Raw genomic sequence first — 72,089 nt, 5'->3', positions numbered from 1 at the left:
GCCTTTTGTTTATCTGTCTTGCTTAAGATTTCTAACAAAGAGAGACTTTGAACAAATGCCACAGTTATTCTAAATGAAAGATCCAAAATGCCTAAAAATAGCCCTTGATTATAAAGAGTTTCTCTGTGCTCACGCTCCCTGCAGTACACATTGTTTTAACAGCACAACTTGCTCTGTAATCAGCGCGGCGGGCTCTGCAAATCCTCCTCAGTAAGCCACATGAATGAGGCCAACAAGATGTAAATTATCACATGATTGTCTATAAATCATGTCATATGGTGCACAAATATGGTAATGTGGTGAACATCTCGAGTCACCCAAATGCTACATTTTCTTCAGACGTCTCAAATGAGCATGGGATAATGTTATGCTTATCAATTTTCCATTACGCATTTTATTTTTTTCACGTCAGTCAGAGTTTGCTTGTTTTCCGTAAACAACTTTAAAGTGTTCAGAGAGTCAGCGCAGACGAAGGCGAAGACAAAAAAATCTTAAAGATGTCTAAAACCGCCCAAAGGGGAAAAGATCATTAACAGACAAACAAATAGCCATTTGGAGGGAAGTTTAGCAGGAGTGGCACAGCGGCCAAGTGTTCCTTGATGTGCGGCTAAGTGTGCGTAATGGCCCTGCAGATGTCTTTAGCGTTCCTCCCCATTGAGATGTGGTCGGTGTGGGATGTGGAGTGGGCTTTTTTTTGTTGCTGGGCAGCCTTAGCGTTCTAAATCAGCCCGTCACACACCACTGCCTCCCTGTCAGAGGCCTATCTGCTACCACTTACTCAGAAATGCAACAAATTTACTTATAATTACTTAAAATTTTGTCGTGCTTGTAAATACTTGTGCTCTGACAGTTCATTTATTTTGTTTGATTGCTGCCGACTATTTATAGTGGAGGGCTGCCTGCATGCAGATTCCATGTGTCCTCTAGATTCTGCAATAAGACAAAAGTGGCTGTGGTGATTATCCACTAGTTTCGGGGTGTTTATTTACTCACTGAGGTCGAGCAGAATGTGGCTGTAATTGACGTGCATTCAAGCTTAGGATGGCAATCCTCAGGCTCTGTATATGAGGGAGTGTCTGACAGCGGCTAAAAAGGTTCATTATCTTACTAACCTGCAGAGAGATTGCTTCCCATCGTTTTCTGCTGTAGTTAGATGTCTAAAGTGAGCAGGTTTCTGCGAGCTGCTGCATGAACCCAAACCAATGGAACATTTCAGACACAGAGTAGGTGTTAACCGCTCAGCAGTGAAGATTTAGCTTCATGGAAAGAGTCTTATAACACTTTTGGAGCCTGTTGTCCGCACTGTACAAATATCTCTTAGCAGCTCATTGAGTCCATTTGTTTCCGTCATTTCTTTTTCTGGTAAGCCCTTAATACAAAGCCATGTCTATAGTAAATGTAACCAGTTTTCACAAGTTGCATTAAAGCTGTACTAACCAATACTTTTATATTAACAATGATCTAATGATTATGTGTAATGTGAAAGGGGTCACTTTCAGTGACAAACCCATCGAGAATTATTACCAGAGTGCAGTCTCTCTCTCAGCTTGATGGAGCGTTTTAGTATCTTTTAGCTCATTCTTCTCATAGACCGAACGTTTTCCGACATAACACACCCAAACATACGAACGTATGCCACATAATCATGAGCCAGTAATTCGCACATGATCCATGTATTTTGGAAGGCCGTGATCAAATGACCAATGCGCTGATGGGAGTAAATAAGGAGGCAGGTTGAGGCAGTGGATGTGTCACAAAACACAGGTTCCCCAGGGACTTTTCCCAGGAGACGCATGTTGTTTTAAGGTACGTCCTCATCATGTTTCTTTTCCTTAAACCTAAGCTCCGTAACTTTACGTTAATTAAGTAATGTCATAATTATTTGTATGGATATCCGAATCGATATTCGAACCATTCTATAAGGATATGTTGTTGTTCTGATTTTAAGGTCCACAACTTTACTGTTTTGGTTGAGTCTAGCAGCTCTCATCAACCTCTTTTCTGGCTGGCAACTGTTTTTAATACAGAAATGTGATGAGATGGTGGCGACCAAAACAGAGCTTAAAAAAGAGCTAATTTTCATTGGTCAAGTGGCCAGAGACACAACTCCAAATGAACGTCAATGTCGCTCTGTCTTTACTGGATGTGTATATAGATGATGGCTTGCTAACATGCTTGACTTAAAAAAAAAAGTTTATATGGTGTTAATATGTCAGTTTTACAGCTGTGTAATAGCAATGTAACATCTGCTGCCAAGTGGTAGAAACCCAATTCATTCTAACTTTAAAGAGTTACTCCTTGATCTTTTTAGATTTATCCATCTGAATAATTTGAGAAGTCTTTAAACTTCCACACAATATACAGTAAGTACCAGATCATCTAAACCGAGACCAAGTCATGGCCAGAATCAAAGTGCATCAAGACTGAGTCAAGACCAAGCCCTGACCATTGCCAGCCCCACACTGCATGACACAGTTACAATAAAATGTGGATCATGCAAACCAAAGGCATCCCTTAAATTGATTTGAAACCCCCCCCCCCCCCCCCCCCCCCCACACACACACACAAAAAACCCCACATAAACAAATGAAGATTCCTCTTCATTCACCTCTTTTATTACCATATACTGTGTATATGTGTGTGTGTATGTGTAAGTGTACCATTAGAAATGTCTTGACAAAATGATCAAAATGCATTGCAAAGGTGTGGTCAGGTGTGGTCTAGACAGGTCTTAAAATAAAATCCAGAGTCTTCTCTGTCTGAGACTGAGACAAGACTGAAACCTTTGATAAGTGGTCTTGAAACCAAGCCTGATTTCGTATACTACACAGGTAAGAGCAAATTTAAGAAATTTCCCAAAACAAAACCCATAATTTTATGTCTCAGGGTTTATTTTTTTCAATTAAAACAAAAGTAGTTCAACAGGGTTTCAAGATTTGAAATAGTCTTGATTCTGTCTCATTCTGTCTTGTTGCAATACACTTATTTCTAGGTGATTCCTAAAACAGAAGAAACTGCACTGGAATCACATGGGATACTCTTAATCCACTGATGAAGTACAAGCAAGTGTTGCAAGATGAATCCAAGGCTAATTGACTTAAAAAAGAAAAGAAGAACTTCTTCTCTCTTTGTCTGCTGTGACACCTCTCATCACTGACAACTACTGCAGCCTCGTCCCTCACATCTCCGCTCCTCCAGCACATGGACAATTAAGCACAAAGGGGTGACAATGTGGCTGCTGTCCATCTCCTGAGAGCCTCCAGCGGCTGCCACGCTCCATTTCAGCTCCACAAACATACAGCGATGTTTTACTGATTAAAGGCCTGATAGCGAGGCTGTGGATGAACAGCGGCTGCTCGGCAGTCAAACAGGGCCACCGGTTGCTGTGGGAGGCATGAAGGAAAGATCAGGCAAAGATTGCTTTAACAAGATAACTTCCAATTTAACTGCCACAATCAAAATATTAAAAGACGCTTCACTGATTGCATTCTGCGATTTCAAAGCCACAACTGCCTTTGAAAAGACAGGCGTGTCGGAGAGATTCGACACCAGCTAGTTGTAATTTGTCGTGAGTGATTTTGGCGTGCACTGCAGTTTGGATCACGCAGGACCGCACTGATAAAGTACACAAACTCACAGATTTGAAGGGAGAAAAAAAGTCTCACACCGCAATCTAATAATTTCCAGTTTCAAGTCAGCGGGTTCACACAAACTTTCTTTAAAAATCATTTGAATATTTCAGCACTGATGATTTGGATTACCATCACACACAGAGGTTGCATGGTAAATGCTTCTTTCACCATGGTAGCCTTTAAACTTCACTCTGTCTTGTATTAAAGCCCAATGTCTGCATGATAACTGCACAACATTCATCTTCATAATAGAGCCTGGCTGGATTTGTCCCCCATACGGAGCCCAACTTAGCTGGGTTAAAGGAAAGCATTACAGCCAGCAGGCATGTGACCGCATAATTTCAGCCAGAGAGGCCTACGCTTCCTCTGTTTGCTGTCATTATGCCCTCAGTAAGCCACATAAAGGCCCAGCCATCCTGTGGAGATCACTGCACTCCTCGCCGCTCCGCCTGATTGGCTATTATCTAAATGAACCAATGTTCTATATCAGGGCTTTTGACTACATAACTACCCTGTTAATATTCAGAGGAAGTGCTGGAGGTCAGGGAGCTCTCAGCCGCTTGACCTCAGGGTCACAGGAACCCGAGCCGCAGAGTGGCACATGGCAATGAATGAGCCCTAATGATTTAGATGGTATCTGTTACACAGCCCGGAGAAAGCCAATCTCTCCGGGCAATCTGGCCGTGGAGAAAAGGCAGAGGTTCGAAAATAAACCCCACTTGTTTCAGAGAGGGGTAATGCTGCCTCACCAGCGCAGCACGTCATTGGAATTCCCATGTACGAATAATTACACACAGATGACCACACAGCAGCTTTGGACGCACCGCCGGTAGATGCATCGTGCGTGCAGTTGTTTAGGGAACTGAGTCCAGGAAATGCAGCGAATGATTTGGATTGTTTGTTTGTTTACTCGGTGCTTAAGTGACTTCAGCACCTTGTTAAAGAGGCCTCACGCAGCCCTTGACGGCAGGACCCGTCACAGGAGCCTCTCCAGAGGATTAGGTGAGCATTTGCCTGAGTTGGGCTAAAAACGGGCCCTTTGTGCAGCCGTTTAAGACACTTGTTGATGCGTGGCGTGGCTTTGAGTTTCCTTAAAATACTCGGGTAAACATTGGGCTTATGCACAGCAACAAAACCATGACCTTAAAGAGCGCTTTCAAAAGCAATTTCCCTCCCCTACTACTGCATGTAAACAGAGTAATTGTACTTGGGAGACTCCCAGTGCCAGCTGAGTGTAATTTATATCCACGTCATCCACAATGAAATCAGAGCCACTATGATAACTGTTATGACAGCAATGCAAGCAACATTTCTCACAGATATCACTCTTTATCATTACTTCTAATAACACTAATACTATTATTATTAAAGCACAACTGATACTAGATTTTTGGGGAAACATATTTATACTTGAAAGTAAAAAAAAAGATAATATTTTGGCAGATTTAAAAAAAAAAAAAATACATTGTTTAATTAGGAAGACAAAACATTAACAAATAATTTTGATGAGAATCCCCTAAATTTGGTGATTAAAATTGACTCATAGACACGCAGGAAGGTACTTTAAAGCAGAAAAAATATAAATATATAACACTTACATACAGCAGTAAACCGTTAGCTACACTAGAAAGTTAATTAACAAATTACTGATAACAACAAAAAATCAAGATAAGAAAAACAAGACTCATTGAATTTCTCCTCAGGGGGATTAATAAAGTAAATAAACTTAAACTTAAACTTAAAAGCAGCTCATAAAACACTTTCAGAAGAACTAAAATTTGAAGTAAAATAAACATTAAATGAATGAAATTAATTCCTTAACAGCAAAAGCAGCTTATTCATCATGACTAATTCATCTTTACATACTAGTCTGACAAGATCACATTAGCAAAACCAATGCACTGATTGATCTTTAATTATCATCATCACCACTACTACCTTCTACTCTAATGATACATCTGAAATGATATGTCACCATCCTCTTACAGCTATCGCCACTGTTGCTCCTGCTACACTAGCACTAATGTCAGTATAGGCCTACCAAGAGATTTACTGTTACCAATCTACTGTATTCTGCTTGAGCTGGTTCCTATAAACAAAAATCCTCTAAAAATAACTGCTCAGCTATGCTAACAGATGTTTGCATTTGTGCGTTGCAGAGTTAAATATGTTGCATCTGTTGTTTAGCTTCTCTGTTTACAGAGATCTATCACAAAGTGCACATCATAGATGTTTATGTCCGGAGGCCTTGGTGCAATGACAGTGTAAAACACTTCACTCACTCATTTTCTCTTTCCCCTGACTAACACACGCTCTCTCAAAAACAACTCTGTGCTCAACTCTGAAATGATCACATTTATTTACGGTGTGCAGCTACATGTGTCCTGACGTTAAGCCAGCGGTTGGAGCTGGATACTAAAATACAAATAATGTGAAAAGAGAAAGATGCAGGAGGTCTGTTAATTAGAAAGGAAAAGGAAATGAAAGAGTCATTTACAGTCAAGGTTCTGTGGAAAGATGTTAATGTGCTGCAGCTATAAAAATATGTATTAAACATGTGCTGGAAGGAAGAGAATGCTCCAAATGTGTTCTCCCTGCTTTCCTGTCCTTTTGAACTAGTTTTTGTTTTTTTTAGAAAGTTCATATTGATTAAATGTATCTTTGTTTCGCTGTCTGTCTGTCTCTCTGTCTGTCTACAATTTGCAACACTGACAATAATAGGCTGCTGATATAGGCTATATGTATATATATATATATATATATTATACTCCATGGGAGTCAAAAGATGAGATTGCAGGTAAGTTGATTTATTCATCTATATAACCCAGATGACAAATTTGTCTCAACAGGCTTTACAATCTATACAGCATACGACCCTGTGTCTGTGGACGCCCACTTCGGAGTAACTGCAAAGAGAAGACTTCACATTATTCTTACTTTCATTATTCCAAGGTTGTTACACTCTGCTAAATAAAATGCTCCTAAATACTGTATAAATAGCTCAAATAAGCTTTTTTATTCTGTTAAATATTTTAATAGATTGCTAACGTGTTACACCTGGAGGTGATGAGTCATCTGGGGCAAAGGCCAACCAAAAAACATGTGTTTAAGTGGTACTGAGTAACTGAAAAATTTAATGTTATTGCGGTTTAACACATTATTTATCGTTATTAACCTTTAAAATTTAAGTTGAGTGGCTGATAATAGTTTTACATTGGTGTTTTATGGGGTCATCCCTATGTTTCCCGGGTTCTATGTTTCCCGGGTTCTATGTTCCCCGCTTACACAAAAAGGGTTCTATGTTTCCCGCTTGGTTGAGCCGGGAACATAGAACCCGGGAAACATAGATACGCTCCCGTGTTTTATTTGTACTTAACGTTAGCTTGAGAGCGTGCCAAAAACGAAACACCAGCTACGCTAATCTTGCTAGCTTAGCTGGTGTTTAGCTTTACCCTCCATCATAAATGAAAATAGCTACTGCCTAAATTAGGTGGGAATCATTAAATTGTAATGATGTTAAGTCATAAAAAGTTGTATTTTACAGGAACCAGCTACGAAAAATACATTGAGTGATGTTAGCTAACGGTAGTTCGAAAATACTTAAGCTGGAGGGTGTTCTTTCACAAACTGGACCATTTGGAAGTTTTGAACGCTGTTGGAACATACCGTTTGGATATTAAGAACAGCACACTCTTGGAGCAGCATAGCGTCCTCTGGGCACCGTGTCTGGGGAGATTTAGCAGCAGAGCGCCAAGTTGAGTAAATGTGTGATTAGCTAAACCATTCGTTAATTCGTGTAGAAAGAGAATGCTCAAACAACAGCACTTTCAATTTAGTGTAGAGCGTCAGATTGGATTACGAACACACCCTTAGTTTTGGGACAGAAATAACAAACAGCCTACAGAGACAAAATTAATGTCTTCCCCTAGTTGTACGTGGTTGAAAGTCTGTGATATCAGGAATTTGACAGTTTTGTTCAGCTACTTTCTTTCATACTTGGTGAAAGCACCACTTGTGTTAACAAACTGGGAGCAAAATGGCTACAACGCCAGCATCGATGGCAGTCACGTCAAAATAAAATGTTAAATGAACTCTTACTCATTCAATTCAGCTACTGCAGCTTAACACCACTGATTTAAAACTCGTAAAACTAGAGGTATTTTTAAGTGGAAAAAATGATAGGGCAGCAACTTTGGACTAATACTTTGGTCCTATTTCATATTTCCTACACGGTTAAACCCAGGTGATAACAGCACATACCTGTTCTCTTCAACATGCTGTTATACTGCTCAGTTCCTCCTCTGTAGATATGTTTGCTCTGCAGTGCATGCCAACTTTTACCTTGTTCTGCTGCGTTCATGTTTGGTGACGCGAGTTGTTTGGGATCCTGAAGGCCTGTTCTTGAATAGGTACCATCACCTCGGAGTAACACACACAAAGCAAAGAAAATGTGTTCTCAACAAGCTAGCAGTTAACAATATGCACATTAAATGTAATTATTTTTCTCCAGTGGTTTGGTCTATAATAATATCCCACAGCTGGTGGGCACCAAGGTGTATAGTTTTTCTTAAAGGCAGACAAATAAAAAAATGTGTTCTCAAAAATAGATTATTGTTTATGATGATCACAGTTACTTACTTCTTCTTTGAAAGAAATACAACCTTCTGCCAATTATGAGCAAATGACGACAACAAATAGCCAATCAAATTGCAGAGGGGCAACAGGCAACCAGCCCCACTTGGCACCAAATTTGTGCCATCCGCTTTCATTGCTAAAGGCTTTGGGCATGTGATTCTTGTTTTCTCACAGTTGGGGCACTTGAAATTGTGAGTGTGGGGCACACTTAAACCCCTTTTTTAAAACTACTCTATCAGCCTCTGAACTTTAAATGTAGCCTATAATAATGATAAATAACAACAGCAACTGAGGATGTTTTATGTCCCGCATTAATTGATAATTATTCTGAACTTTTCAGATACTCAGTTCCACTAAAATACACTTTTATTCTGCAGCCAGCAGGTGGGCCTTTGCTCGCCTCCAGGTGTAACATGTTAGCACTCTGTTAAAATGTAACACACACATACAAAAAAAGCTAATTTGGGCTATTTGTTCAGTTTAAGCAGTGAGTGTAACAAACTTGGAGTAATGCGTGAATTTAAGTAGGAATAATGTGAAGTGTTCCTGTTCCCATGATTGCAGCGTCACAGAGCCTTAATGCAGTGAATGAAGTTAGGCTCGGTTTTTAATTCCCCTTTGGAGTTAAAGCAAATTTTACAAGGTGTTTTTCATGGAAATTATACACTTCTTTGGTTTATTTTCATGTGGTAAAACAAATGTCAAGGACATGTATTTAATCATGAATATGTAGGTAGAGCATTTGCATTGCAGGGAGGAATAGTCTTTATTCCACCATAAAACCATGGTGAACGTCTAAATGTTTAATAAATACATAACAAAACTTTGGTGTGCTATTGATATATAAATTAAGCAAAAATCATGTCTGCTCAGACTGCTCCAGCTGTCCCTGTGAGCAGTCAGTGTATAAAACAAGCCTTCCACCGAGGCCTTGATCACGCTCACATTAATAATACTCTCATTTGGGTGGGCTCTCACGTCACTCGTGACAGTCGTTTCCTTGATGGGCGTCAAAAATTAACGATGAAGTGTTGTTTTCCAGTTCCAAAATTTCAGGCCTGCCAAAGGTTAAGGAAACACGGCACCATAAAACAGAGCCTCTGTGTTTGTCTTGAAACCGGGCAGCGTTTACTTGCACTTCTCAAGCTGTCGGACGTTCATTTTTATGCTGAGGCAACTCGGTGTTTTGTTTGACAACGCTTTTTAAGTTTTAGCTTCCTCTCACTCCATTACTGAAGTATCTTTAAGCCCTCAAATAGAGAACTTTCAGAAAATTAACCCTTTGTACACTTGGTGGAGCAGCAGCATGTCTTGGAAGTTTAACCAGGGCAAGAAGGTCTCAGGTTTGATCCCAGTACAATTCACCTGTTCAGGCAACACTGAAATCCTACCTGCTGACTCAAATGTCACATGCACCATGATAATAACCTGTCTTATATATTAAAAGTCATCTTATGAGTAATTTCATTGATACTTCTTAGGAAGCAAACCAAAACACACAGGAAAAAGTGTGTCTATGTGTGTGTGTTGTGTGTCGACAGAGGCCAAACGTCTCTCTGCACTTTTGAGCTCTCGGTGAAACACCAGCAGAGGAGTTCCTGTTGGCTGACAGAGCAGTTAATCCACGCAGAGGGGAGCAGCTCCAAACAACTGCAGAGAAACACAAGCTACAGGTCTGCCACTTTTCATCACCGCCACAAAAACAGGCAGCCTAAGCCTCTTTGTGAGCAGATCGCTCCAGGGCCGGTACACTGTTGCAGATCTCTATGGCTTTACCAATCTGTTGGCAGAGGAATCACCACACATTATGACTAATGACAGCTCTGAACTTGGAAGAATTGGAAGAATAAAAGGCAGAGCAAAGGGGGGCTTTAAAAAAAAATCTTTTAACAACTTGCATCATTGCACGGCCACACAAAGGCAAAGCTTAACCTGACATTCCTGTGTAATTAAGACATCTCTCACATGGCACGTTTCTCCTGACCACTTGGGACTCTCGTACAGGACCGGAGGGTTTTCAAAGCAAGCGAGGGCAGCCCATTCACATCTGTGATCACTAAGCCGGTGCAGCGTGGCCATGAATGCAGTTAGACTGTAACACTCTGCAGGCATTGTTTTTAATACACTGACATTTAAATTGTGATCCCACTTGCCCTTTCAAGGGGACCAACTGCACTGGTGGAACTGACAAAGAGACGAGGAGGGAGGGGAGACAGTGTTCAGGGACCACAACTTGGTGATGGGTAAAGACAATATGTTGTGCACTTTTCTACATCTCTAAATTCAACATTACTACACTGTAAAAAATTTAAATATTTTTTCTTTTTTACAGGTGAAAAATTTCTGCCAGTGCAGTAAGATTCTTATTTTAATTATATTTTAACCAGTTTCGAATGTAATAAAATTCCAGTCAAATTGTTGCAGCAGTGTACCTCATGTCTAGAATATTCTAAAATTGGACAAATTGATTTATATTTAGAAAAGATTGAAATATTGTTCCTGCACGGGCCATTTTCTTGACTATATATTAAAAAATAAATAAACCTCAGATAAAGACAGAAATTATTAGATAAAATAATATATGCACTATATAGTATATATAGTATATAATATGGAAATTAAATATGATAATAAAATATAAAATAAAAAGTATATTTTCACCTACTTTTGCCTGTGCTGTAGCTTCCTGCCAGCTTTAGATTTTCATTTTTAATTGCACTGAAAACAGACTCAGAGTAAACCCATCTAAGTCAGCCTGCTGCAGTGAGAGTGTGAGCTCGCTTTCATGTCGGTGTGTGAAAATGATCCTGCGAGGGCTAATTATGTGATTGTTTCATTTGCTGATGTCGGAGCACTTCACGTTCTTGTGTGTTAACAATTAGCTAACCATAACAACTCACTTTGATGCTAACCAGGGTGGAAATGGGGTCATGACCTTTAACAGCCGTGCGGCTTCGCTGCACGCCCGCGCCTCATTCACACACACACACACACACACACACACTCAGATGTGATTGAGAAATTCAATAAAACATCAACATGGGGAGATGCAGACTCCCATGAAGATCACTGTGCGTGTTTTATTTTTTTGTGTGAAATCAATTGTGTCCAGATGTGTTATAAGGCCAGCATTAAAACATAATGTATGAAGGCTTCACATAACTTCCCCATTGATGTAATCAGTCTGTAATTACACAGAGTGAAAGTTAATTGACTTATTTTTGTTGGAGACACTCATTGATCCTTATTGATGTTCACATCCTGTCTTCAAAAGTTGTTTTCCTTTCTCTTCTGTAATTGTGCTGATAAAATCTGGATCTAAATGTGTATTAAAAGCTTACTGAATGGTCAAGCCTTTCAGTCTAAATATGCAGCTCCTACTAAAACACAGCCGCTCTGCAATATTTGCATCCTGCATTTGTGGTCTGCCTGAACATTACTGCACTAAGATGATTTAAAAACATGCATCAGATGCTGTATTCTTACATTTTTTTGACTCCATCTAGTGGCATAGACTTGCTGTTGCTTTAGTGTTTGACATTAACACCGGCTGTCTGACCACAGATTTAAGAACAAAATCAAATCTTGCGAGGCAGTAGAAGTAAACACCAGGAAATATGTTTTCCTGACTGAGCAGAATGCTGTGTGACTTTCAGTGTACGTTCTCTTTAAACACTGCAACACCTGCTCAGGATGGTGAAAGGGCGTCCTCCAGTAAAAAGAGTCCGACTACTTGAGAGCACTTTTACGTTAATACATTTTTAATGGTGTTGACTTTGGCTTGGTTTTAATTAATGACTTGGCTAAAGCAACTGCTCAAGCTCCAGGAGGCAAGATCCTAAACTGAGTCCAGAAGCTGAGAGCTCGGGCTGATTTTTTAGTTTTTAAGGAACAACAAAAAAAAAAAAATCAGTCTGTGATCAGTGTGATGCTGGATTTGATGCAACTTCAAAGCATGACAATGTGAAGCAGGAAAAACATGTTTAGTCGTCACCACAGAAGCTGTCACATAGCGAGTGGGAGAGGAACACATTACAAAGGAGGTTTTCCACAGTAACTGTATTGCAAAAGTAAACAAGGCGGACAATCATATCATTCAACAACAATATGCTTGTTCCTCGGAGTTTGCCATTTCTCGATGTCTTAAAAAAGTGAGCCATGATCTCAAACAGAATCGTCTAAATACAGAAAAATATAGATTCAGGTCAAAAAGGATTGTAAATACTTACTAGTACTGCAAATAACAGTAAGGGAAGACAGCTACAACAGGTATCATTCACTGTCCTGGCACAGTGGATGCATTTAATAGGTCGGACATACAAAAATAAACCACAACAAAGCAATACACATATTGTACAAATAAAAACCTGAAAATATGTCCCACTGACAGTTTGATCGGAGCGCATCTCATCTCTGAGAAGTGGACGCATGGTTTACATCTGTGACTAAAACACTGCTGCTATAGAGTATAGCTCATTAAACGTTCAAAATGTCCGGACCAAAATAAAAGGGTGTGATGGAGGCGTGGACGCAGCTGCTTATAACTATAATATTAACAATAATAATAATAATAATAACAATAATAACATGTCAGGCTGGAAATGTTTTCCATGATAACATTGACATTGAGTGAAGACAGGATGGAGATAAAAAAAAAAATAAAAAAAATTGCTAACGTATATTCTAGTGTGTAAAATGTTTGTGATGTCCCCCAAACACACACACATCCAAAAAAAACCAACAAAAAATAAAAACAAAACAGGGGAAAACAATAATCGTCTGCTAAGGGTAATTTTCACAAGTCGATGAAATATTCAAAAACAAAAACTCTTAAGAATTGTACAAGTATAAAAAAGCTACAAACATTAATAAATTACATCACTGACACATAAACACTTCACAAGGTGCTAGTAAAATAATTCCGAAACCCTTCAGGATACTAGAACTCGAACAAGAGGCTGGTCATAGAAACTTTAAGTGTTTTTTTTTTTCCTTTTATATCATTTTTCCTCAAAGCTTCGTCTCTTGTTCAAACAGAATCACAATACAATTAGCTTTGTGTATGTAAGGCCATATGACAATAAAATGTATTATTTCTTCAGTTGCTTTCCAGGCAACACCTTAAAATCTAACGCAAAAAAACAAACAAACAAAAAAATCTCTGCTGTTAAAAAAAAAAAGTTCAGAAATCAGGACTATACTGTATATTCATATATATATTTTTATTCATTTATTCATAATTAGCAAAACCAGTAAAAATGTAGAATTAAGCCTTAAGGGGAAAGGATACAAAAAGTAGTAATTTAAAAGGCTATGTACAAGCTACATTCTATATACTGAACTGTGTGAAGCCGTAAAAACGCAGAGATGAGTCGGTGCTGCCTGTGAAAGCAAAAGAAGAGAGAAAGTATCCCCATGTAACTGCAAACCTGACATGGATGAGGCTTATCATGAGCCACAGGTCCCACGTAGTGTCAGAAATCCTATGATTTTCATGTTTGCCACTTCGTCCTATGTTCGCCTCACTGCTGCTGTTTCATACACAGCCGTATCCACGATTCACTTTGTGCTTTACAGTTGTTCCTTTCAGTCCCGCTTCCTATCTACGCCTCGACACCAATAAATAAATATCACCGCTGATAGTGCTCTGCAAATGTTAAGTGTTAACATAAAGAGATAAATGCTTGAGTTGACTCCAATCGCTCCGCTGTACACGGAGAATCTGGGAGGGAAGAAAGGAGCTGGTTTTTCCGTTTCCACCCGTTGATCATCAGTGTGGCTGAATGATAAGCTGCATCCATATAGTAGGAATTAACGTGTAAAATCCCCGAACCCTGACCCAAGCGCACATGCAACTGAATACATGCAAGGGATACTTTCAAAAATCTTGGAATGACTGCAATGTACTTCTACTTCATGTTTTAGCAACCCCTGATAAACTGACAGCTGTAGTAAAATGAGACATGTTCTCTTAAAAAATATTTATAGTAGGTTCTGTACACTTTAATATCTGAAAGTTATAAAGTATAAGTAGAGGCAAAAACCTATTTGAGTGATGTTCTTCTTAGAAATTGAAAAATGCATGATTTTCTTTCTTTTTTTCTTTTTTTTTCTTTTTTCTCCATTGTTGGCTTTAATCAGTGAACAGGGGGTGAGGTTGGGATGGGACCCAGCTCATGAATTCCCAGTCCGACAGCAGTCTGCTGCATGCTACAGGAGGAGCTTTCCATTTCGATGGATCTTTAAAATCTTTCCAAGTCTCTGTTTGGCTGTTGCCATGCCTTTCTTTAGCCGCTTAGCTGCGAAAAGAACAAGAAAAGACAGGAGATGAGATGGGACGTCCAGCTACAGTGTGAATGTTCCTGCTGCAGTAATAACTTAAAACTGCATTTCTTTTCATAGATAAAATCTTTACTCTCTTATGAAACAAAATACTTAATCCTGCCGTGCCTACATTCATGCTTTCTAGCTGCTAGGGTTTTCTTTGTCCGTGCCTTAACACTGGAGCATGGGTTTGTTTCTTGGCCCATTAATGCCACCATCTGTCCACCAGTGGAATAACAAACTGTTGTCAGGAATTTGTATGGCCCTGTTTACACCTGGTGTTAACATGCGCCTCAGGTGATCAGATCAAATGTGATCAGCCCTAAGTTCAGGTGTGAATGCACCCAATGTGTCCTCAGTGTGTCTTGAGATTGCTCAGACAGCATTCAGAAGTGGTCTGGGCCACATATGGCCACATTCTTTCAGCTAATGTGTCCTGGGCAACACTGAAGGACAACCTACAGCTGGAGTCCTTGCTTGTACGGCTCCCTGGCAGTTTAATAAACTTCTGCTGTTGTTGTTACACAAGTTAGATGCAGTTTCAAAGGACTGTCTCCAGAGTAGTTCTTCTTCTGGTCGACTGATCAGTTAAGAATCTGCCCGGTTAGCACGAGCTAACACAGCAGCGGCGGCTCACATTGCAACGCAGAGCCATTAAATGATCCCAACTTACTCACACCGACACTGAATCTGCTAGACTCTGATGTTAAACTTGCGAGGTAACGCTAACGTTGTTACGTTGTTAAGTTAGAGGTAGCAATGTGGGTGTGGCCTCCGGGTGAACTCTCACCAGCTGTCCCTAGCGTGAAGCTCATACTCCAGCTCAATGTAGGAGCAACACTGCACAATCTTCTGCAGTCCGTCCCCTCCAGGTAAACTTAAAATTTAGCACTGAACTGTGCGTATGGCTCTACAAACCTCCTGCTGGTCACATGTGGTCACTCAAGACACATGGAGATGTATTCTAATGCCAGGTGTAAACAGACAGACAGAGCTGTCCACTTGTGCTCCAATCATTGAAGACGCATGTTAATACCAGGTGTAAACAGGCTCTATGCCTTTCCTTCATGTTGCTATGGGACCCACTAATAAAAACACTGTTCCATAGTGCCTCTAGTGGCCAAAAATTCCACAGGGAACCTTTAAACTAAAACACAACAGTCATTTATAATTAATAATCATTATTTTAGTTCATGTTTGATTATAAAAATGTAATGTGATGATGCATTTATGAAATGCACTTCACCTGGTCACTGGAATGTGCCCGCGCACATTTAGTTCAGGTTCAGAGGCTTTCGTAGAGTAACCCCGAAACCTTGAACACAAGGTGAGGGAGTAACACCGTGTTTTTATGCAGAGTTGCATTGTCTGCAATAATTGCAGCACCAATCATTTATACATAACTACATAAATCACAGTTCATAGAACTGTCTGACAAGATGTATATACTTTACATACAGTAAAGGCAGCAGCTAAACCATAGTGCTTATTGATAATAATTAAAGTACCAATTATTAATTCCTTTTCAGATTAATTTTACATGCCTGTGATTTACTAAGAATTCCATAGAAGTTTGCTGAAATAATGTAATTGTACTGATTTAACTGTATGATTTCATGTTCTGCTGATGTGCTCTGCACTGACTTAAAAACTCTCTCGGTTATGCAAGCAATTACTTGGGATCAATTAATTGCAGACATACCAACTGAAAACATCTCTTTCCAATAAACTTCCTCATAAATTATTGGGACAGTCCTGGCTGTTAAAAATGTTTGTAAATCAGATCTACAGCCATCTTAGCATGCTAGTAAGTACTAAGCTCGGAGTGTAGCTGAGGCTGATGGGAAAGTCATCATTTTTGCAGTTTTTTTTTTTCTCAAACCAGAAACATTTTAAACCTAATAGTGAGTAATTAATAATTAGTTGTTGACACATTTAAGTCTGGACCAAAGTGATGGTCCGGCTGACATCAACATCCCCACCATTCACATGGCTACACCCAACAGCTTTAAACTTGATGCTGTTTAACCAGTTAAAAAAATGAAGCAGTTTAATCACGACTCACCTTTGGCGTCTGCTGACACCACACGATCCCCCTTCGCCACGCTGCTGCTGTTGGTGCTCGTGGAGTTGGTGCTGTTGTTGGGAGAAGACATTGACGGTCGCCTCTGGCTAAGAAAAACCCCCGGCGCCATGGGCTGTGGCCCTCCCGGCGACTTGACTGTTCCAGTGTTGAACTCGTGGTCTGTCAGGCTGCCATCCTGGGAGTCCAGATTGTGCTCCGGCGAGCTACTGTCCTGAGAGATTTTCGGGGGCTCCTCAATTACTATTGCCTTCTTTTTGGTGCTTTTCTTCTTCTTCTTAGTTTTCTGCTGCTCCTCCTATTGACACACATTTCATTGTTTAGCAATACTTACAGAGATAATTACCATTATTCTATAAAAGATATGTTGCCACGAGTCACCTGATGGGATAGCTTTGCTGCAGCTGCGGCCAGGCCTGTTTCTATGGAGGCCACTCGGGCTCCGTCTCTCGCCGGCCGCTCCTGCCGAGGAACTGAGGGTCCTACACGGGCTGTGATGACATCAATGCCGAGGTTTAGAACATATTTACTTTATAAAAGTGTAATTCTTTCATTAGTAATGCGAGTATTTACCTGTCGGGCTGTACGGAGTGTCGTCACTGCTTTTCCTTTTTTTCGATCTGGATTTGAAAACAGGGTTATCCTCTTCAGACTCCAACGAGGGGTACACTGAAATCAAAAGATGTAACCCATTACTAACATGTCAGGCATGTAAGGTCTTCAATGAGAGGAAAATTAAACATTACCGGCCAATTATTGTCCCATATGTAAAGCATAGAATGTAACTTAAGTGCACTTATTTCTGCTTTCCGTGCATCTAAAATGGTGGAAGTTTCCAGTGACAGCATGTGGGACAGCTGTGAGACAGCTGTTGACTGCCCCCTTCTCTCTGCCTGCTCACAGCACAACCATTCCACCCAGATGCTTAATATCTGATAATTAAATGATCAACGTAAAAAAAAAAATGGCCTGTTTACAACAGAAGAAAAGAATGCCAGTGTGTGAGAAAGGCTTCACCCTGGCATGAAGATATCCGAGCGAGAATGTTCGTGCTAGGAACAACTAATTAGACACTAATTAGAAGTTCAAAAAGCATGTAAAATAACAATTGGCAACTCGTGATAATGGCTTATTAACAAGCTGGGAGGGTCCAAACAGCTGTGTTTGGACTGGGTTCACAAAGAAATGTTCCATAGGAAAAAAAAAAAATCACAAATTAGAGCAACACAAAAGGGCGGATTTGGAAAGGAGACATGCAAAAATAAACACAAACCCTATCATCTACTTCTAATGAAAAGGCCAAATTTAGAATTAGAGACCCTGAGTTGAGCCAACACAGGTCAATCTGTTTTTAACAGCACCTGTTAGCAACAGCGAGAATCAGGCATGGCAGATAATTATTTTCTCATTCATTTGCTCAAAAACTAACCCCGTGACAGGGGCCTGACCTCAGTGAGCTCCACTCATCTGGCCTGTTCTTAACATCCTAATAAAACAGAAACAAGAGGAGTGAGTCAGCTCTTGGCGCTTACCATAATCGGAGTCCTTGAAACACGCGTCCATGTGGTCCTGGTCGTCATCGTAATCCAGACTCTCGATGCTGCTGCTTTTCCTGGGTTTCTTCGGGAGCCGTTTGGTGGGCCGCTTGCTGTTGTTGCTGCCGCCGCCTCCGCCGCTTCCTCCTCCGCTGGCCTTCTTGCCGGCCTGCGTGCTGTGCGAGTTGCTCTTCGACTGGCTATTGTTTTTGGACTGGCTGTTGCTCCACGGCTGCTGCAAGCTGTCTGAAGACGACAGGTTGGCCATGGACAGCATGCCCTGAATGGCCTCCTGTGTGCTGGGAGATGCAGGTGGCTGACTGTAAGTACGTCAATAAAAAATACACAACAACACAGCCATTACACAGCAGTCAACACGCTGGCAGAGTGACTGAGAGAAATGATTGAATAAAGTCTTTGAAGTCTATGTAAATGTCAGCAGTTGTGCTATTAAGCATCATTATCATTTGACACCGGCAAAATATTAAAAATTGTACCGAATCTGGGAGAGCAGAGCAAAACTGTCAGCCCTAAATACTCTCCACAGACCTGTGATTACTTTAAGAGGCAGCTATGGAAATAAATATAGTCACACACCTATTAAGCTATTAGCCGCTGAGCTGCAACAATGAGCAAAGCGACTGTCAAACACTGCCGAAATTAACCGCGGTTGCTTCATTTCCCGCCCTCACCACACTCCCTCTTCAAAGCACCAAAACAATTTGAGAAATTAACATATTTCAGCTGATGTTTCTTTCCTTCTTTCATTGCTCATTTGTAGCTTTCAATGTGGTGGAAACAGACCATCAAGAGCTGAGCAAAACAGCAAACAGCAGAAGGTGGGAGGGAAGCGCCTGGAGCCACGCAGCACTTTGATCGATTAAGGCGGGATGAAACAAACATTGACTTAACATAAACCGCTGACAGAATCTGCGTAAATTGTTGCTTCAGTCGCTAGTTGATTTTTCAGCTCTGAGCGAAATTATAAAATTCAGCTTTTTCATCCAATTATATGGTCGCTCAGCTGGCCATTTGTTTGTCAGTGGCTTGCCCCATTAAGAAGGGTAAGACCTAAAATTCATTTACTGTGTGGAAAAAAGGGCCCCACGGGAGCCACTCAGAGACTGACGCTGTGCATGTAACTGTAACCTAAGTGTGTTTAGATGTGAAAGTTCCACTGGTGTTGAAGGAGCAGAGTGACGTCAGGCAGGGTCAGGCTACCTGTTGGTGCTGTAGTCAATCCCTCCCACTTGCTTGCTGGCCTGCAGCAGGTCAAGGATCCCCGCTGCGCTGCCGCCCTTTTTCTTGACCTTAGAGTTGCGACTTTTGCCCTCGGGCTTGGCCTCTGTGTCGATGTGCAGTGTCTCTTCGTCTGAGGAGTCCACACTCTGAGTTTGGACAAAGGGGACAGAGTAGAAACAGACATGAGAGGCACGGAGGAATATGGTGTTGCTGCCAGGGGGCTTGTTTTGAAGGTGATGTCTCTGGATTTCAGCGTTCTGGGTCCCTATGTGTTAACTTGTTACATTTAACATCTTCCTTCAGTTTCATTGTTTGTTATGTGACCTTTGCCAGAATAACCAATGGTGGAATGGAACTAAGTACATTTACTCAAGTACTGTACTTGAGTATTTCCATTTTTATCATTTAAATCAAGGATATAAATATTCTACTATTTACTCATTTATTTGATAACTTAAGTTACTTTGCAGATTCAGATTAATAATACAACATATAAATTAGCATATAAATTACATTGCATTATTACAGATTAATTGTAATGCTGATGATAGTCATTAATCTCAGCCTGTGGACCTTCTAGCCCAGTTACAGTGGTGTGCTGGTATCTCTTCTGCCGTCCTTTCTTATTATAGATTAAACCACCCAACAGTTTAATAAGTTATTTGACTCCACCTTTCCACCTTGCTCCACCTTTATCAGCTGCAACATTAATCTTTTTAACGGGCCATTCTGCATCATGAGTACTTTTACTTTTAATTCTTCAAGTATATTCTGATGCTAATACTTTTGTGCTTTTACTTAAAATCATGTTAATGCAGGAGCTTTACTTGTAACCAAGTATTACTACACTTTGGTATTATCACTTATACTGTGGTAAAAAATCTGAGTACTTCTTCCACCACTGAGAATAACCCACTAGGGGGCCTCTGGACAAAACTTTGCTGTGGACCTCTCTGTGATTATTTAGTTTAACACAAATGTATTTTGAAATATTCACCATTTAAATTTTGACACATGGAGACAAAAGAGGTAATAGTACAGCTGCCTTAAGGCCTTCCTAATTTGATATTCCCAAACTCTTAAGCATTTAATAAAATGACCACAAAATAAGAGATACACAATAAATCTGGGGTTTCTGTGACCCCAGACAAGGCGGGATTTTCGCCCAATTGGGCTACTTCTGCTTACATTGGATGTGGAAAAACAGCATTGGGCTGGTGGATGGAATTTGGGCTGCTTTTGTCAATATTTAGCAGGATTTTGAAGATACTGGGAAAACAATATCAAGGCATGATCTGGTTCAAGGTAAGATCAAAGATAACCAAAAATGCTGAGAATTTATGATTACAGCTACGCAGCCTGCCACACTTCCATCAGTACCGTGGAAGTCTTGTCAAATAGTCAACACGATGAGTTGAGGGCGTTCAGAATGCACAGGACCAAGTGTACGGCAGTTATAAAGCCTGTCCTGGGACCATACTTGAAAGAGGACTTAAAGAAAGATATTAATAAAAATATAAAGTAATAATAAAAAATAAAAGACTCAATAAATTAAAATGCTATTAACTGCACCAAAGACAATATTAAAAATAAATGCAGACATTAATTAATTGATAAAATGTGACATAAATTGATATTTCTGTTTTAATTTGCTTGTTTATTTATTTACCTGTGTATTAATTTTATTTATTTACTTTCCCCATTGAATTTTATTCAGTTTATTTTTTAAATTGTAAATGTATTTATTCATATGTGTAATTATTTCTGTTTTATTTACCCTTTGTATCCCCCCCCCATATTTATTTCCACAAATATATTTATTTCTGTATTTACTTTTTCCATATCAGAAATATCAATATATGTCACATTTTATCCATTAATTATTGTCTACATTTGTAGACATAGTGTATTTGGTGCATTTATATTTACTGAGTCATTTATTTATTTTTCCTTTGGCAGTTTTGGTCCTCCATAATCATATAGTTATTAAATAGGTTTAATTTTGATGGGATTTTTCTTCATGTCAGTATGTTATCACTTTATTTTGATTGCCCTACAACGCCAGAGGTGCATTTTGCAATGTATATATTTGGTTGCCTGTCAGCACTCTGTGTGGGTTGCAATAGCCTGTTTATCTAACATTTTATCTTTGGTTATTTGATGCGGATGTGAAGCTTTGTTTGCTTATGATGTGTATTATTGTGTATTATTGTGTATGTAATGGTTTTATGGTTTCACATGGGGTTTCTGGCAAGGGTATGAGTTATGCTGGTTTTTATTGAACTGGATGGGTTTAAGTTGTGATTGGGCTGGAGAGTGACAATCTGATCTGGCAACACTGACCCCAGAGGATCTGGATCCCTGGGGTGGTTAACTTAAGTTAACTCTAAGACAACAGTATGATATGGTTTCCCGTGGCTTCTCATTAGTAAACATAATAGAGTCTGGTAAAAGTCTGTTTCTTTCCCTTCCTCTGTTCATGCCGCAGCTATTTCCTTCATCAGTGTGTGGTGGTCCACAACTTGGAGAGCTTCTTCCCCTGATTCACCAATAATTTTTTCAATTTTTTTTAGTTTTATAGGAGCACTGCTGCATGTTCTTATGCATGAAACCCCTGGATCATGATCAAATAAATTCAGATACATAACGGGTGATACGTACCTTTGTCACCAAGGGTTGGAACTTTGGTTTCTTGGCTGGCTGAATAGGTTCTTTGATGTCTGACAAAACTGTAAAACAAAATGAATTCACCATTAAGCAACAGCCAGAACACAAGTTGTTAAATATGTGTTCATAATTGATGGGAGGGCTGCGTACCAGTGCTAATGCAATACCTAATCTTCAATACTCAAAACAAAACAACACTATTTTTGGCGAACATGTTCGAACCTCACCTGATAATTACAGTGAATTTCCATTTCTATCACTTTATTCATTCAGGGGGTTATTTTGCTTTTTTGTACGTCAAGTCAATTTTAGTTATACAGCCCAGTATCACAAATTACAAATTTGCCTTAGGGGTATTTTGCAGTCTGTAGAGCATATGACACCCTCTGTCCTTTGAGCCACATTTTGGATCCAAGGACAGAAAAAACTCAGACAAAAACCCTAAATGGGAAAAAATGGAAGAAACCTCAAGAAGGAACTGAGAAGGGGTCCCACTCCCTGGACAGACATGCAATAGATGTCATGTGTTCAGAATAACCAACATAATAAAATAACAATATAGACAATGACAAAATGACACATATAATATATATGAAGAATATACAGTGGAAAAAACTGAGTGATTGTTCTGTATGTGTTGGGTGCTCTTGGAAAACAGGGTAAAATGAGGAAAAACAGGAGGGCAATCCAGGCAAAAACAAACCAAAACAAAATCAAGGAGGAAGGAAATATTATAAAGCCTTCATTGTAATGGCTTAATCATTAAAAAAGCCAACATGTTTTGACCACTGTAAGGCTTTATCTGGGCTTTTAAAGATGGTTTTTGGAAACCCTGTTGCTATTTTTTCCTGGGTGTACCTAACTAGCTGTGCTCCTCAGCCTTTCTGCAAATACATCAAGAGATTACAGAGCATTAGCAGATCCACCAGAGCAGCCTCAAGCACAATTGTAAGATTCCATTCTGCAAAACATGTTTTGTTAAGACAGCTCTTTCTGTGAAAGGAACAAGTGCTGGAATTCACTACACAATCATTTAAAATTAGTTGCAAACTCTACCACTTAAAAGAATGCAGCTAAATCCTGGTTAGTTCAGCAAAGAACCTGTGCTTGTGTCTACTAATGTAATGCTTTTAACATGTGCTTTATTTTGTCTTGCTGAATTCAGTTGACCCCCTTTTAATCGCACTGCTCTAGCTGTTGTCAGTATTTCTGGATCTGTCCCAATAAACCGTAAATAAATGAATATGTTGGAAGATGGCAACTCAACTTTTAATCCCGCCTATAAGACATTGATTGGTTAATTGTTTTTCCAAACAGGAAAATCCATGAGCACAACAGCAGACCTCACGGCTGTATGCCTCTGTGAACCATTCAAGCTTATAGTTTACAATCATGATTGTGAAAACATGGATGGATCTATACAATCAGCTCAGTTTTTGCAGAATTTTATGATGTCACAGTGAAGTTGACCTTTGACCTTTTGGATATAAAATGTCATCACTTCATCATTTTATCCTTTTAGAAATTTGTGTGAAATGTGGTCACAATTAGCATAAGAACTCTTTGAGTTATGGCCAAAAACAATGTTTTATGAGGTCACAGTGACCTTGACCTTTGTCCTCAACCACCAAATTATAATCAGTTCATTCGTGAGAGTTTGTGCCAAATTTGAGGAAATTCCCTCAAGGCCTTCTTGAGATATCATGTTCACGAGAATGAGATGGACTCAGGGTCACGGTGACCCTGATCTTTGACCACCAAATTCTAACCAGTTCATCATTGAGTCCAACTAGACGTTTGCATCTTTGAGATATTGCGTTCACAAGACTCGAACAGACGAATGGTCGGACAACCCGAAAACATAATGCCTCTGGCCATGGCTATCGCCACTGTGGAGACAAAAACATAACTTTACCAAAAATAAAATATACACTATACATTTACGCTGAATAAATTCCCCGATATAGACCAGGAATCATTGGATCAAAGAATGAGTAAATAATCTGACCAGTCATTTAGCGCTGATTTTCAACATATTTTTCAACTCAATGTCATGTATACATTTAAGTCAATACTAAAAAAGAGTTGAGGTTGAGGTTTGATGGTTTAAATAAACTGAAACACTACACAAAATACTCACAGGACAGATCTCTCTTGACGGTGTTCTTTTTCCGCCTGATGGGGAATTCGTCAATCTTCAGCTCCCCCTCATCTGAGACGTACTCGTACTCGTCTCTCACTGGCTTGGTTTTGTCCTCTTTTAGGTTTTGTAATGATCCGAAAACACTTGAGTTGGTCTGAGGTTTCAGCGTCTTGGAGCTGAAAAGGAAACCACAGGACAATGGTGGAGTGATGCGAGGCTCAGTCGGCCACTCACAGTGAGAAGTCCTTGAATTTGCTCTAATGGATATGGTGCTGATAGCCACATAGCTCTATAATCACCGTAATACACCACATGAGACGGTTAACATGCTCTCCTCTCCAAAGACCTTTCATGAAACGTTTATATGGCAATCACAGCCATTCCATACATACCCAAGCATTTTCTTGTGAGACATAGTAAAGCTGAATCGGTCTTTATTGCCAGACAGCGGTGTTCTGTCAAATCTGCACTCTTCCTCCATTTTCAGCAGAGAATCTGGTTTACTGTTCTGTAAAGTTAACAAGAAAATAACGTCAAATTAACATCACATCATCATTTTAAAAATTCACTTAAAGCTGAAATTATCAGTATTTTTATATAGAACAGCTCAAATGACTATGTCTAACGTAAAAGAGGACAAACCACAGAGAATTCACATCGACTCTGCAGTTACCCTCAACTCTACAGAGCATTTTAGCCTCTTTAGCTCTTTGTTTATCCGGTTTTGTCAGCCTGGTTTCCAACAGCAGCAGCAGGCAGCTGTTTTTAGCCAAAAGCTCTGATCAAATATATTAAATGGAGGAAAAAAGTAGAGCATTCAGCAGCTCACAAGTCAGGCATTTTTCTCAGGAGGTGATGGAGACCAAACACAGCGCTAAAAGGAGAGTGACAATGAACTTGGCTCCAAATAACTGCTAATGTTGCTCTGTGTCTGCCAAACATGTGAATAGGCAGGTGTTTGCCAACATGTTACCCATAACAATTTTATAAGGTGATAATATGTCAATATCGTGTTTACAGCTTGTTCCGATGCCACAAGCAGCCAAATTAAACAAATCAAATCAATTATTGCAGCTTTAATGTTCAGAATACAGGCTCGCCCACATTACGCATCCATCCTCTTATTATAGCTTGGTAACGTTCATTTAACAGTTAGTTGTTAAGAATTTTTTTCTTTTAAGATTCCTCTAAGACATAAATGATATATTTTTTAATGTTTCTAATTACTACTTTCATTTCCAATGAAGATAACTAATAAAAATATACTGTTTCATTTTCTGTTAGTGTTTTTAACAGGTTTATTCTTCTGCAGAATGCCCTCCTCAGTACATATCTGGATCACAACAATTTATTCGCCAATTCACAAGAACCTTTCTCAACATTGTTAAAAACAAACATGGGATCTGATTTTTAAACTCTTACATATTGATATAATGGCATAAGAAATCCAAAATCTTCCTGGCTCTCAAAAAGATAACAATTTCTCAAAGTAGCTTTAACTATTGATCTTTAATGCATGCAAATTTATATAAATATATCCAAACTGAACTGTTAATGTGGTTGTGCAGAGGACGCTATCTCCTCCATAACAATTATTTTTTGTCCTAAATGAATAACATTTCTAATAGTTCTGGTAAATCAGATTTTATTGTCTTCTGCCGACCATTCAAATTTCACCAATGTTCAGTTTAGAATCTGCTTGTATTACATAATTTCTAACAATCAGCGTGATACAATTCAACACATTTCCTTCTTGTTTGAGTTTTTTGACTCCTCAAATGTACTTTAAATAAACTCAAACATTCAGTATCTCATCTCTTCAGCACTGTGCACTGCGCCTTCCACTTATTTCATTACATCGGCCGTAATTCAAAAATTCAAAAACCGAGCTAGGCATAAAGACATATACTGAAGCTGTCAACAAATGGCTACTGCAGTTAATTAGCTGAGATCCAGGCACATCATTGTGTAGATATAACATAACAAGTAAACGCTTGGAGGTCATTTTGTTTGGTTCACACAGGGTCCCCCACACATCATCAAACAGCATGCGGACAAATCAGCCTCTCAGCTCAAGGACGGAGAATGTCCGAGAGAAGAAAGGACCAGAGCACACTGATCAATTTACAGCCTTTAATCATGCAAACGGACTAACGTGTCAAGATCACTGTGTCTTCAGAACCATTTTGTTTAAACTTTAACGCCTCTTATTTGACTCAAAAATGAAAAACTCAAAATCATATTATCATTACTTGTCTGATCGACTCATTTTAAGACACACAATATAATCACTGTTCTGTAAAATAGCAGAAGGGGGTAATTTGATTAGAATAAAAACACTGCTGTTAAAAAGACTGAAATCATCATGATGTTAATCTCCACAGATGAATCTCATTTATGATATTTTCTGACCCCTTTTAAACTAAACCAAATTCACTGAGAGGAATGCAAAACGGCTGCCATAAAAATCACCACTGAGCAGACTGTATAATTAAGTGAAATCCAAGAATATACATTTTCAAATATTCACTCCACAACCATTTTGACTCCTCAAATTAAAGGCATGTGACAAGGGGGTGTAACCTGAAACCCACATTTCACATTGTCTCATGCATTCTTTTAATTTTTAATTGCGTGGGCCTAATTGCCCTGCGCACTACACAGAGGAGTTGTGAACTTCTACATGAATCAACAGTGATCACACATGAAGACGTGGTCTCTGGTGACCTTGCTAAATATCTAACAGGGTCTCTGCTCCATCTGCAAATGTTTGGCCTGATGTGAAGGAGCAGTGGGATGGAGATCCTTGGAGGGACTGCAGGCATTCCACAGCAGTTTGGCATTGAATTTTCCATGAAACCAAAGCCATCGAACGTCTTCCGCTCAACAAAATTACACTTTTGCTCTCACAAAAAAAAAAGCCTCCCCCTGTTGTTCAGTAATGATGATACAACAAACTCTTTTTTTTTAAAAAAATGATGAGGGCATATGTAAATACTTAGATGGAAGGAAGGCAGTGGATATGGACGTGGCGTAATTCCATTAGGTAAACTCTGGGAGGGTGGATGTTTCTGGAGCAGCTCTGATGAGCTGCAGGCCTCAAATGTGCGACTCGGGCCACATCATTATTTTTGCTGATTGCTTTGAAGTGAAGTGTGCAAATCACTTTTGGATGATCCTACATTTCTTTCTGCCCAGCTGCTCAGCCTGTAACCTTCACGACTGTTTGAGTCTTCTTTACTAAAGGTTTATTTGAGCTTTGAAAGGATTGTGATATTATTTACTTTGGCCTGTAACAAGCAGCCATTAGTTTAAGTCAGCTGAAATGGTCTTACCTTATACTTCCATTTTGCTTCAGTCTTGTTTTTATTCTGCTCTCTGATTTCAAACTTCTCCACGTTGTTCTGCTTTGTGATCTCCTTCTCTGACATACTCAGGACATTCTTAACAGCCTGAAGAAAGACACGATTATTAACAGAAATATTCATCCAAGAGGAACAAAGGGCTGCTTTTACAGTGGTTACAATTGCATCTGCTAGTAGGGATGCAAACTTGCTCACATAAAGCGAAAACTAAGGATACAAGTAATCATTCCACAAAATGAGAACAGTTTAATTTAGGCTAACATTATCATCCATTTACCTTCGTCTTTTTCGGCTGGTCCATTTTACTCAAGATGTCTTTTGCATGGGACTCGAGAGCTGCGAAGCTGGAGGGTTTAGGAGGCGGTGACGACTCTTTCGCTTTCTTCGCTTTCTTCTTCCCTCCTTCCTTGACCTTCGGCACCTTTGGAGGCTTGGGGGCCTTGGGCATCTTTGGGGGTTTGGGAGGCTTGGGAGGTTTTGGGGGTTTGGAGGCTTTCTTTCTGGCTTTCTCTCTGCTGGGTGAGGGGACATGGGCCGGGGAAACGGGCTCCTCAGGCTCGGAGTGGGTGGATGGGGGCTCCTCCACAGGTACCTTAATGCTGGGCTCGCTCTTAATGGCTTTCGTTGCATTCTAGAAAAAAAAGCAAGAATTAAGAAGTGTGATATAATTTTGTAATCAGTGATCAAACCCCACTGAACTAGGGCTGACATTATTAGTTAATTGATCAATTAATTGATCGCCAAAAAATAAATAAAGAAATCAGTGACAATTTTGACTATTAATTAAAGACATTATTTATCTATCAAGTGAAAATGTCTCAATATTTGCTGATTTGATGACTGTTTTGACATTTGTCATGTTTAATTCATGGTCCTAAAACAGATATAAATCAAGAATTTATTTATTTCACATTAATAAATAGAATAAAAATATATCCAACTTAAGTTCTGGTGTTAAACTGATGTCCAAATACAGGCCTCAAGTCTGGGAACCTCCTGACTCTAAGTGGTGTTAAGACACTTTTGTTAAGAAACAGTCAGCCAGCTAAATACAAGCTGCAGGGCTGAAAATTGTAGCCACAAGTGCCAAAAACTGCAGTTCCTCTAATGGCCACCTGAGGCTGGCTCCCCACGAGCGAGTCAATCCCCATAGACCTCCATGTTAAAATGCCCAACTTCATAGCATAAATAAACACGTTTACAGCCTGGTGAAAAAAAAAAGTTTTGGCCTCTATAGCTAATTTCTACATTCATGACAATTGTACAGGGGGTGAATTTTTATATAACTCATCTGTCTACATTTTATTAAGGCTTAAAATTATGTATAATTAAGGGAGTAGCTACTTTAAGTGACAGGTGCATGCCATATGTTGACAAGTCACTACCACAGCAACAATGTTGGTTAGGTAACATAACCATGGGTGTAACCCCAGATTCACAGAGTGTGGATGTAGCCGTAGCTGTCCCTATTTTAGTGTGTTTTCAATACCAAAAGATTCTCCAAGGAGATGTTCAGTTTTTCCAATTGGAACGTTTTGCTTAATGGTTTTAAACCTGTTTTTCGCTAGCAAAAATTAGCATTACCACAGTTAACCATAACTGTAAATGCACCATGCTAACTAAGCTAGCAGCTAGCATTAGGGTTATCTCCACCCTCCAAATATGGTCACTTCTGGCTCAAAAAACAAAACAAAAACAAGATGGCAGCGTTCAAAATGCCATACTTGAGGCTACAAAATAGGATTCCACAAACCAATAAGTCACAGAGGCTACATCTATTATTTTATAGTCTATGGCTGATATTGTTTTTTTGTATTGTTTTTGTTGTGGTTAAAATACTAACTTAGCTAAATAAATATAAGGCTGACTGGGTTAACTTTAGGTAAGGCATAGCGTTATGTAAGACTGCTGGAGAAGCTAACATTAACTTTAGCCCGGGACATAAAACCACATGTCACAGATTATTTCATACTAAATCCACTGGAATAAAGCTGACATATAAAACTCTCATGTTGTCCATGTCACTTTTTAATGACGTTCCTTTCCTTGCAACAGTCTGCACGTCCAAACAACATTACCTTGTTGATGTAAAAATTGAAACCGTCTCTTAAGTGTACCTAAAACATATAGAGAACAGCTGATCATGTCATGTTTATGCCAAAAATAAATGAGAATACCTCTGACAGTCTGATCTCTTTGGCAAGATCCTTAATGAGCTGTGATGGTTTCATGTTCTCTGGAAGCTCATCTTCATGTTCCAAGAGGGCCTGTCACACGGAAAACAAACAAAAAACTGACATCACTTTCATAACAGCTTGGAGGGACGAATGACACATGTTCTACCGTGTCCACACCTGTTTCTTAGTCCAAGCTCTGAAGGCTCCATTGATGATTTTGGCACCATGTATCAGGTATGGGGCTGGTTGCTTATTTGCTTTATGTAAACCTGCAGAAAAAGAAATGCAAATGTTATCACTGAATGAATCCCGACTTTTAAACTTTGAGAGGCCATTAACAACAGCGTACGTGCTTGGTGCAGCAGAGATTTAAGAGATGTAAGTGAATAAGCCTCTCACAAACACCAGGACAGATGAGCTGACAAAGACACCATGTGAGGTTATTGGATTCTGTCAGCTCGGCGACTGTGTGTTTGGACAAACTGTCTTGTTACCAAAATGGACCAGAGCTGAGCAGCCAAACAGCTGAGTGACATGTTAAAGTCCTTGAGGTACACAAGCAACATCTCCCCTCTCACACACTCTGGATCACTGTGAGTCAGCTACGCTACAAAATGTCAAATGTAACTACAGTGAGTCTATGACTGGACCCACAGTGACTCCTGACTGAAAACTCAGCTGTTTGCTGCACAATGAAATAAAAATGTTTAAATTTTATATACTATATACTACTACTATACCATGCAGTATACACTTCATATGTGACTATGTAGTTTTGTTGAACTTAAGGTCTTTACATATACTGACAGTGATTTGATTTCGTGACAAATGCAACAGGTTGTGACGTACGTTCCACACAACATGAAGGGCTGATTCATAATGTAAAAGCTCAGAAAAAAATCAGCCATGTCAAAAAATTGCTTTGTTGTTGATATTTGCGTTCTGTCTAAAAACTACTCGTGACAAAACAACGTTGGAAAAACTTTACTGAGGTGCGAATTATTTGCACAGAGTGTAAATGACAGTCTCACTTTGTACGTGTTCAGCATGATGTATTGCCCAAGTCTAATATTTGATTTTGTGCACCATATAGAAATGACTGGAAATGAATGGCTTCCTGAAAGTGTAGGAAAAACAGATAAACTTTGATTTCCTGACTACTTTCTGTATTTGTCATCAGCCACAACAGTGAACTGCATTTAACATGTGTACTTGCATGAAAGAGCAAACAAATGCCCTGAGCACTGATTTAAAAAGTCAGCAAAAAATGTAAAGAAAACATAACTTGTAGTTTAAAATTAAAGGTTTGCAAACTATAACCTGACCTATACTTGAGTTTTAAGGCCTATATCAATATTTGTCTGATAAACCTGTTAATATATCGGCAAGTACTCATTTTTGAAACATAAACACTTGACTTGACTATACATGTTGGATAGCAATCTATGGAAGCCAAGATGGCCATATTTGCAATTACATTTTTAATGCCATTGTCTCAAGATAACAAGTTAATTATTTTGTTATCTCGAGATAACAAAACTTGATTTTTCATTACAACAGGTTAATTTATGTCTATTCTTGAGAACAGAAAAGACTGATTTCTCGAGATAACAACATAATTCATCAAAAGAAAACAACCTTTGTTTTCTGTAGATCACTGATAATTATGGAGAACTCCAAAATAAGTGTCTGCCACATTTAATCACATCTAATTTCAGCCTTTAAGATCACTGTCATGACTGTCGGGGAGGATTCATATCTGAACAGACGTCAAAGCATAAATGTGTAGTTTTGATTGCTGCAGTTACGTCATCAGAGCAGACAGTGTTGTTTAATAGTTGCCAAAGATGAGAGTCTGACCAACTCCCATCTCTCGGCATCAGCCAGCAGCTGCTCTAATAAATCCTGAGCAGTTACAGCACAGCCAGGACTGATGTGAATGTTATCTCTGACAGAAAGACAAAATGTAATTTCTGCTTGTTAGACCTTGATTGAAGTAAAGTCTGATGCCTCGATCAATAATGGGCGCTCTTTGATCTGACATTTTCAGCTTAAGTCAGTTGCTACGGTTGCCAAGACGCCATGGATGCATGCTGGCATGGCACAGCTGATCTCTGATAAACACTGTGAGTCGCCTAATTGGAGGAAACGACCTTTTGTTGTCTTATGATAACAACATGATTATCTTATTATCTGGAGATAACGAAGCTTGTTTTCTCCAGATAACAAAATAATTAACTTGTGATCTGGCAATCAAAGAAAAAAGAAAAAAAAAAGTGGCAATTCTTGGGTTTTGTGGGATCCCTTAAAAAAATGTAGATTTTTTTGGATTAAAGTTGAAGAATAAACTGTCAGTGCTCTCTCTGAGACAAACTATATAATGGGTTCAGTGTTTCTGCATGACCTCAAACTTATCTTTATTGGTTAGCTGACATATTTGCAGATACTGATATATATCTGCAATATGCAAATATGGGCAAGGCTCCATTGCAAACTCCTGATATGGTCCTTTAAACAAACCAAAGCAAAGTCGGTTATTTACTGCTGGTGGCATCCCTCCACATCGTACCTCTTTGTAAACATAATAATAATAATAAACTTTATTTATATGGCACCTTCGATAGAAGAAATGCAACACAAAGTGCTTAACAAAAAGTCTTGATGACTTAACTCCTTTAGTTGTAACTTTTGGCAAAGACTCACCAGTCTAGATTCAACTACATCAACTACAGCCCTGATTCATGTGAAATCATACAAATTCACCTCTAATGTGGATTTCCTCTTTAATTTCAGTTTATGGCAGCAAACGCGCAGTCTGAATGTCTAAGTAGCTTTATCAACTGAAAACAGGAAATTATTAATAACATCAAGGCAAAATACCAGCAGCGGTAAAGTGAGTCTTTTTCCAGCACCTTGAAGTTAATAAGAATAATGGTATATTAATGGCGAGGACTTGTGGGTTACAAGTAGTGTGCACCACACACAATAACAGCAATCTGGCTTGAACACACACACACATAGACAGAAAATAGTGGAAACATAAACAATTGGCCCAAGCCAGCTGAGGGGAGTTTAAACACAGGCTTGTAATGGAGCAAGTGATTCTAGCTGGGCCAAACCTTTTGAAGCTAATCATCTGTGAACTCGGCGATTCACCGATTTAATGACTGAAATAATATTAGAGCATCCAGCTCGTCATCTGTGCAGCAGACATGCAGCCGTACTCTGACAGTGTTTGTGTTTTCTCTGCGTTCGTGCATTCTTCTGGAGCAATGGTGAGTTAAATGAGCTCTTATGTTTACCCTAAAATACCACATATTAGAGCAAAAAAAATGTAATCTATGAATACATCAAACTGATTTAAGAGTTTACCTTTGAATCGCTCGAGGAGATGTCTTCCCACATACCAGCACGCTGTCTCAAAGTTGGGGAAGGGGGTGAGAGTTTTGACCTTTAGCCGCTTCTCGATTTCGTACGCTCTGAGGAGAATAAACCAAGATGTTTGAGCTAAACATTGTCATGCATTACCAACAGGTTTATTGCAACAAACTATGCAATTCACAAGGTATTTCCAAATGTGGAGAATTCATAAACAGATTGGTGGAATTTGGAGCTAAAAACAAGTCCTAAATGAGGACCCAGTGGAAACTACTGTGTAAGATCAGCTGAGGCCAAACACGCAATGTCTTGAAGTCACACTAAATCCCCCAAATTAGGACCTGACTGTCTGTAGGAGGCACGGTGGATCACAGCAATTAGAGTAAAAACAAGACGACGACAAGGTTGCATAAAGGCTGTGTGTGTGTGTAATATGACAGGTGTCCAAACCTCATCTGCATCTCCACACTCAGGTTGTGGACGAAGTGTCCAGAGAACGCCAGGCAGTCGACCGGAGTCAGTATTGCATTGATCCAACCTGAGGAGACCATCACATTTCAACCACCAAAATAAGTAAAAAGAAGTATGTTAAACATTTTTGCTTGAAGAATAACTTCAATGATGAATTAATTCTCAACACTGAGAAGTCAGCTAATTCTTTCAGTACTAAGTATTATATCAAACTAAATTAAAATATATTAAATGTTTCCCTTGTCATTTTATACACACTTGGTATGTTTGGACTCTTTCTGATCTCTACTATAATTTAAAATCACTTTGTAGGTCTAAATGATGCTTGGTTGGGTGTAACAGATACAGCTGTTAGTGCACCGCACCTGTAGAAAAGCTCTGATGATGGAAATGCGTCATTGCTATTATTAAGAGTTCCTCTAAACCGTGTTCAGCTATATTCATCATGACCGGAGTGTGGCTCTGACCTGATGGGATGAACAGAGTCTGCCCTTGCTTCAGAGTACATTTGTAACACTTGTCCACCTGGTCAGCAAAGAACATTTCGCTGTGATTGGACGATGACCTCCAGCGCTCGTACAGAGACAGGTTGGCAGAGGTGGGCTTGATGAGGAAAAAGATCTTTTCTCCCTGCAAACACAAACACAACCAGATTTTCTGGCGTCATCATCATCGTCGTCATATGACACACAGAGTTTAATGTATCCCACATTTCCTCTAAAGAATCTGAATATTTCTCATCATGTCAGAGTCAGACGACACTGACCGTCTGATAGCTATTTTTGTTCCAAAGCTGATCCTGACTCAACACACAGGTCTAACCAGAGGTGTGACGCACCTTTAGGACGTGGTACCAGACGGAGGCGCCAGCGCACTCGATGTGGAAGTCTGTGTAGCTGTCTTTGACACAGATGAGACAGTATTTGGTGACTTTTGGCTTCCCGAGCAGAGCGTCATCAGGCCAGTAGTTTTCTACCCAAGACAACCGCCGCACAATCTGTGGACTCTCCACTATACTGTTCATCCTGTCCCAGGAAAACAGAAAGAGAAATTAGTAGCAGGAGTTTTCCAGAGTGCCACCTTCAGGAGCCAAACCCCACCTCATGTCAAACATCAGACCCAGACTGCGTACCTTGCATCAGAGAACTCCAGGTTGATGACATTTAACACTTTCTTTCTGTTTGTGCTGTAGTAATAATCGACAAACTCTTTGAGCTTCATCTTGCTGTCTGTCTGTTTGGTGACGTCAACCACGTCCACACCGACATCAGGACCTGAGACAAGAATAGAGGACACAGAAGACACAATAAAACAAGAAGACAAACTAACCACCTACAGGTTAAACATTTCCTCTAAACAGGAAACTTGTGAGCAAAATATGTCTGTAGCAGTAACAAGTGATCTCATCAGTGAGCAGCAATGCACAGGGGACATAAAGAACAAATGCGCCCCCTATTGAAAAGAAAATAGTATAGTAGATTTTTTTTAATATAGTAGATCTTGTGTTAAAGGTAAAATTAAAATGCAAACATTAGATGAAGCATTAATTTATAAGTTAGCTATTACTTTGCATACAGACACTCAAGATGTGCACACTGTACAAAGCACACCTTGTGTCTTTAATTGTTGTTCCCTAGTGGCTTTAGAGGAAGTAGTTGTGTGGTTACAGCAGTAATAGTTGTATTAAAATAGTAGTAGGAACAGTAAAAGTTCTTGTAGTAAAACAGGGAACCCAACAGTAGTAGGGGTATTAATGAAATTAATTTAAGTCATACTACAGTAGAACAGCTGTAGTATTAGTACAGTAGTGGCAGTAATATCAGTGGTGACCATTGCATTAATGGCTGTAGCCACAGTAGTTGTACTAGTGGTGTAACAGTAGAATACTAGCAGCAGCAACAGTGGTTCTAGTACCTATAACGGTGACAGTAACAGTACTAATAGCGGCCACAGTGCATACAGTAGATGTTGTACAAATAATTACAGCTATAATAGCAGCAGTAGCAGCAGTAGTAGTGACTATAATAGTAGAAGAAGTAGAGCAAGAAACAGTATTAGTAGTTAATACACTAACAGTAGTATTGTGGCATAAAAGTAAAAGTAGAAGTAGTTGTGATGGTTTACATGCACCATACTACCACTAATTGTTGTGATATTAATAGTAATAATTGAAGTTGTAATAGTATCAGTAGTATTGATAGTATTAGTTGTAGCAACACTACATCAGGGAACTGGTAATAACAGTACAGTAGTAGAAATAGCCCAAATAGAGGTGCTGATATTGCAGTAATAGAGGCAATAAAAGCAATAGTTGCAGTGGTGTACTAGCAGCAGCAGTAGTTGTTGGAGTAGTGACAGTAGCATCACTCGTAGTGGTTGTAGTTGCAGCAGTGGTAATGACTGCAGTGATAGTGGTAGTACGGTGGTAGTAGTATCTAAACAAGTATTGGTATCAGCAGCAGTAGTTATAGTTGGTGCAGCAGTAGCAGGTGTAGGACAAATAATCACTACAGTAGTGCTGTAACAGTTGTAGTTAGTTACAGAGATGGAAGAGGTGACAGCATCAGTGGTCTCTGAGGTCCTTACCAACATAGTTCTCCACATCACTGATGTAGAAGGTGGGAGCAGGCATGGAAATGCCCAGGCCGTCCTTCTTCGGAACCAGGATGGGCTCGTTGAAGCCGACCTCCTCCAGGTACTCCATGGTCAGCTGAGTGCCGGCGAGCTTCACCACTATGTCATCAGCACTGGAACACACACACACAACCAGAGAGACCAGTGTGAGTAGTGTGTGTTGAAGCATTTCAGAAGCTTTTCATCAGTTAAAGTAATAAAATGAGATGGGAACACTGTGCACACGTGAAACAATCTGAAGGCAGATCTTGTAAAGTTATCAGACAGTGCCCCCTAGTGGGACTATTAACACAGTGAGGAATAATATTGACAGGAGGGGAATATTCAAGAGTCCCTAATGAAATTTCAAGAGGCCTAATCAACATGAATTGGATCCTTTAAATCTGATCCCAGTTAGAGAGTGTTAAGTCTATTTCAATTATAAAGAAGGTTTTTATCTCACACTATTACCTCATCTGTGGTGTTGACAGTTGTGCAGTAAAATGTGTCAGAAGGTGTCTAAGATGTCTTTACCTTGGAAAGGTCCGACTGCGAAGCTCCTTTATGAAAACCTGGCTGCCGTTCTGAACAGCTTTGATGTCTGTGCTTTGCCCCGTGTCATGTTTGCTCCAGTTCTTTTTCTTTTTCACTGAAGGACAGAAAAAACAGACAAACAAACAAACACTCACATTGCAGCACCACAAGGCAAGAATTGACTTCAGCAAATCACTTCATCAGGAAATATTCAGACATACAATCTTGTTTTCCTTCAAACAGTCTGATCTGTTTGAGAGTTTTACGTCACGTGACAGAAAGTTGAGAAGAAGTAAGAGGATCACATCACCACAGCAGCTGTTTCACTTTTTCTTAGTTAAGAGATATTAACACTTCAGTCACTACAGCTTGGTACTCACATGTGGATTTGCCGTGGGTCTTCTCGCAGTTTGGACAGTGATATATGTCAATATCTGGAGCGTCATCTTCATCCACCCCAACACAGCTGAAACAACACAAGAAATACTTCTTTAATGTTTAGGAATGTGACCTTAAAGGACCCATTTTCCAAAGAATGTAGATGTTTGTTAGGTTTTCTCTCTATTTCCCTGCAGTATAACAGTCGACTTGACCTGAAAGAGATGTGAAACTTGAGTTTCATAATCGGTCACAGTGACATCATGTAGGCTTCTGTTTTTAGTTTTGTAAGTTACAAAGTGGTCACTGCATTGACAGCAGGGCTGCAACTGACCATGATATATATACGATCATTTAATCTGACAGTTTTTTCTCCATTGATCATTTGGTCAATGAAATGGAAAAGCATAAAATAACTTAAACAATTAACTGATCCTTGATACAGTTGTTGAAAAATTGTCTGTCGATCAACTATCTGATTTGTGACATGAACAGAAACCAGTGGTGGAATAAAAAAACACACATTTAAAATCTAAAATACATAATGGCCATGAGCAAGTGTTTGTAATTTGTAGTAAAATGAAATATGGACCTTAAAAAAACACTAAAACAGTCCTTTAAAATGAGTCATGGCCCACAGCAGAAGGGCACCAGGCTGTCATATACAGTAAAGTGCAGGACAAGGGGACAGGATGGTGGAGGACAGCACAGTGCGTACACCAGACAGTCAACTATAAATACCCCTCTTCACTGTAAATGCATTAGCATTCGATATTTTAGCGCTGTGGTTTACAGCTGCTGTGAGAGAAGCGTTGGTTAAAGTGACACCTGTGCTTTTCATGTAAGAATTGTTTCTACATTTGACAGATTACATCAGAAACATTTCAAAGTTTTGCAGCTACTTATTTCTTAGAAAGCTCGTTGTGACTAGAATGCAATCATTGATGCAAAAGTCTCTCACAGAGAAATGAAACTGTATGAGATATGAAGTAAGGCTCGAGGCCCTTGACTGGAGAGAAACATTGACGTGTGACCACTGTAGAACTGAAAGACTGAAATGTGGTGCTTCAGGTGATGGAGTTTAGGGCTGTATGCAGTGGCATTTCATTTTTCAATTTGAAGTTTCTAGTTTTCAAGTGATGTTTCAGATGTTTGTTGTCACATTTTATTACATCATCACCCTTAAAAAACTCCCCAAACAAAATCCTCAGTTTGAATAAAGTGATTTTATCAGATTAAATGATTTTTTTTTTTATTATTAAACTGTCTTTAATGAATTTAACTTCTCGTCAACATAAATACATGTAGGCTGCAGGCTAATCCACAAAGGGCACAAAATAATGATCAAATAATTATTATTATTTTATTTAATTATTTTTAATTATTTTAATTCTATAAGCCATTATGCTACAACAGAAATGGCAAAACAAAAAAATCTGAACATTTAAAAAAAAAAAGTGTTTGGATTTTTTTATTCAAAATCTGAATGGTCCCAGACAAAAGTTCGGTGTGACTGACAGTCACTGTGCAAAAAGGACCAGGGCTGTAACCTTGGCAACACCGTTAAAAAAGTTTGGATCACACGAGTCAGAAACAATCCTCGGCAGCCACTACCGGAATCTCATTTTACAAATAATGTAATATTAATAATATTAGTGATGCCTAATCTTCATCTGCAGTTGTGCAGAAATACTGGGTGTGACGAAATAAATAGACGTGCCAAAAAAAAAAAACAAAAAAAAAAAACACAGTTTACTCAGGCTGGTGTGAAAGCTGTCAGCTGATCCCTGAGGTGGACTAAACAACCGACTGAAAAGGTGTGGTGGGGTTAATTTGTGGTGTGAAGGTAAACAAACCAACCGCAGGATTTTAGAATCGCAGATGCGTGATTTTAGCGTGATTTCAAAAGATAATACTAATAATAACTCTAATAAATCCATCTGCTGATCAGGAAATCTGTCCACGATTTTAAAATTGATCTGTATTATATGTACATAACCCTAAATTATAGGTAAAAAGATGTTAAAACCACTGTGCTTGTATCTGACATCATACACTTTGTTAGTTTAAGTCTATTAAAAAGTGTGTGACAGCAATCTCTCAGTAAGTAACCTGAATTACTACTGTCTGTCCGCAGTCTAATTCCTTGTGTGTGCACACACGCATGTCCAATGAAGCTGATTCTGATTCTAATAACATGCAAAAGCTTCAGCAGTGATGCAAATCACGACAACAACTTAGCAGACAAGAGATAAACACGCACAAGAAGTCCAGCTGACTGATTTGAAAACAATGCGTTTGCCTTGTTTGAACTGATGACAGTGAATGCCCCGCTCTTCCCACTGTTCCAAACAGCAGCTGTCATGGTCTTGTGCACAAGCAAATTCCTCCCATTTGGAGCCGCTGCTCCCAAGCTCATGTGGACTGGGAGTTTCCCCAGAATGTGAACTCCACGGCTTTACTACACCGCCTACTCCCTTTCACTGAGGGCAAATACAACAGTGTGTGTGTGTGTGTGTGTGTGTGTGTGGACATAGTGGAAATGCCTGTTCATGACGTCCAACTTGGTGGCTTAGAGGAAAACTCCTAAAGTTTGTGCTGAACATGAAATGCACAAACAGATGTTTACACACTTTCACTGTCAGCTTTCTGTGGTCGAAGAATTCATTCAGAGTTTATTGAGGTGTGGTCACTTCAGCTTTTTGCTAAGGAGCAGAAAAAGGTTCATGCTGTTTGAGACATGTTTTTACCAACTTAGGAGTAAGTTAGAGTTTCACTAACACTGAGAAATACATATACATGTCACCTTGACAGCTGTGGCACAGCTCCACATTAATTCTGCTGACAAGTGTCTGAATGAGACTAAACACACATCATAAGATGAGGTTTCCTCCACTTCAGCTTCTCTGTATAGCTGCCATGTTGGTTTCAGAATTGATCTCGTGACTATAGGACTTATTTTTAAACCTGCACCAGGTCTAAACCACATCTGAGTTCCTTTATCACTTCATAAGCTGCAGTGCAGCATTGTCTTTGAACATCTGTGAAACTGACTTCAACCTCTTACCCTCCTCTGTGGGGGGTAAGAGAAATGACTCCTCCTCTGCAGAGACTGACAACATGTCATATGATAAGTGTCTGTCATTGTACATTATAAGTGATAATATATAAAGGGAATGTTATGTCTATCACTGTTATGCCAGCACTGTTTGTAAAGATGTACATGTCTAGGGTTTGTCATAGACTTTAAAGCACCTGTTCTGTAACATGTAAATACAGTTCACTCACTGTGGAGCAATCATGTTTAAACAAATTGGAACAAACACGCAATTTGTTTGAATGAATTTGAACATGCCACGTAGCCAACACATTTTAAGTTATGCTCTAGAACTGACGTTTTGCGGTGCCTAGGCTACTGTAAGGTGCGAGCCGGCAACAGAGTGACCTTAAAGGATCACTCCTTCCACAGAATAATCATTTGTATATCAATTACTCATCTCGTGCTAACATCAATTCATGAATTTGTGTGCCTCAACAGTGAACAAAAAGAAGAAAATTCTTGATGAATTGGAGTTTAAAAAAAAGGCTGTGTTCAACAACAGCAAAACAATGTCAAAACATTTGTTCACAAACTCTCACACAACTCATGAAGTATAATCCAAGTGTCATTTATCCAGTCATATGCTCAGGACTTGCAAAACTTGAGCAGCGCCCCTGAACACACGTTTGCCCATGCACGCTACTCATATGCGGAAGTGTTTTAAATAGTAAGGTTTTAATGACAATGGTTGTGTTTGGGAAGTCCTGAGCAGACGACTGAATAAATGAGACTTGGATTGGAGTTTGCAAATCAATGTTTTGATTGACTTTTGCTGTTGTAAAACACGGCCCCCTATTACTCCAATTCATCATGAGGTTTTGCGGTTTTTAGATTCTTCATTCCCTGTGGAGGCATGTGAGAAAAACAAAGTTTACTTCATGAATTCAGCGCAACATGGAGTGAGGAACTGATATACAAACAGTCATTTGTGGGGTGAAGTGTTCCTTTAATTCACCATTTTTCTGGTCCATGGTGTCAAATCCAAAAAGCTTCCTCCTCAAATTACTTCTCAGATGGTTTGGTGTCATTGTTATCATTTCAGAACAGCTCTCTGTTTCTTTTACTTTCTCCTTGTTGTGTTAGTGAGATGTGGGACAGTGGGTCAGGTGAACAGTGCATTTTATGGACACCTGTAGCTATAGTACAGGGCACGGCCTGTTAAATACATTAGATTTTGTTTTTTAACAGATTATTATAAATTGTATATTCATTTTTTCCTATTTTTAAACAGTGGTACTAATTTAGCTACAAAGCCAGACTGATGCTATCGTGGCTGTTAGTATCTGGTGTCATTTAAACTGAAATAATTATAGACAGGAACACTTAAAATACTTTTAAAAAGTCTTGTGCTAATGATGTATGGAGGACATCCATAGTGTTAATGCTGGTGCCACGAGGTCTATTAGAGACACACTGAAGTAAAGAGAGGCCGACAATGCTATTTAAAGGGGCAATCCACCAATTTTACACTTGAGGATCAGTCTAGTCGACACAGTTAATACTGCTCAGTCTGTGAAAACAGTTGTATATATCTCTTGCGGCTCTGGGGGAGCTTTGATGTCATAATGATTTAATCGGTATTAGTGTGTATCAAGCAGGGAACATTCAAAGAAAAATCACAAGTAAGATGCATTATGGGAAGTGTACGATCCAGCAGTTTTGGAGCTTGATCCACACTAAAAGTCAGGACATCGCTCCCTCTGGTGCTTTGATTTTTATCATTCTTTTAAGCCTCTCTCTCAAAGTGCAAGTTACTGGGGTGGCCCTTTAACAGATTCACTGACACACTGGGTGCTCAGTAGCCTAATTACTAAAGGTCAGACTGTATTACATACTGCAGGTCTGATCACAGCATAAGGTAGGAGGTGGACTCAGACATCAAACTGAGACAGACATGATAGAAACAGTCGTACATCCAGTCATGGGGCCCTCATTACAACTATTACTCCTCTTTCCCTGTCCTTCATCGCTGCTTTCTACCACCAACTCTCCAGTGAATCACATATGATTTAAATAAAAAAGGTTTTACTCAAAAGCTACATGTAACAAGTCCTTCAGCACAGTCTTGATTTCTATAAAACAGTTCTGCTATCACCAAATTTTCTTTTGTTGCTGGGTTCAACTCCTTCATTGAACCCACAGCCAAGGCTGATCTATAACTGTAGCTCAAACAGTCAAATGTGATAGATAGCACGGTTCAGCCAGTGCCAGCGCTAGCTCAGTGACTTCCTCTTGTACCTTCAGTCCCTTGAGACTCTCCCAGTCGCCATTCTGAGAAGGTGTTTGCTTGTGTTTGCTAAAAGTGCTGTTACAGAACAGTTTAGTTTTAATGGGTGTGAATTCATGTAGTCATGTTCTACTGTGTGTCAGCGTGAAAAATGTCATGAAGGTGATGCTGTTTCAAAATAAGTAATTTTGCCTCTTGAGAGAAAATTCAGCTCGTAGTGCTAGCTAGTAACTGACTTGTTTATTCAATAGCAAGCAAATGGTTTTTATTTTACTGTAATAAGCTGTTATTTGAGACGCATAGGGCTGTCTCAGATACCAGTTTTTGGGCTCTGGAGTTTCGGTGAACATGACTCGGGAAGGACTCAGCCAGACATTCCTCTGTTCTTGGCTGAGATGGACGCATAAAGCTGCAACATGTGTCTCTTAATTTTTAAGTATTCTGTTTTTCTACAGCATTGCTGTCATTATTATGATTTGCTAATTAACAAAATCATTTAGCAAAGGTTTGGTGTTTTATGCATGTTGGTCGAGCGAGGTAGTATCTGTACATTTTTAACAATTTTTGTTATTACAGATAAATCATGACCTAAATAAATGCTTACAATGATAGGCTCCAAAGCCAAAACTACGCCCGAATTCCAAAATTGAAAACCGAATACCTCCCCAACAAATGAATATCTTAATAGTTGAACATTTGGGCTCTGCTCTATAGACACAGTAGGTAATGTCAGGTATTATGTATGTTATACACACAAACAGTATGGTTAACATGAAACATGCTATATTGTCTGACGGTAAAATTAGTCAGGGGAACAATCTGTCACTAATTAAAACAACACATACATGTCTGTGCTAGACATATTTTTGGGAATCCTGTGGGTCGCAGGATTCCTGTGGGATTCCCACGGGACGGGATTCAGTTTCACTAATCATCACGTGACTGGAATGGGACAGGACAAAAAAGTGAATGGGAGGGTGGGGCAGGAATTAAAATATAACATTGGGCTAACAATGTGAAGTCATCAGCTATTAGTTCATTTCCACAGAGCATATGGAAGAATATGCCTGTAAGTATGAGCACACATCCTTTTATGTTTAGCATGTAAAGTGAAATAGAATGTCTGTTAAGATACAATATCGGAATGCTAATTCCCGTTAGCACATTAATACTAATTCCCATTATGTGTTAGCATCTAGCTAACGGACTAGGCACTAGTTATTTGCCACATGGTAGTGGCAGTCAGAATCAGAATAAGGTTTATTCCCAAGTAGGTTTTCACTAACAATGGATTTGCCTTGGTGTTTGGTGCAAACAATAAGCATATTATGAGAAAATAAAACTGAAGGCAAAGTACAAGTGCAGAGTCAAAAGTGCAAAAGTCAAAAACACAACTGTGGGCCTAAAAAAGAAAATTACAGCAAAAATATGCAAAAAAAAAATACTGTACAAAATATTATAACACAACAAAAAATATATAGCTGTTTCAGCTGTTATGTTAGGAGTTATTTAAACATTACACTATAATGATTAAATGTGCTTAGTTTTTCCTATATAAATATGCAGTTTTAACATGAATAGTCACAGTTTTATTTATTACTTAAAAACACAACACAGGAATGGGATGGAAGAAAATCATTTGTCCAAGAATGGGATGGGACAGAATTTTTTTTTTGTGGGAGAGGGATGTGACAGGAGTGAAAATCCACTCACCATGTCACCCTTTAGTCTGTACTCAATACAAGGACAGAATCAATGTTGTTGAGACAGCTAGAATATACAACACTCTGCTGTTCTCACCTGTATTGTCCAATATGGCTAAGACAGCACGTCACATCGCCTATAACGTTTCTACTAAAGCTTACCTGAAGCTTAAAGAATGACTGTGGTAAGGATGAGGAGAAATAATCATAGATAGTAGCTCCAGTGGAAATCTGTTTACAGTGATTCCACTTTTTCTGGAAAGACAAATTGCTTGTGTAAAATCATTTCTAAAAAATGGATAATTTCAATGCTGTGAGCACAACAAATGAAATTCCATTTACCTCCATTGTATTAGTGTGGCAAGAAAAATTTAGAGATACATCCTAAAACGCGGAGCAAATAAAACTAAAACAACCCGGCCTGATGCCGCTAGGCTGGGACCATTAACGCATTTCAATACAGTAGCTGATTAACAGCCAGAACCAAAACACTGTGATGTCAGTGTGGTGAAAGCCCACAGCTAATCCACTGACAGTCAGGCTTTGTGACTTCAAGTCAAGTCGAGACAGATTCAGAAACAGAACAAGAACAGAAAGGAAAGGTACATAGTTTAGCTGATTTATTTTGCCAGTATGTCATTATGCGTAATACAGATAGGAATTAGTGCTATAACTCTCCTAATTACACCTAGTAACAAGCTTAAACACTTTATGTTTTAGCTCAGTGTCTGTGTCAAATTTTACATTATATGTACTCTGAGTATATCTCCACTATCTTTCTATATATATAAATCATCAGGATAGTCCATACAGGTGAGTCACAGACTGCAGTGACGAGGAGCAGTGAGAGAAAAGGTACGTCTGCACTGATACCTCATCTGGAGTGAAATGCTGCCTGACAATGTAAAGCTTGAAGGAGGAAGCATCCCTGTAAGACAAGGGCGCCCAAAGTGGGGCCCGGGGTCCAAAGATAAACCACAATCTTTGATATGATCAACCAAATTATAACTGAGGTATAATTAACATGCCTCTCCATTTGTGGTGCTTTTCATATGTAGGCATTAGAAACTGATGCGCTGTGTCCAGTGACAATTCAAGGCCAAGAAAGTGTTACATCATCCTCAACAAGAACAGCGCCTCCATCGACTGTCAGACACTATAAGTCAAGATCCTGTTTTCTGTCCCTGAAGGCAGTTCTGACATGGATGTGCAACTATATGGTACCATGTTTACATTAGAAGTACTACATGATTTCTGCTGTTTCCATATTGAATGATACTTAGTATTACAAAACTGATCATGATGTAATCAGGCATCCTTATTTAGTTTCAGTTCTTTATTTGAGTAAAAAAAACCTGGGGATATAAGACTGCTTGGTTTTTAAAAATGAGCGAAAATTGATTTTATATCCTCTCACGGTGGGAAATTTTCCATGCATAGGAACAAAAAGATTAACATATTCGAGTTATGTTTTACCACAGATTAATCTGGAGGATTTTTGTTAGTTTGTTTTAGATAGACATGGGACAATACGAAAATTTCATGTCCCAATTATTCTGGCCTGGATTTACGATATGATCCTGACAATCATTAAAATATACTGAAAATGGCTCTAAACCATGCTGGAATCACTTTACATTGCATTTTGTTAAGAAATAAATATTTTTATTGCATCACCGTTAGGACACACATCTTTTTTTAGTGAAAAACAATAAACAATATTTAAAAGTCAGCTTTTCAAATATTTGAAATAGTATCATCATATCTTTGGATATGAAATATACTAATGCTTGATTAAGATCTTTTGTGCTTTTTGAGATTGGTCCATGAGCAGCCTGTTTTTGCAGGCTCTTTTATTGATGGTTGCCCAGGAGACTCTTTGGGTGCTGCAGGACGCAATATCCACGATGATCACGATAATGGAAATTCACCATGATCAACTTGTTATGAGTGTGGATGACGGATCCCATAGGATCAAGGCCATATCTAACGTTACTTGACCAAAAACAGCTGAGTTGACATCATGGTGACTGATCGCTTCATTGTATGGTTGAGTAACAAGAGTGAAGCTGCAAAATCATGATGATCAGCTTCACTAGTTTTATAACTCCTACGTATGTTAGCGGTTGATGTTGGTTGGAGGTTTCACTTCTACTTTCCTGTTCTTACGTTCACTCACTGTTTCTGTTCTGTGCTATCAGAGCTGCAACAAAGTCTTAATGTCCTGCTGTTGCACACTCAGTACTTCATCAGGTTCTCTTCACCAGTGAAGCACCAGAAGGCTTTTATTGTGAAGCAGCTGCAGGAAGTGTTGACTTAGGCCTATTTTATGCTTGGTAGCTCAACACTTGTTGACAATTGTTTCCCAACAGAAGCTACTGTGTCTGTCAACTGTGCACATTACCCTGCAGACACAGTAAATGAGATGTAAAGCTGCATTAATCAATATTGAATAATAGCATTAATGTGAAAGGGGTTGCTCATAGTAAAAAATCCAAAGAGAATATTCATCCATCTGTGCGACCTCTTTTAGCACACTGTTTTGGTTTTACAGCTCATTTACAGATATTCCCAATGGGGATCCTGGACACCAAAACAGAGACAAAAAAATGTGAATATTGAAATTCCATTTGTCTAGTGGCCAGGACCTCAGGGCCAATACGATGATAATCTTGCTCTGGAGGTGCAAGTAGCCAACTCTTTGCTAAGACGTTAATCGCTGCAACTTTATAAGGTGATAATACAGAGCCCAAGGGCTGCTAGCTTCTGTGACTCAATTCAGTCTCTCTTTGAGCATTTCTTTTACTGGTCTTTGGCAGAACTCAGCACTCACAAATGTCCTTTTGGTAGTTTTGGTAGTTTCCTTTTGATACCAAAAGGACATTTGTGAGTGCTGGCTTCTTTTCTTTTTTTCTGCTGCTTTTGGCCGTGCACCTGTTGAGTGGATTTATTTTGAGAGTGCTTGCTTCTTTCCTACGTGGCTTTGGCAGAACTGGCACATGATCCTTGGGTTTAATATTAAAATAATCTGCTGCAGCACATTCTTCGTAACTATAGCAAAACCAAACAATGATTTATTTTCTAGCATTCAGTTCCCCCTACCGACAACGGATGTCAATATGTCGTCAGAAAGACATTGGACTTTTATGGTGGACAGACGTTAAATTTTCATTGCAACGAAAATTGGCTTCACAATATTTTAAATATCTAATAACGTTTGAATGCCACTTTGTAAGGACTTAAACAGCAGACATAACAGCAGACGCTGTTATGTCAACGTCAAGATGACACTGACATAAAATGTTCGGAAGTCGCTGGATTTTGGTTACTTAATGCAATTAAAAACCAACAAAATACCAGCATCATCTGTCACCAGCATTCTACGTCAAATTGACATTGAAATTTGGTTTAATTTAGGTTTTGACGTCAGGTGACTAAAATTCAATGTCAGGACAATGTCAAAAGCCAAAGTTGTTGGCGGTCAGCTGGGCCCATGACATTTTCCTAGCTCAGTCACATGCATGTCAGATGTCATTATAACTTTTTCTCATATATTTCTTTCTGTGCTGTAATCTCTGCTGTCACAGACACACTGTGCAGTTTATTAATTGTGTGGGCTGATGTTGGCTTGGCAAGAGGGCCTATATACACTTAAGAGCTTATATTACTTAGTGTACATACTTAATGCACAGCAGCTAGAGCAGAGCAAAACTGTGGTGTTAATTAAACCTTTTCAAGAAGATACAGTTACAGTATACCAAATCTGAATGCAAAGATCGGTGAAGACCAGGTTAGATACTGAAGTAAGCAAGAGAAAGCTAGAAGTCTGTAATAACCTTTTTTCACTTATGGGACTGGTTATATCTGAGAAATCTACAGTCATTTAAAGAATGTTGGATTTGAATGGGATTGGTGATCTGTGAAAAGTCAGGTATGTGACAGTACATAGTATATAAAGAACAAACTGTAGAGTAAGTATTTGCTAGGTAGTAGATAGGTAATTACTGAGTCTTAATAAGTGATAATTGTAATAAAATCAAGTTGCAGTACCTACTGGCATCAGTGAAATGGGACAGTAACAAATACTGTGTTTTTGCTATTCATGGCAAAAAAAAATTAAACTAAAGTGATGATATTCAGAGAAATGGTGCAGTTACTGAGTGACTTCTTGTGGTACCAACAAAAAAGGGCCCACTTAAAACAAATCTGAATTTTAAATGTCACAACTGTACTGACTGACTGTAATGGAGTAAAAGCTTCACACGTCACATAGAGGCCCAATGGGAAGAGATACTGTTGTACTGTTAAATTTGCAATTGTTATTTCCAACACTAGGCCACTGATGGTCCCTAGTATGTGTAGTTACTGCGACACTACGGTGTGTCAACGTAGTATTTTATAGCTACTGTAACAGACATGAAAGGAACAGGACAAAATTGTGAGCAAAATGTTCTTACAGACAAATGGCAAGACATTAATCAGCGTGTGCGGTACAGAGATATGTTTGGGGTGAGTTGAGCCTAGCTTAGCACAATGACTAGAAGCTAGCTGCTAACTTCTGGCTACATTCATGCTTTTTCACCACTAGGGGGCAAAAGAACCCCAAAACAAACTGACAGACACACGGTCTTAATGTATAACTATTGCATTAAGGTAACATTTTACACATCTGATAACAACATTCTCACCCTACTGGAGTCACGTTTCTGGCCAATGCACTGTACGCTGAATTTGACAGATACAGATTTTTTTATGCTGATACTGATATTGATGTGTGAGTTCATTTATAAATGTAAACACTATAAACATTTTCAGTTTGTGATGAAAGAACTGTGACAAAGATAGAGACTTAGCGGGCATAAAAAAAAAAATGTTGTAACTATGTTACAGTGACAACCTTTCTAAATTACCCCAAAACATATTTGGCATTTCTGTAGTGCAATGTTTTGCTACTCATCAGCCAACAGGAGCCCATAGTGACATATCTGTTTCAGGCTAACGTGGCAGATAATAATGTATCAGTCATCTAATTTATCAGTAGGGCTCCAATGGTGAGTTCAATACTCACTCTCTTTTAGCTGTGGTTTGGTCTCCACCAACTACTGAGATAAAATACAAGACTCTTTAGACTCTGCAAGATGTCTGATTTCCTCACCAGCTAGCTTAGCTGCTAACAGCATATAGCGGATTTATCAGAGGATGTCGGCTGATAACAGCTGATTGCTGCTTTGGTAAAGAAGGGTTGATGAGAGCAGTGAGAATGAACCCTGCAGTGAACTGGGGGACCAGTAAATCAAAAATAACGAGCTAAAAGAGGCTAAAAGGCTCAATGGAGCTGCAGAGTTGGGCAATAGCTCTCTGTGGGTTTGTCATTACGGGTGACCCTTTTCACATTCCACACATTCATTTAATACAATATAAAACATATTGACTAAAGTTGAGAAATCGAACAACTTCAAAAGCTGACTTATGTGCATGTTGGACCGCTCAGTCCACATGGGCTGAAACAGAAATGTACAGTAAAAGCAAGACATTGTGGTTTTAGGAGCAGTTAGAGTTTGAACTGCTTCCTGATCAACAACAGATGGGCACAACAACTGCAAGCAGCATCTCAAAAGCTCTCTCCTGAATGCTGTTATGACTCAAACACGGTGGAAACCAGGATGACTCTTTTAGATGTAAATAAGACAGAAGTTGTACAAAGGGTTGTTGTTCAGTTTTGATGGAGCTGGGCTAAGAGAAACTCATACCTGTCTTCTTACCAGACTCTATGACAGCAACATGTTGCCCAATATATTTCATTTTTACCATATTCTGGAAATAAATGAACATAACTACTCCATGCTCCCTACAACACACATGTGTGTTGTTACAACCAGTGTAATCATATTTCCACACCACACAAACAATTCCCTTGATATTTTTATAGCTTGACAAAAAGCTTGGCCGCTGTCAAGGTATTACGGTATACTTGGGTATTAAGGAATCCTGAAGGTATGATTTTCAATACCATCAAAATTACAGACGCTTCTCTTTCTTTTAAACTGATACAGAGATGCTGTATTGAGGTGATGTAAGTGCACAGCACGTGACACCAGAGGTCAGTCTCTACTGGTGGCACAGGCAGCTGAGCTGAGAAAGATGACAACTGCGAATGGTGAGGATAACGTTACAGAACTAGGGAAAAAAATACCACATATAAGTATCTTGAGACAACCTCTTCCATCTACAAGCGCAATTTTTAGCCATGATATTATTCAACACATCATTTCTGTTCAGCCCACTGATGTGTCTGTATCTGCCGCGGCAATGAGTGTCATCGGGTCCACAGGTATCTAAACAAGGCAAGACTTATCTAAGTAGGCAAAAACACAGCATTGTAAGCAATGACTTCTACCCCCAGTAATGCAGCTTTTACATTTTTAAACACAAATAACATCATGTACTGTATATCCCTGTGAAATGTCAGGAAGGTTTGATGGTATGAAAAAATAGAAACTGCCCAAGCCTACTTGACAGTGTAATTACCACTTATTAACTCCTCTTGCCATATGCATGTGTACATGTGTGTGAACATGTCAGATACCAAATGCTACCCTTTGCCACCTCCAAAGCAAATACAGTGCATATCCAGCTCATCACAACAGACTATTTAAATGGCTGAGGAGAGACAAAGTGAGGTGCATAATATTGTATGTGGGATCCCACAGGGCTCCATTAATGGCTCCCTGCTTTTCAGTTTGCAGATGTTGCTGTGTGCCAAAAACCATAATTATGTTGATGTCATGTAGGACTAATAATACCGTAACAACCTCTACAGTGACTTCATCTCAGAACTGAGTACCACAGATCCAGTTTGATAACATAATAGGTGAGTTAAGTATTATATTTTTTTTTCCCGCTCTAAATGTACATAGCTTAAGTGCTGTTTTTATTTCCATTTATAATTTGAGTTAAGTAACCTAATTTTTCACTTAATAGAGGTCAGCTGAGGCCAGCTCAGGTTCCTGAATGATTTGATTTTATTATAAGCAACAATCTTATTTAACAGGGGACATAAACCTTTCAGATTTGAACTCACAGAATTCCCTGCTGTATATAAATGATATAGTAAGCTGCATCATGCTGATATAGGAATATTTAGGATCTAAATTTTCAATAGGATTTTTTTTTTCATTATACTGGTTGTTTGGCTCATGCTGATGCGTGACTGGAGGTCATGGCTTATCTCCAGCCTTTAATTCGCCCCTACATACAGTGATAAAGCTCCACACAGCGCTGGCAGCCAGGGGGAGCATTAAAGGGTTAACGTTCAGGCGCGTAAATACTGTTCATCGCTCTGAAGGGCTTGTTCACCAAAACGAAACACGATTAACAAATGATCTATTCCCAAAAAGACATGCAGAGTGCAGCCGAACAGCATGAAACAGGGCAAAACAAAGACGGGTGCAGGGACTGACTGGTGTAGCAACAACTCCAACAACAGGAGGCAAATATAACATGATGATAACAGGGATCATTACAGCTCATGGACGGCGGAGAAAGTGATGAGCGGCGGCGGAGCATACGTCTCCGTTTAAACGCAGTGAAACAAAATAGCAATAAGCCGAAGCTCACAGAAGTGACAAAGCTGCTGGCTGTGTGTTAATAAGTGTATTATTTCCCCCGCTAAAGCTTAAGGGCATCCAGTCCGGGCTATTGTCAGCCATAGCTGCTGCCTGGCAGGAAGGCTGTGCGGAGCTGAGCTCAGACTCGGGTCGTGATTTTCAGCCGTGCTCCGTGAAAACACTCGGTGAAAGCTCCGAGGACGGTTAAAGTGTGACAACATTTACAGACAATATAAGCGAAATATCGCAGTGAAAGCGGCCATGAAGAGGGGAAATGGGAGACAAATGAGCAGCGAGACTGCCGAGGCTTCCCCCGCTGCCTCTGCCGCCCGCTCACTACAACGGGGACGGTTTAGTTTGGGGCTATGCGGGGATGTTAAATCAGCATTAAGTGCAATTATTAGACGAAACCCACACCGAAATCACTCTATTAACCACCGTAACTTTTTATAAGAGCAATCTGTTTTGTGTTATTCGCGAAAAAATGTCACAACCCCGGTCGGCTATATTTAACTCCGCCTTCTTCTTCTTCTCCAAGCGGCCTCTCTTCAGATGTAGACGGGCGACTGAGAGCCACAAAGCTGTCAAACGCACCGAGACCTCGCCATTTTTGTTTGTTTAAAACAAATGCAAAGCGCCACAAAAACACCACGGTGAGCAATCTGGCCTTACCTGCCGTGGAACCAGTCCTTGCAAGCATCGCACTCGATCATAAACTGGGTCACGTCGTAAGGTAATCTGCAGATGCAATATACTGGTACAGTCGCCATGTTCAATTCACAACTACGTCGGGATAGACTGGGGGGGCTGCAGGAGGAACAACGTCCTGCAAACAATATGATCCAATATGATCTTCCCCAGAAAAAAAGCCAGGGGCAGACCCGCCGGACACATGAAGCTAAGCGCACATCTCCATCACACCACGGCCGTGTGGTGCAAACGATGGAGGCTCGTCGTAGCAGGCTTTCCTGAAATGCATTATTATTATTATTACTATGTGCATGCCCCCTGGTGACTGCTCGGCACCGAGGCGGTCATATTAGGAGCCAGAAGAAAATGTAGCCTCGATGTCGTTGCGAAATAAATAAATAAATAAATGTGAAAGTTACGTCAGGGAGCAGGTTTAAATCAGCGGAGCTCAAATCAGATGAATGAATGTCCGGATCAATCAACACTGCAGCGATCAGCCCCCATCAACACATACAGGCAAAATAAAAGCCTTTTATCAGCAGTCTCACAATGCTTATTGTTAGCTGATGGAATAATGTCACATTGTGCCATAAGTGCAGATTCTTATGCTATTACATAATTATGTTTACGTGATAACCGAATGAAATAATGCTGTTTAAACAGTGCAGAGTAATAAATTAAAAGGTGTAATAATGTATATTACATCAGAATATATCAGATTGTATATAATTAGGCGTAATATCTATTAGATTAAGAAATAAATAACTGCATTATGTAATTACCATAGAAATAAAATGAAATCAAGCTAATATTGTTTCCTATGGGAATTACAGAAACCATTATTGTTGGGTCATTTTGTCAAATGTCATGACAAAAAATAAATAAAGAAATCCTTTTCTTTCTTTTTTTTTTTTTTTAAGTTTTGCCATTTTTTTTATAGGGGTAGGGTCATAGGTACCAAACAGGTTATGGATCAGTAATATTAGGACATCTATGTGTTATTCTACCAATACACGTTATAGATGTTAGGTTTTAAAGACTGAGTGTGAGGCTGGTTTTAGATTAAATGTTTTAAAAAAAAAAACTGAGGTTTTGTTGGTCAAAAAACAACAACAAAGACATAAAAACAATTAAAAAAATGAAATATTAAAAAAATGAAAATAAATGTAAAAATCCAAATAAATAAAAAATGAAAATAAATATTAAAAAAATGAAAATAAATGTAAAAAAAATCTAAATAATAAAAAATCCAAACAAATAAAAAATGAAAATAAATATAAAAAATGAAAATAAATGTAAAAAAAAATCCAAATAGATAAAAAATCCAAATAAATATAAAAAAATGAAAATAAATGTAAAAAATCATAATAAAAAAAAATCGAAATAAAAAAATCCAAATTGTATTTAAAAAAAATAGGTTTTGTTGGTAAAAACCAAACGTAAATAAGTTAAAATAAAATCCACTCAAATATCTAAATACCTGGCAATGTGAAGATTGAAACAGCATTTACACAATGACCTAGGGAAATAATACCTACAGAAAATATAAGATTTTTTTTTTAATATAGTTAAATTAATATATCCAATTTACAATTTTGGTGTTAACTGCTTTGAAAATTTGACACTTGGTGTCTAGTCAAAAAATGTAATAGGTTGATATTCTGCAGGAGGAACACAGACTTCTAATCCTTGCAACAGCCCTGTGCTGTACAGGGGACTGTATTGATAACTAGAAAATGACAGTCACATCTTTTGCTTCACAGTAATATTCACTCATTTCACAAAATGAGTCCAATAGATCTTTTTGCATGATTATATTCATTTGCAGAGGCATTACAATATTGCAGAAATAATTTGACAGATTTTCTATTAAATAATTGATTAGTCAAATAAATCAAACGACTGCCTCAGTGTCTCTGGTTGAGCATGTCCCAGCAGTATTAGATGTACTTGTATGTGTATAGATTGTTCTCAGACATGTAATATGTGTTTGTATTGACGATAGGACTCATAATGATGCTGCAGGTCAAAGTTCACCCACTCCTATCAGTTTAGAATTTAAGTGTCTTTAATTGACACATGCAGTCAAATGATAAGGGAGAAAAATGCGACAAGAATCATCACTCTTAATACAATTGAAAGCTCTGTATAAGATGGGATTGTTTTGTCAATAAAATATCTCTAATTTATATCTCCTTCATCTGAGCGGGTCTTAAAGATCGTTGGATAATCTTAAAATACACTTTCCATTTCCACGAGGCAAAGCCCTTTCAAGCCATGATTTTGTAATTTGGCCTGTTAGCATTCAGAGCAGATTTGCTCACTCTACTGCTTTTAAAAATGAATGCACTGATTTAAATATGCAGAGTCAGTCAGTGAGCAGGGGAAAGGTGAAATATTAATGCCTACATGCTGTTACAGTACGATGAGGGATAAATAAACAAACGACCAACAACTTGTACTAAAAGAATATAGTTTTATTAAGCATCATAGCCTTCACATACACCACGCCACAATCCACCAGTATTCAACCAAACCCCAACAGCAGTTCATTCTTTTACAATCCATGAGTTAAGAAACTGATCAACTTACATAGAAGGAAACCTATTTAGCTCTGGCGGGGGGAATACACCATTTCTCTGATCACTAATGAAACATGAAAAGGAGAATTAAGTCAAAAGGTTAGATGATGATACTGGTGTGGAAGTATGAGTGGAAAAACAACACTAAAGTAAATCTCAAAATTGATTACTGGCTGACGGCTAAAGTCTTAATCGGGAGTGATTGAGGATGTTGCTTTCAGCTACAAAAGAAGTGACTTTCATCAAAGCTTTTTTATTTTTTCTCAGATATTTGACTAATGCAGAAAACAGCAACAGAGAACAATATTGTGTGAATACACTATTTCAGAGTGGGTAGATAACTTCCTGTTTTTTTGTCTTTTATTAAATGCAACAGAGGTCACAAAAGAATCAAGGTCAGAACAAACGTGTTACTAACAGTTAACACCTTTTATGGGCCATCACTGATATTAGCCATTCGTTAGTTTGCAAATGGGCACTTGTAAAGATGGAGGAAAAAGGACAACATGCATAATAATTACACACCTGTGAAACTGTGAACCATGCAGAAGGTTTTATTGAAGCGGTAATACTAAAGCTCTACGTCTGATTCAAGAAACCAAGTCGAGTTGATTTTGAGAGCCATTTCTTGAAATGTTACTTACAGCTTAATGACTGAAATGACACGGAGCTCGTCTGAACTGATGAACAGAGTTGCTTCAATATGACCCAAACCCAAAGTGGTGACCTAGGCGGATGTGTTGCATTCTGTTTTTCTCGTTATACGTTTGGTTTTCATTAAGCAGTTACTGGACAACACAAACTTGATGACAGTACTGTGGCGACGTGGCGCCGAGTAGCGCATCAAACTATAAGAACTAAAATATTTCCAAATTAAAGCTTCTTTAGCTTTAATATTCTAACGAAAAGGAAAAGTATCATTGTCATTAACATGTAGAAATCTTGGTGATGAACAACTCCTTAAACTAGCAGTGTGTCGTGTATCTCATGTTTACTGAGAGGGATCCGAATTTCATCTCTTTTCTTTATCTGACAGGAAAAAGGTACATTGACTGTAGGCTTTCCAGATATCCTAACCCTGTTCCATCATTCATCCTTCACCCTCTCTAGAAAAATAGGCTTATTCTTCTTTTTTTAAGACAGCGGCCTCCAGACCTTCATCTCTATGGCAGCCGCTGTCTACATTTAGTGCATTTAAGTGAGGATTAGAATTGCACGTCTTGGAGTCACTGCTTAAGGCACTTTCAGGTTGGATGAGAGCCCTGCGTTCCTCTTTATCTCCATTCAGCTGGTCCGGCTCTTTGTCCTCCACACCGTTCTCCGTGGCTGAGTCGTCGCACGGCGCCGCAAAGGATTTCCTCTCCTCTGGCTTGGCCTTCTTTCTCTCCTTCACTGCATCATGTCCAGATGTATGAGCAGGCTTATGAGCAGGCTTGCTCTGTTGCAAAGGACAGACAAAAAAGGATTTTAAACGCATGCCAATGACAGTTAGACTGTGAGTGGTTCTGCTTATAGACGTGTGCAACACGGAGGAAATACAGATGTGGGCTGAAACTCCTGTAACTAACAAAAAGACTGGAGAGTAATCGAGGAGTTAATTAGCAGTGAAATAAAAGGGTTTTAAACAGCACAAAGACGTGCTGAGGGGCTGTTTAGTTCCCACTCATCCAGTGCTGAATGCTCAAACAATGGTTATGTATTCTGTTGTTGCACTGTAATTAAACAGAGAAAGGAGCAACAGCTGTATTTGGATCTTTGTGAAGCACATACAGTCTATGTTGAGGCATAACCACCACTGATGTGATTATCCCACATTCCTAAAAAAGGGATATCAGAGGTTGTCTTTCCAGTTCTTGAGAAATTTACATTTCACCTATAGGTCCATAGGCCCTTTGACTAGATCCATTATAGAGGACCTGTTTGCTCATTTTAGGTTCATACTTGTATTTTGGGTTTCTACGAAAACATGTTTACATGCCTCATTGGTCAAAAAACACTATTTTCCTTACACTGCCTGTGCTTGTGCACCTGTATTTCCCCTCTGTCTGAATGATGGATTTAACTCCCATCTCTTTAATCCCCTCCTGAAAAAGCCCAGTCTGCTTGCATTGGTCGGTGATTCAAGCTCTTCTACATCTTGCAAACTCTGTGTAGTCACTGCAGCCAAGGAACGACTGTAACAGAGAATAGCGTCTCTTTCACTCTGAAAAATCACCAGTAAAAGCCTCTAAACACAACCCCACATGTTCCAGCAGCAATATGATCCAAAATCCGGGGGAAATTATCAACATCAGCAACCAAGATTACAAGTTGCCCCTGATGTTAGCATGTAGCTACATGTATGCTAGCAATCCACTTGCAGCTGGAGTATGACTGTAATGAAAAACTTACTATTGTGAGAAATCACTAATAAAAGCTTCTAAACACAACTGGACATGTTCCAGCAGGAATACGATCCGAAATCAGTGAGAAATTTACAGCATCCTTGACGTTAACATGTAGCTTCATGTAGCAGTGTAGGCTTTGTAATGTAAGCACTCGCAGAAGCGTGCAAAGAGCAGATGACGATATAAAGAAATCCAGCACACTATGATGTCATACTGTATAACCAGAATACTGTAGAAAAAACTGTTGTAAGTGGAGTGTTCAAAATGGTAGGATACCTGAGGTTTTTGCTCACACGGATGACTTTACATATCTTTACCTCATTATTTGAAACCTTTGATACCCTTAACATGACCATTCTTCATTGTAACACTACATAAGACAAATTATGGAGAACCATAATAGGTCCCCTTTAAATTTGAACATTCTAAGCTTAATATGATTAGTTGGTGAGATCATCTGCACACTACGCAATCCTCCAGGCCAGCAGGGCCTAAACATGTCTGCCCCTCAAACTCTTTTGCTTTAGCGCAAAACTGTAGGTGAGACTGCTGTGAAATCTGAAATGGACATTGATGATTTACACAGGACCATTTCTTAACACCCTAACATCTCCTCTACAAATCCAACACCCAGAATCCCATGACATTTGCTGTGGATATTCCTGGTCCATAGTGCACCAGCTCCACATGTTTTCACCAGGCCAACACTGAGAGGCTCAGAAGAGCTTCTACCCTCAGGCCAATACAATCCTGCCTCAGACTGCCTTCAAGTTACAAGGTGTTACTTTCATGTAAAACTGACCTGTGCACTCATTCAGACACATTAAACTGCCATCACATTTATGAATTAAATTGCCCGAAAGGAGCTTTATTTCAGGTGTATGGGAAATTCTGAAGGAAATGCTGCTGGTACACTGACACAAAGCTGAATCTGTCTTTGGAAATATGACATGCAACAAGAAGAGGACAACATTTTTAACCTTGGACCCAGCTCTCTGCTTAGCGAAAAAAATGATATGCATGAAGTAACAAGCTGCCAAACACTATTCTGCAATAGTGACACACAAACAGAGGGTCAAAATGGAAAACGTACACTCCCAATCTGTCTGTAATTAACTGGAATTTAATGTAGATCATTATGAGTGCTTTGTGAAGGCCCATGTCTTCCATGTGAAGAGTGATGCATCACTCACTTACCAGGAATGCTACCTGACTCTTGAAGGCTCGAGGGTGGTACCTGCCTCCCCGACCAAACGTCCTTATGACGGGCGTGGAGATCACACCTCTGGGGCGACTACAGGAGAAATAAATAAGAAAAGGAATTAGGGATGCACAATAATATCAGCACATCATCTGTACTGGCAGATAAAGGCTTTAAAATGAAATACTGTAACTGTCCCGAAATGAACGTCTCTGCTGATATGACAGGCTGATAAGATGATGCTTTCCTTAGTTACTTCAAATAGGTGAAATTTGCCCTGCTTCTGGCTACTGTCAGGACTGTCTCAGGGAGAATATCATCCAAGCCTGTTAAAGTAGGATGACTATAACAGTTTCTTTGGAAAATGTTACATAAAAATAAATGTGGTATCTTTTACATGTAACCTAATCAGCTGTGGCACTTTTCTTACTTTGCCCAGTGAATGTGCACATTTCGAAAGCATTGTATCTTATGTCTGCATCTGCCAGTGGACCATCATGAGAAGAGTAGACATAATAATATGTTCCACTACAGGAAAGACTCAATGTTCTCTTAAGTTGTGTGGAAAAGATATGTGCATGTATCGTCGTTAGCCAAAATGAACCGGAAAAATCGGCATATCAGTAAAAATCCAATGTCATGCATCTTCTTTCTGTACTTACCCTCTATTAGGTCCCCCAACTGACACCACTTGGACAGGGAAGCCTCCTCTTCCTCTGCTGCGTCGAGTGCCAGCCCACTGACCCACCACAGTGCCGGCTATCTCCAGCTTCCCACCCTGTGACGAGATTCCTTGAAGGCAGAACAATGGTGTTAATCTGTGCAAGTGTATCCACAGTAATACACTTTTCTCTCATGAGTGCTGAACTGACGTAGCTCACATGTAGGTACCTGGTCTAGGACACAGCACAGGGAACACAAACTCTTCCACATGTGTCAGGTAGGGTTTAGTTTAAGAGCCGCTGCACTCACCAGCCATCCCTCTGTCTCTCCCCTGAGGTGGCATCATAGGGGGTGGGGGGTAGAAGGAGCCAGAGAGGGGGTAGAAAGGCATCCCGTGAGGAGGTGGAGGTGGCGGCGGGGGGAATGGAGGAGGATGAGGTGGCCGGGTGAAGTTGAGACCTTCCAGGATGCTCTGACGCATCTTCTCCACCTTAGCAACCAGCTCAGTCTGAAGAGAGAAAATGACTGTAAACAAACTGTTCACTCTGCTGGTTAACATTTCTACTTGTCAAAATTAACATTTGGATGACTTTACTTCTCAGATATTATGGCCATTCCTGGTGCCCACACCGAAAACCAAGTTGTATTTGTTTGTAAAATTAGAATCAACCTGCAGTGTTTCACTTTGGCAGGACAGGGCAGCATGTTTTATTTACTCTGAGACAGCTGTATTTAGTAAAATATCTTGCTTAGTGCAGCTTTAAGTTATTTTCATCTATAAATGCACAGCTGGCCATGTCAGGTATTGGTACTGTGGTATTGGTATTTTATTCCTGACTAAAATTCATGCTTATTTGTTAGACTGTGAGTGGACCGATAACTGTCCTTCACTTAAAAGCTGGAGTGTGGAACTTTTGTCTCCCCCCTCTGGCAACAAGAGTAATTACACAAACACTGTTGACTCGTGCTTATCATGTATAGCTGCAGGTGAACTCACCACATCTCCCCGCCCCCTGCAGCCCTCTTTTCACTTTAAACCTTTCTCTGAACTCAGACTCTCTTTTTTATCTGGGGTATCCACTCTAGAAAATTTCCTTGAATGCTTTTTAGGATTTATTGCCATGCTCTGAGCAGCTGCTCCTCACTAAGAAGGGGGTCTCTCCCCTGTTCCTGCCCAACCTTTGGGCAGGAACAGCTATGGCTGGTTGCCGTAAAATGCATCACCTCTCATGTGCCAGCGTGGGAAAGCCATCACAAGTCTGGTATACCGTGAAAGATGGAGAGATTTCCCTGACAGCAACAGGCTTTATCAGCATTGTTTGAACTTGTTTGGTAAGGGCTTGAATGTAGCAGACATTCATTTGGATGTAAATGTTCTGCACTCTAGCTTTACTATAGATTCAAATAAAGATTATATTTTCAGGTGAGTCAGTCACTTAGCAGCTACAGTGTTTAATTAAAGGAATACTTCACCCATAAAATGACCACTTGTAAATCTATTAGTCATGCCATTGTAACTTGAATTCGTGAAGAGCACTTATATTTTTCTAGCAAGCCTCAACAAAAAACTGCAGTTTGTTTTATTGATTGACTGGGAGACCAAGTTTAACAGCAAAACTATATCAAAACATCTGTTTACAAACCCTGACATAGCTCGTGCAGTAAAATCCATGTCTCATTTATTCAGCTTCATGCTGAAGTGCCCAAGTTCACTTTGGGTTCCGTTTTAAATACTAACGTGTTTAGAAAAATGCATGTGTTTGGGAAGTACTGAGCATACGACTGGATAAATGAGACCTGGATTAAACTGCACGAGTTGTGTGAGAGTTTGTAAACTGAACTTTGATATAGTTTTGCTGTTTTAATTGTGGTCTCCAATCAATCAATGCAACAATCAAATAATACGCCCGCAGATTTCCGTGGAGGCATGCGAGAAAAGCAAAGTTTTTTTTCACGAATTCAACGTAACACGACATGACTAACTGATTTCCAAATATTTTGTGGGTAAAGTACCCCTTTAATGTTGGTCCAGTATCAGTAAAGTGTTTTTCCTATTTGGTTAAAAGCACTGGAAACTCAAACTCATGAATTTGTAAAAAGTACGAATGTATTTGTAATAAGTGTTAATTATGTATGTTGTTTTGCTATCAGCTCTCAGAGAAGTCACAGACTGCTGTAAACTGCTTCTACACGTTATTATCTTTTATAAGTTTTAAGCCTGTTTGGTTACAGATGTGAAAAACTGCTCGTCTCCTCTGAAGTGTGACTGACAGGCATCAGTCTAATTAGAGATGACAGGAAGTGACTTCTCCACTTCTGTGAAGCGTGGACAGTGCACAGCTATTGAAGGTCAAATGTACGTTTGGAGGATTTTTCACAATAAAACTTCCACAAGTGACAAAATTTGTGTGTGGCATGAATTTCAAACAGAACTGGATACAAAACAAACTTGTTGACCTTGTTGCTCTACATATGTTTGTTACATACGCTAACAGCTTGTTGCATCAGTAACTCAGCACTCTCTCTTGCTTTGGGTAATGTAGATCTTGCTTTAGATTTTTTTTGAGTTGTTAAGTGATCTGTTGGGATTACTGACAGGCAGTCAGTGCTCAGTACAAATAAACTTTTTTATTTAATTTCTTGGGTTGAACTTGGCGAAGCTGCTCTGTAGTGCTCTCATTTATGGTTGATGAGGACAATCCCGGTCTAACATACAGCTGATGGCCATGTGTTGCCATAGCATATCATTGATTTTATCTGCATCAATCTGAAGCGTCCACACTCTCTTTGAGTCTAGACTTGTGACAAAAATCTGAATAGCTGGTTTTCTGTAACTTAAACTTCTTGGCACGTCACATCATTTATTCTTCATAAAGATAAAGATATATAAGGAATGCACTTCTAAATCAAGTTTGCGGTCACTTTAACAGACTGCTGTGTTTTTACTGCAGGAGCGGCCCTGATGGACAAGGAAATGTTCCAGCACCACAATAATTGTTTGATCAAATCAATATGGAATCAAGCCATTATTTACCTTGTGAAACTTGTAATTGTTTTACTGGTCTAAGGAAGCTTCATGAGCTCTGAGACAACAGGAGTCCAGCAGAGAGAGTAAGGGGTAAACTAAATATATGTACAAGTACCGCTTGCTTCCAGTGTTGCAGTGTATGTCCTTGAGGCCTAACTAATGTGCTGAATGTATTTCCTTCTTCAGAAAACATCTGGAATGTAATGAATTTGTAATGAATAATAACTGCATTATTTACATCATCAGCAGTCGTCTTCTTGCCCACCTGCTGGCACTTGTCTGTGTTTCTTGGCGCAGTACCTCCACTATTAAACAATCTGCAGGGATGTGTGTTGCCTCAAGTTCCATCTATTAGGTATCAATCAGCTGTAAAAAGTAATAATTTAAACAACAATTTCCAAGAGCCCAAGAGCTCTTTAACTCTTTAACCAACCAAGACGTGAACTTTTACATTTGTCACTTTTCTGTCAACTGACGAGTCAATTAACCGGATATAAATCATGGACACATTTTAGGGTTAGGGGACTGAATGAATAAATTAAATCTATATGATATGAACTATATCTATATGATCAGTGTGAAAACTAAGGGCTCATTTATGCTCAGTGTTAGGTAGGGAGACAGAGAAGGATGGAACCTTTTGTCTGTACTCTGCCTTCATATTGTCTGAATTTGTTTTCTGAAAGGTTACAGATACAGATGAAACAGAGCAGTACCACTGGAGATCACGGGGGCAGTGTAATGTAGTTTAAGCAAGATACGATAGTACGAGACGAAGAGGACATTTAAAAGATTGCGGAACAGAGCAAACACGTAATAAAGTAGGTCACCGAGCCTCTACAACACTGCCTCTGTTTAAAGGTACAATATTACAACCTCCTCCAGCGTCGCCTTGTTTGTTGTTTTAAGAAACTTTTGACTCTCCCTCTAGTGCCATCTATTGCCTGTATCTATACCATCATAAGTATGAAGGCAGTGAAGTTTACAATGTTTGAAACAGATGTATCTATTTTTGAACATAAAGGGAGTTTAAATGAGCCTTAAGACATGAAGGCCTCAGTTTGCTTCAGACAAACTACTTGTTGGATCGTCTGACAGCTTCGAAACCACCTCTGTGATGGTCGGGGTCCCATCACCGCAGCCTTTGCTCAAGGTGTATGGCAATGCTTGAATGCCCGTTTGTCTATTCTTCACACAACTTCTGTCTCTTGTCACCCGCTCAAGTGCGAAAGTGACAGCAGGCTTTTTGAGCCATCTTTGAGTGCGTGTTCATTCAGAACAGGTAATAAACCTTTTACCTGTAGACATGGCAAAAACCAGAGTGTCTACAGGTATCAGACACTTTAATATAATGCTTTTTAAGGGCTTTTCAACATCATTCTTAAGAGAGTAAGAGTAATTTTTGGACTAATCATTTTTTCTAATTCAAGAAATGCAAGAAGGAACAAAAGGTCCTGTGCAGAGGTAAATTTTATGTGGGAATATGGTTATTAGAGTGAGTCTTAAATCTACATTTTGCCAACAAGTAAGTGCAAATAAAATGGTTTAAAGATTTCTAACATTAGAAATGTGGACTTTGTCAGAGAAGAGCTTGACTCATTTTCACAAATTAAAAGATGGATAAATTAGATAAAATGTTTGTGGATATGAAGACCTCATAGGTTCAAAGTTAGGAAAGTTCAAAGCTAATATTTACAAAATTGAATTTAAGACATTTTGAGGACCTGCAGACTAACATGGTTTAAATCACACTGAGGCCTTGTAAGTGGAGTGTGTTTTGCTGACTTGTGTGCGTGGTGTGGAAGAAGCTACCTGACCGTCACAGAGGTCAATGAGCTGGGCCTTCTCCCTGTTGGCCCTGATGAGTTTACTCTGAAGCAGCTTGCCATCAAAGTACATCCAGGGACAGCAGTGCTCCCAGGGAATAGGCTGTCCGCAAGCGTCGTTGGCAAACAGAGCCATGTCCACTCCGCTCATGAACAGAGCAGCAAGCTGGACTCCTCGAGGGTCCAGGTTGTCGATCTGTAGAAGAGAAACATCCAGACTCAGAAAATATCCAGACAAAAAGAAATAAAGACAGTATGTTCCCTCAACAGCCCCGCTGAGCATTCAGATTTATGGAGTGCAAAGCGACGCACAGAGCAAGCGAAAGCAGCCCATTCACTCCCGGCTGCCAAAATACAGCGGTACACAACCTAATCCAGCCAACACAAAAAGCCTGCACACACAACCTGCATGTTCTGGCACAGTGAGGAGCAGACAGGCCGACAGAGATACACACAGACAGACCACGAGGACCAAAGCTTGTGTGGATGGTTTACTTTAAGGCCAAATTAGATGACAGCTCAGTCTGAGACATGGAGTCGAGAAACCATCCACACACTGACACAAGAACCCCTCTGAGTCACTCAAAGCTCTACAAAAATACATCTTTAGTGCAAAGCTACGGCTTCAAGAACAACATGCTCGTACAAAACAGTGTTTTGTCGAGGAGGTTGTTTAGTCTGCAGAATATGAGGAGTGTCGAGAGAAACACCACAACATGAACGCTTAAAGGATTCTCTCAATCAAAGTGACTTTTAGAGTTGTTAAACACATGAAGATCAAATAAGTGACTGACATGACAGCAGATTATGATCAGGACATTGATGACGTGTGTGTGTGTGTGTTTCTAAGACACTCCTCATATCATAAACACTACACAATCACCTTCAGTTCCTGCAGCTGGTCAGGCTCATAAAGTTTAGGAGAAAGTGCTTGGGCTAGGAACGCGTCAAGTTCGTTACGACGCAAAATTCTTACTCCTGGCCAATGTAACATAAACCTGAAGCAAAACACAGAAGGTTAACAGTGTTACAAACACCAAGAACTGTCTGCAGAAATCCTCACTCCCTATCAGTTCACTTCACAGTGGACTTCTCACCTAAACAGTGAAACCTACAGACTTTATCTGCATGGATTACAGCTGTGTACTCACCGCAGCACACAACAGAGCACCAAGAGGGGCGTGGGGACGCTGGCAGGGTTCAGCATGGCTGGAGTGTCGGAGCGCATGCAGGCCAGGAACGCTCTCATCCTCCGGTTCTTGTCCTCCACGGCCTTCCCCAGCCACAGCTTCTTCAGGTTGGGACAGGTCCACTCCCTGAAGGGCAGAGCCTCCACCAGCTCTGGAGTGTGGGGAGACTTGCCTTTGTAAGCGGCCCACTCTTTGACCATGACGTGTGTATCTGGGGGACAACATTTGGAAAAGATCAGGGTTTGTATTTATCAAGCGCCTAGAGACTGTGCTCAAAGTAGGGATGCCACAGTGATGAAATGTTCCTACTGGTTAGTTCTGACAACACCAGTGTTACCAGTTATACCAGAAATTTTACAAGAGAAGATCTTTGTCGATGATGCTTATTTTTATTGTTGGATCATTAGATCTTCCCCGTGCTTTAAACAAAATGGAGCAGGACCTACTGGTGTAGCATCACCTGGTTTTCTTTTTAATAAATTTGATGAAGCTTTTTTCATTTAGCTCAGCGGTGCCACCTTCCTCCTTTTCATCTACCTCTTCTCTCACAGGGTTCGCCCTCGGCTTGAGGATGACCACTTCTTCCACAATAATCCTCTTATTCTCCTCCGGGTCATGGGCCCTCAATTATCAATCTAACGTACAAACCAGCACAGATCCGAGCACAGAAATCATCTAACGAGTAACTAAGAGTTTGCGTTTGAGTCGTCAAACATTCTTACCTCATCGATCACAGTGTAGGAACTATCAGATGTTTATAAGTGTGTCCACTTAAAATAATCATCATTTAGTATCCCACCCCAACATATTCTCGGTTTAGCGGCCTTGCTCCAAGAGTTTACGACATAAAGAGGCAAAATACGGCCGAGAAGAGAAATTTCTCAGAGCTAGAGACGGAAACGCTGATGTTCCAGGTTCAGTTTAACCGACTGGCTCTATTTTGCAGTCTGAAAAGTGGCGTCAAAAGAAGGCAAGAAGAAACAGAAATCACTACTGCATTCAACAGCGTTGCAGTACACAGTCGAATTCCAGCTGAGGTTGGAATATTTAATCTATACATTCATGGTATGTACCGACCTATCGCATACATTAGGAATATTATTTGGAATACTATAAGCCTATATTACATAATATTACTATTTTTATAATAGCCTATTCATACAAAAGCTAATAACTGACTCAGACCGAGGAGCATGTGGCCACGAATATCAGTCTGCTTCCATTTCGGGCCTAACAGGTGGCAGAGGAGACACAGATGCGCCACCTGTGTCAAAGCCAGACACCAGAAAAAACAGAACCCATGGGCTACTTGCATTTATACAATTACACTTGGCAGAGTTCATGTGTTTCTTTTTGATCTAAACATGCTTTGGTTCTGTCAGTATTAAAAAAAAAAAAGATAAATAAATAGATAGATAAGAGCCGGACACCAGTTGTGTTCAGCCTTCGGTCAGCCTGAAGCCAGTCTAACAGAGCCTGGCAACTGCCAGCTGAGACAGAAAGCACGTGTCCATGTGGCAACTATACATTTTAAGTGACTAATACGTGGCTGCAAAAACTCAGATGTGAGTCAGAATATGGTCTGATAACAATTCTTCACCTCAGCCAGATTTACTAAGCTGCTCCACACGCCCATGCTGACTCAAACTTGCGTACACAAGCCGAAACCTGACGTGAGATTTGATCATGACCTCCACTCACATCCACACTGATTAACGTCGTGCTTTGCGTGGAAGTGACTGTTTTCTGTCGTACATTTGTTTCATAGATGAGGTCCTCAGTCACCCCAGCAGCACGGGTCCTTGGACGCTGCCTTGTCGAGGTCTAGGCTTGCTCCTGGCAGAGTTCTGTGCTGTGACTCTGCTGCTGTATGTGGCAGCCACTTTCAGTTAATAATTGTAGTGTCCATCATCCGACTAAACATTGATAACACACTTAGTATCTTACAAATTCATTAATTTTTTCAATTTTAAGAACGTGGGTGCTGACACACAAAAATGAACTCAATGGGTTTTACTTCTATTAAGGAAAGCAAAATGATGATGGGGTTGGTGGACAAGTAATGCCCAAACACCCTGTAACACCACTGACACTGACTACCGCGGCAAACCTAAAAGCGTTTCTACCTCTGAGTAGTGAGAGCTGTTTATGAAACTTCCTACATTTACTTTGAGCAAGAAGGATTTCTCTTCACAAAGTGAGAGGCGGATGTTTTGTGACACGCTCAGCTGCAAAGTTGAACTGATGATGATGTGTTTGGACTGTTAAACAGCGGTAACATTTAAAATGGAGAATATTAAAACTGCAACAAAAAGCCCATTAATCAATCAGCTGATCAACATGAAATTAATTGGAAACTAGTGTGACAGTGAATTAATCATCGTATTTTAAGCTAAGATGAAAACTTTCTCTGGCTCCAGCTTCACAAATATGAGGGTATGCTGCTTGATGTTGGGTTACATCAGTGTAAACTGAATACCTTGGAGTTATGGACTGTTAGTCAGATAAAACAAGACATTTTTATTTGTCATTTTGGGCTCTTGGAAATTATAATGGACATTTTGCACTATTTTGTGGCATTTCATAGACAGAATGATTAATCACCTCATAAACAAAATAATTAGCAGAATAAGTGGTAATGAAAATAATCAATTAGTTGCAGACCTGATTTTAATGCATATGCTTTGTGTGTATGCTGTCAGTAAATAATCTAGGCAATCTTGTCAAAAAACATGATGCCAACAATAATAAATAGCTAAAATCTCATAATGCTATTAAGCCACTGACATTAGGCTCTGAGTAAACTCTAAATGTTATGTATGTATCTTAAACAATACATGTACATGTATGTGTCACTTTAGAAATAGCGATTTGACTTGGCTGGGTGACATATCCTCATCAGCCCTGGTTAATCAAGTTGTTTTACAATGTCTAACATGTACTAGCACTGCATCTTACAGGTCTTGTATAGTACTATTATATTGTGTAATTAAATATTGCTCATGTTAACTCATGACATTTTAAACATGGGGGAAAAAATCTTTAATGTCACCCAGAGTTGAGATATTCAGTCTTAAATATAGCTCTGCAATGGATAATATTTTTCGATGAATGAATGATCAGCCAACCACATGGCTTGCTTATTTTACCTGATATCTTAAGTTAAGAAAGTTTATAAACTGGTCCTAAAAGTAGGACCAGTTTATAAACTGGTCCTAAAAGTAGGACCCAAAATGCATCACAGAGAATTTTTGGCTGGTAGGACTTTCTACTCTGAGACACTTGTTAAACACAGGTGCAAAAACCTCAGCACAGGATGTGATACAGTGACATGAAGGTGCTTTCTGACTCACATTCAGGGAGGCAGTTCTTCCTCATGGCGAGTCTCTCAGCCTTCTTCCTGGCCTCGGCCAGGCTGAAGAGCACTCCGTAAACATATTGACGGATAGGCCGAAACAGCTGCACTGCTGAAGGCAGGTCTTTGTTAGCTTCATCTTCAATGGTGACAGACAGCTTAATCTCTCCCTGCAAAGATACACTGTTACCTAAATGCTGCACAACGCCACAAATAGATACTTCAGATTCCACTCACTAATATGGTGTCTGTGTGAGCCGAGCATTACTTCTGGCTAGACATGTGAGTACTTGTGCTTTCTGAGGGTGTATTTTTTCTTTAGCTTTGCGCAAACACAAATAAAAATAAAAGCTACGAGCAGCTTTAATCCAAACATAATCAGGATGAGTCTGACCTTGGTGAGAGCGTGGTAGATGTAGGGGTACATAAGGCCTTTCTTGTGTCTGTGCTCGGCCACCCGCAGGACCTCGGGGGCCACGGCAGGGAGGGGTGGGATGGTGATGTCCATATGGTTCCTCGTCGGCATGGAGAGCAGGGAAGGGATCTGGACATTCAGACTCCCAGCAGGGGTCACACAGAGGTCAGCCTGAGGACAGACAGGACACAGCGCTTTCACTTTAGTCACCTGGTGAGATTTCTAATCAGGTCTCAAGTGTTCTTGAAGCCTCACTCACTTTTGTTTGGTCCCCCAGGTCTCCCTCTGGTGTGTTTTCAGAATGTGGAGTCTCTCCGTTTCCGTCCCATCCTTCCTTATGGTCACTAACATGACTAAAGAAACAGCACACATGGGATTCAGTTGTAGCAGAGTGGAGCCAAACATCAATCACCTTTGACTGGCAGTGGTCCATATAATAAAAGGGAACTTAATGTGTTCATACAGGAAAATAAAAATGTTTACTGCGAGCACAGTGTCACTTTCTCGTATCAACAGGCAACAGCAGTTTGACAGCCTTTGAGAGCACGCCAACTCCTCTTTCATTTGATCATCACTGCCAGACCAGAAGCAGCATTCAGGCAGGTTTTCTGTATAAACCTACCTTTGTCTACAATCTAAAAAGACAAAGATGGACAGCAACACAAAACACATTCAATATTTGTGACATCTTAAAGTGACACCCATTGTCCCAAATTAAATTATGGTGGTCATATCTTCATCCACAGGAGGCAGGGAAATGAAACATGAACAGAAGGAACACTCTTAACAGAAACTGCTGGACATACTCACCAGCATCCAACCCACCAAACTAACAACAGTCTACGTTTAGCTCTAAGAGGAACAGCGTTATGATTTCTACACAAATATGTAAAATTCAAACAGCCTATTACACATTTAAAATATCATGTGGCACAAAATTTCCCATATCTTTCCTTCCACAGGTGGAGATAAATACTTATGTCATGTAATGCACCCTGCTGTGACTCTGTCTGGCCACTGTTGCATCTGTGAAGATAGCTTCACACTTGAGCCATGAAAAGAGTCACAGCAATGTTACTAAGATTTGAGGGAAACTGCAACAACATGCTTGGACGGAATCACAATTTGATATTAACTAGAATTACCCCCCTCTCAGTTGTATGCCTCCATGAACCAGTAAAGTTTACATCCATGTCTGTCCAGACTGATTTGTACCCATGATAATAGACAAAGCTTCAAATATTGATGTTGCTGCAGAGAAGCTACATGTTATAAAACACAGATGCTTCACACACATCTTCAACCCGGCAGCACAGAGGATCATACAATTTCCTTCTGTTCCTGAGGTATGGCATAAAATAATGGCCAGAAAAGTGTTTTTGCAGAACATTATGATGTCACAATGAAGTTGACCTTTGGCTTTTTGGATATAAAATGTTATCTCTCCATTGTTTAAACCTATAAAACATTAGTGTGAAATTTAGTCATAATTAGCGTATGAATTCTTGAGTTTCAACTAAACATGTTTTATAAGGTCACAGTGACCTTGACCTTTGACTACCAAGTCAAATCAATACATCACTGAGTCCAAGTAGACGTTTGTGCCAAATTCGAAGAAACTCCCTCAAGGTATTCTTGAGATATTGTGTTCACAAGAATGAGAAGGAAGAGGTCACAGTAACCATGACCTCTGACCATCAAAATCTAATGAGTAAATCATTGAGTCTAAGTGGTTGTTTGTGCCAAATTTGAAGAAGTTCCCTCTATGTGTTTTTGAGATATCACGTTCATGAGAATGGGACGGAGTTACAGACCAGAAAAAATAATTAAATCAACTGTAAAACGCAGAATATCGTAGAATTTGCCAAAATGCAGATGCAGTTTATAAAAATTTGGGTTTTCCCTGACCATTATTAGCTTTATTAGTTTCTTTCGCAGCACCTACACCATATGAATACACACAAACTCTGCCACTATGTTTTGGTGTCATTTAAGGACACACTGCTTCTGTCCTCTGCTCCCTGTGTCTTACCAAGGCCGCGCTCAGCTTCTCCACCCATACCGGATGTAAAAGGTTATGTCGGGTCAGTAAAAACAATCAGTTAGCTGATCAGGCTCGTCTGCTCTACTCTCCAAGACTTTGGAGATGCGAGTGACAGCTAACTTGACCACAATCTTGTACTCGGTCAGACAAGCTGGATCAAATCCTTTCCTACTGTGCTCCTCAGTGGTCCAGAGGCAGTGTCTGATGTTTGTAAATGAAGCTAGCCATGACCAGCATCTCTATGCTCAAACCATCTGTAAATGCATTGAAGTGGCCCAGGATACACCTATGACTGTGCCAAATGTTCAAAATAAGGTGATACGAGTGTAACTACATATATGGAAATAAGATCAATTGCATTATATTCATAGAAAATATAAAACTGGTACAAGCTACACATTCGATTAAGAAATCTCACTTAAGTGTGAGGGAAATTAGATTATTCTTTGATGTTGGGTTGCTGAAAAACCAACTCCTGACAATGAATGTTACTGTTGGACACTGCAGTCATGTGGAAGAGGCCCTCTGAGACAGCTAAGTCATAAATTGAGGCTAAATTTAGAGCAGAGCAATATGCAGCTTAGATGTGAAACACTTTATTTTACAAAAGGATGGTGTGTTGTGTTGCTGTGGGAACTTTCGTTGATAAATACAGTGTAATGTTGTGTTATATTAAGTTAATTGATATTTATTTAATTTTGAACATTTTCCTATTGCATTGTTGAAATTGTATTCATCCACTACATGTGACATGAAACACTTTTAGATGAGGAAAAGTGCACAAAACACTGAATTCAGAAAAACTGAAAATGAGAACACAGTCTAAATAACTGGCAAAGACCTCTCCAATGCTCAAAGCTGACCATGAACACATCACTACTTCAGCTGCCTCTT

General features: G+C 39.5%; 2 protein-coding genes across 4 annotated transcripts in view; both read right to left on the bottom strand.

Annotated features, from left to right (window-relative positions):
- Positions 1–12,234: 12,234 nt before the first annotated feature.
- On the bottom strand, positions 12,235–53,537 carry phf2 (PHD finger protein 2). Of its 2 annotated transcripts, none has more exons than XM_050038203.1 (22): positions 52,487–53,537; positions 37,180–37,265; positions 36,800–36,914; positions 36,239–36,399; positions 34,785–34,926; positions 34,491–34,677; positions 34,120–34,282; positions 33,632–33,719; positions 33,176–33,282; positions 29,981–30,072; positions 29,804–29,893; positions 27,904–28,257; positions 27,597–27,713; positions 24,654–24,769; positions 24,259–24,437; positions 22,113–22,180; positions 19,431–19,597; positions 18,207–18,508; positions 17,248–17,343; positions 17,056–17,165; positions 16,657–16,972; positions 12,235–14,566 (listed from the first exon to the last, which is right to left on the bottom strand). In XM_050038203.1, the coding sequence occupies exons 1-22, from the start codon at positions 52,582–52,584 to the stop codon at positions 14,478–14,480; spliced, it is 3,243 nt and encodes a 1,080-aa protein (XP_049894160.1). In that variant the 5' UTR covers positions 52,585–53,537; the 3' UTR covers positions 12,235–14,477. The 2 variants fall into 2 exon arrangements, with proteins under 2 accessions (XP_049894160.1, XP_049894159.1); XM_050038202.1 differs by having other exon boundaries at positions 18,207–18,529; positions 52,487–53,535.
- Positions 53,538–54,972: 1,435 nt separating this feature from the next.
- The window catches only part of LOC126386296 (constitutive coactivator of PPAR-gamma-like protein 1), a 28,818-nt gene continuing 11,701 nt past the window's right edge, over positions 54,973–72,089 (bottom strand). Inside the window, exons 8-17 of one of the 2 annotated variants that reach the window (XM_050038543.1) lie at positions 69,411–69,504; positions 69,131–69,322; positions 68,735–68,906; positions 65,343–65,592; positions 65,075–65,189; positions 64,178–64,387; positions 59,647–59,845; positions 59,337–59,466; positions 58,671–58,767; positions 54,973–56,524 (exon numbers count right to left, since the gene is read on the bottom strand). In XM_050038543.1, the coding sequence (XP_049894500.1) occupies positions 56,207–56,524; positions 58,671–58,767; positions 59,337–59,466; positions 59,647–59,845; positions 64,178–64,387; positions 65,075–65,189; positions 65,343–65,592; positions 68,735–68,906; positions 69,131–69,322; positions 69,411–69,504 (1,777 nt within the window). In that variant the 3' untranslated portion in view covers positions 54,973–56,206. Of the gene's footprint in view, positions 56,525–58,670; positions 58,768–59,336; positions 59,467–59,646; positions 59,846–64,177; positions 64,388–65,074; positions 65,190–65,342; positions 65,593–68,734; positions 68,907–69,130; positions 69,323–69,410; positions 69,505–72,089 lie in introns of those variants that run through there. The other variant, XM_050038544.1, reaches the window with a different exon arrangement.

This window comes from Epinephelus moara, chromosome 24, assembly GCF_006386435.1.
Source record: "Epinephelus moara isolate mb chromosome 24, YSFRI_EMoa_1.0, whole genome shotgun sequence".
Lineage (NCBI taxonomy): Eukaryota > Metazoa > Chordata > Actinopteri > Perciformes > Serranidae > Epinephelus > Epinephelus moara.
Note: the sequence above shows the minus strand (reverse complement) of the source record. Positions and strands in the feature narration are given on the sequence as shown.

Bases quoted from the DNA above. Each gene is read 5' to 3' on its own strand.
- phf2 (XM_050038202.1), bottom strand. From the start codon at position 52,584: ATGGCGACTGTACCAGTATATTGCATCTGCAGATTACCTTACGACGTG. The intron at 34,927-36,238 runs GTAAGGACCTCA...TTCTTGTCTCAG, and splicing joins TGATGTGGAGAACTATGTTG to GTCCTGATGTCGGTGTGGAC. The intron at 24,770-27,596 runs GTAAGACCATTT...TTAACTTTACAG, and splicing joins AAGCAAAATGGAAGTATAAG to AACAGTAAACCAGATTCTCT.